This window comes from Ictalurus furcatus, chromosome 23 (assembly GCF_023375685.1).
Source record: "Ictalurus furcatus strain D&B chromosome 23, Billie_1.0, whole genome shotgun sequence".
Lineage (NCBI taxonomy): Eukaryota > Metazoa > Chordata > Actinopteri > Siluriformes > Ictaluridae > Ictalurus > Ictalurus furcatus.
In genome coordinates this window covers 10,200,586-10,272,674 of record NC_071277.1, presented here as the reverse complement: position 1 = coordinate 10,272,674, position 72,089 = coordinate 10,200,586, and the positions used below count along the sequence as shown (strand labels likewise).

The window sequence follows — 72,089 nt, the reverse complement described above, 5'->3', positions numbered from 1 at the left end:
CCATTTACATCTACATCGTTTATGACTCTATACGCGCTGTTTCACTTCTTTACTATTCAATATGTTCTGTTTGACTTATTCATGACTGAAATGATCTGTTTCACTTGTTTATGAACTAATATGGTACTATGACATGTTTCACATGTTTATGACTCAAAGGGATCTGTTTCACATGTTAATGACTCAAAACGATATGTTTCATTTCTTTACAATTCACTATGATCTGTTTCACTTGTTTCTGACTTAAATGATCTGTCTCACTTGTTTATGACTTAATATGGCACAACGAAATGTTTCACATATATAAGTCTCAAAATGATCTGTTTCACATGTTTATGACTCTATACGCACTGTTTCACTTCTTTACTATTCAATATGTTCTGTTTGACTTATTCATGACAGAAATGATCTGTTTCACTTGTTTATGAACTAATATGGTACTATGACATGTTTCACATGTTTATGACTCAAAGTGATCTGTTTCACATGTTATTAACTTAAATGATCTGTCTCACTTGTTTATGACTTAATATGGTACTATGACATGTTTCACATACATAAGACTCAAAATGATCTGTTTCACATGTTTATGACTTTATACGAGCTGGTTCACTTCTTTACTATTAAATATGATCTGTTTCACTTATTCGTGACTTAAATGATCTGTCTCACTTGTTTATGACTTAAAATGGTACAATGACATGTTTCACATATATAAGACTCAAAATGATCTGTTTCACATGTTCATGACTCTATACGAGCTGTTTCACTTCCTTACTATTCAATATGATCTGTTTCACTTGTTCATGAATTAAATGATCTCTTTCACTTGTTTATGAACTAATATGTTACTATGACATGTTTCACGTGTTTATGACTCAAAGTGATATGTTTCACATTTTATTAAATTAAATGATCTGTTCCATTTGTTTATAACTGAACATGGTACTATGACATGTTTCACATATATAAGACTAAAAATGATCTGATTCACATGTTTATGACTCTATACAAGATGTTTCACTTCTTTACTTTTCAATATTAACAGTTTCACTTGTTCATGACTTATATGATCTGCTTCTCTTTTTTATGACTAAATATGGTACTATGACATGTTTATGACTCAAAGTGATCTGTTTCACATGTTTATGACTCAAAACAATTTGTTTCACTTCTTTACAATTCACTATGGTCTGTTTCACTTGTTTCTGACTTAAATGATCTGTCTCACTTGTTTATGACTTAATATGGTACAATGAAATGTTTCACATATAAAAGACTCAAAATGATCTGTTTCACATGTTTATGACTCTATACGAGCTGTTTCATTTCTTTACAATTCACTATGATCTGTTTCACTTGTTTCTGACTTAAATGATCTGTCTCACTTTTTAATAACTTAATATGGTACAATGACATGTTTCACATATATAAGACTCAAAATGATCTGTTTCACATGTTTATGACTCAAAACGATTTGTTTCACTTCTTTACAATTCACTATGATCTGTTTCACTTGTTTCTGAGTTAAATGATCTGTCTCACTTGTTTATGACTTAAAATGGTACAATGACATGTTTCACATATAAAAGACTCAAAATGATCTGTTTCACATGTTTATGACTTAATATGGTACTATGACATATTTCACATTTATAAGACTCAAAATGATCTGATTCTCATGTTTATGACGCTATACAGGATGTTTCACTTCATTACTATTCAATATGATCTGTTTCAATTGTTCATGGCTTAAATGATCTGTTTCACTTGTTTATGAACATAGCATGGTACACATGATTATGATTCAATACGATTTGTTTCACTTCTTTACAATTCACTATGATCTGTTTCACTTGTTTCTGACTTAAATGATCTGTCTCACTTGTTTATAACGCTATATGAGCTATTTCACTTCTTTACTTTTCAATATGATCTGTTTCACTTGTTCATAACGTAAATTATATTTTTCACATATTAAGCCATAATATAGTACTATGAAATTTTTCTGACCTATAATAATACGAAATTTGATTGTTTACATTAAAATGTAAAAGTTGATGATAACGTATGATAAGGTGAAAAAAGTGACATTTTATGTCTAGAAAGTCACTTTTCATCAAAAGTCCAATAACGAGACTAGTTCCCATTCATCCTGTGTTCATATACACACTTGTGCTCTTTATACGCTCAAAACGCTATACAGCGCTTCAGAATGCGCTAGGAGCAAAGGAAAGTGGTTTTTCTAACAAACTCATATAATCAATTGCCCGACCTACTCCAATATGATATTTTTCACATAATATAGTACTATGAAATGTTTCTGACCTAAAATATTACGAAATATCATTGTTTACATTAAAATGTAAAAGTTGATGATAACGTATGATAAGGTGAAAAAAGTGACATTTTATGTCTAGAAAGTCACTTTTCATCAAAAGTACAATAACGAGACTAGTTCCCATTCATCCTGTGTTCATATACACACTTGTGCTCTTTAAACGCTCAAAACGCTATACAGCGCTTCAGAAGGCGCTAGGAGCAAAGGAAAGTGGTTTTTATAACAAACTCATATAATCAATTGCCTGACCTACTCCAATATGATATTTTTCACATATTTACACATAATATAGTACTATGAAATGTTTCTGACCTAAAATATTACGAAATTTCATGGTTTACATTAAAATGTAAAAGTTGATGATAACGTATGATAAGGTGAAAAAAGTGACATTTTATGTCTAGAAAGTCACTTTTCATCAAAAGTACAATAACTAAACTAGTTCCCATTTATCCTGTGTCCCCATACACACTTGTGCTCTTTATACGCTCAAAACGCTATACAGCGCTTCAGAAGGAGCTAGGAGCAAAGGAAGGTGGTTTTTCTAACAAACTCATATAATCAATTTCCCGACCTACTCCAATATGATATTTTTCACATATTTACACATCATATAGTACTATGCAATGTTACTGACCTAAAATATTACGAAAGATCATTGTTTACATTAAAATGTAAAAGTTGATGATAACGTATGATAAGGTGAAAAAAGTGACATTTTATGTCTAGAAAGTCACTTTTCAACAAAAGTCCAATAACAAATCTAGTTCCCATTTATCCTGTGTCCCCATACACTCTTGTGCTCTTTATACGCTCAAAACGCTATACAGCACTTCAGAAGGCGCTATGAGCAAAGGAAAGTGGTTTTTCTAACAAACTCATATAATCAATTGCCCGACCTACTCCAATATGATATTTTTCACATATTTACACATAATATAGTACTATGAAATGTTTCTGACCTAAAATATTACGAAATATCGTTGTTTACATTAAAATGTAAAAGTAGATGATAACATATGATAAGATGAAAAAAGTGACATTTTATGTCCAGAAAGTCACTTTTCATCAAAAGTACAATAACAAATCTAGTTCCCATTTATCCTGTGTCCCCATACACACTTGTGCTCTTTATACGCTCAAAACGCTATACAGCGCTTCAGAAGGCGCTAAGAGCAACGGAAAGTGGTTTTTCTAACAAACTCATATAATCAATTGCCCGACCTACTCCAATATGATATTTTTCACATATTTACACATAATATAGTACTATGAAATGTTTCTGACCTAAAATATTACGAAATATCGTTGTTTACATTAAAATGTAAAAGTAGATGATAACATATGATAAGATGAAAAAAGTGACATTTTATGTCCAGAAAGTCACTTTTCAGCAAAAGTCCAATAAAAAAACTAGTTCCCATTCATCCTGTGTCCCCATACACACTTGTGCTCTTTATACGCTCAAAACGCTATACAGCGCTTCAGAAGGCGCTAGGAGCAAAGGAAAGTGGTTTTTCTAACAAACTCATATAATCAATTGCCCGACCTATTCCAATATGATATTGTTCACATATTTACACATAATATAGTACTATGAAATGTTTCTGACCTAAAATATTACGAAATATCATTGTTTACATTAAAATGTAAAAGTTGATGATAACGTATGATAAGATGAAAAAAGTGACATTTTATGTCTAGACAGTCACTTTTCATCAAAAGTACAATAACAAAACTTGTTCACATTCATCCTATGTTCATATACACACTTGTGCTCTTTATACGCTCAAAACGCTATACAGCACTTCAGAAGGCGCTAGGAGCAAAGGAAAGTGGTTTTTCTAACAAACTCTCATAATCAATTGCCCGACCTATTCCAATATGATATTTTTCACATATTTACACATAATATAGTACCATGAAATGTTTCTGACCTAAAATATTACGAAATATCATTGTTTACATTAAAATGTAAAAGTTGATGATAACGTATGACAAGGTGAAAAAAGTGACATTTTATGTCTAGAAAGTCACTTTTCATCAAAAGTACAATAACAAAACTAGTTCCCATTTATCCTGTGTCCCCATACACACTTGTGCTCTTTATACGCTCAAAACGCTATACAGCGCTTCAGAAGGCACTAGGAGCAAAGGAAAGTGGTTTTTCTAACAAACTCATTTAATCACTTGCCCCACCTAATCCAATATGGTATTTTTCACATATTTACACATAATGTAGTACTATGAAATGTTTCTGACCTATAATATCACGAAATATCATTGTATACATTAAAATGTAAAACTTTATGATAACGTATGATAAGATGAAAAAAGTGACATTTTATGTCTAGAATGTCTCTTTTCATCAAACGTACAATAACAAAACTTATTCACATTCATCCTATGTTCATATACACACTTGTGCTCTTTATACGCTCAAAACGCTATACAGCGCTTCAGAAGGCGCTAGGAGCAAAGGAAAGTGGTTTTTCTAACAAACTCATATAATCAATTGCCCGACCTATTCCAATATGATATTTTTCACATATTTACACATAATATAGTACTATTAAATGTTTCTGATTTCAAATATTACGAAATATCATTGTTTACATTAAAATGTATAAATTGATGATAACGTATGATAAGGTGAATAAAGTGACATTTTATGTCTAGTAAGTCACTTTTCATGAAAAGTACAATAACAAAATTAGTTCCCATTCATCCCGTGTTCATATACACACTTGTGCTCTTTATACGCTCAAAACGCTATACAGCGCTTCAGAAGGCGCTAGGAGCAAAGGAAAGTGGTTTTTCTAACAAACTCATATAATCAATTGTGCGACCTATTCCAATATGATATTTTTCACATATATACACATAATATAGTACTATGAAATGTTTCTGACCTAAAATATTACGAAATATCATAGTTTACATTAAAATGTAAAAGTTGATGATAACGTATGATAAGGTGAAAAAAGTGACATTTTATGTCTAGAAAGTCACTTTTCATCAAAAGTACAATAACAAAACTAGTTCCCATTCATCCTGTGTTCATATACACACTTGTGCTCTTCATATGCTCAAAACGCTATACAGCGCTTCAGAAGGCGCTAGGAGCAAAGGAAAGTGTTGTTTCTAACAAACTCATATAATCAATTGCCCGACCTACTCCAATATGATTTTTTTAGCATATTTACACATAATATAGTACTATGAAATGTTTCTGACCTAAAATATTACGAAATATCATTGTTTACATTAAAATGTAAAAGTTGATGATAACATATGATAAGATGAAAAAAGTGACATTTTATGTCTAGAAAGTCACTTTTCATCAAAAGTACAATAACAAAACTAGTTCCCATTTATCCTGTGTCCCTATACACACTTGTGCTCTTTATACGCTCAAAACGCTATACAGCGCTTCAGAAGGAGCTAGGAGCAAAGGAAAGTGGTTTTTCTCACAAACTCATATAATCAATTGCCCGACCTATTCCAATATGATATTTTTCACATATTTACACATAATATAGTACTATGAAATGTTTCTGACCTATAATATTACGAAATATCATTGTTTACATTAAAATGTAAAAGTTGATGATAACGTATGATTAGGTGAAAAAAGTGACATTTTATCTCTAGAAAGTCACTTTTCATCAAAAGTACAATAACGAGACTAGTTCCTATTTATCCTGTGTCCCTATACACACTTGTGCTCTTTATACGCTCAAAACGCTATACAGCGCTTCAGAAGGCGCTAGGAGCAAAGGAAAGTGGTTTTTCTAACAAACTCATATAATCAATTGCCCGACCTACTCCAATATGATATTTTTCACATATTTACGCATAATATAGTACTATGAAATGTTTCTGACCTAAAATATTACGAAATATCATTGCTTACATTAAAATGTAAAAGTTGATGATAACGTATGACAAGGTGAAAAAGTGACATTTTATGTCTAGAAAGTCACTTTTCATCAAAAGTACAATAACAAAACTAGTTCCCATTTATCCTGTGTCCCCATACACACTTGTGCTCTTAAAAGCCTCAAAACGCTATACAGCGCTTCAGAAGGCGCTAGGAGCAAAGGAAAGTGGTTTTTCTAACAAACTCATATAATCAATTGTGCGACCTATTCCAATATGATATTTTTCACATATATACACATAATATAGTACTATGAAATGTTTCTGACCTAAAATATTACGAAATATCATTGTTTACATTAAAATGTAAAAGTTGATGATAAGGTGAAAAAAGTGACATTTCATGGCTAGAAAGTCACTTTTCAGCAAAAGTACAATAACAAAACTAGTTCCCATTTATCCTGTATCCCCATACACACTTGTGCTCTTTATATGCTCAAAACGCTATACAGCGCTTCAGAAGGCGCTAGGAGCAAAGGAAAGTGGTTTTTCTAACAAACTCATATTATCAATTGTGTGACCTATTCCAATATGATATTTTTCACATATTTACACATAATATAGTACTATGAAATGTTTCTGACCTAAAATATTACGAAATATCATTGTTTCCATTAAAATGTAAAAGTTGTTGATAACGTATGATAAGATGAAAAAAGTGACATTTTATGTCTAGACAGTCACTTTTCATCAAAAGTACAATAACAAAACTTGTTCACATTCATCCTATGTTCATATACACACTTGTGCTCTTTATACGCTCAAAACGCTATACAGCGCTTCAGAAGGCGCTAGAGCGAAGGAAAGTGGTTTTTCTAACAAACTCATATAATCAATGGCCCGACCTACTCCAATATGATATTTTTCACATATTTACACATAATATAGTACTATGAAATGTTTCTGACCTAAAATATTACGAAATATCATTGTTTCCATTAAAATGTAAAAGTTGATGATAACGTATGATAAGGTGAAAAAAGTGAAATTTTATGTCTAGAAAGTCACTTTTCATCAAAAGTACAATAACAAAACTAGTTCCCATTCATCCTATGTTCATATACACACTTGTGCTCTTTATACGCTCAAAACGCTATACAGCGCTTCAGAAGGCGCTAGGAGCAACGGAAAGTGGTTTTTCTAACAAACTCATATTATCAATTGTGTGACCTATTCCAATATGATATTTTTCACATATTTACACATAATATAGTACTATGAAATGTTTCTGACCTAAAATATTACGAAATATCATTGTTTCCATTAAAATGTAAAAGTTGATGATAACCTATGATAAGGTGAAAAAAGTGACATTTTATGTCTAGAACGTCACTTTTCATCAAAAGTACAATAACAAAACTAGTTCCCATTTATCCTGTATCCCCATACACACTTGTGCTCTTTATACGCTCAAAACGCTATACAGCGCTTCAGAAGGCGCTAAGAGCAACGGAAAGTGGTTTTTCTAACAAACTCATATAATCAATTGCCCGACCTACTCCAATATGATATTTTTCACATATTTACACATAATATAGTACTATGAAATGTTTCTGACCTAAAATATTACGAAATATCATTGTTTACATTAAAATGTAAAAGTTGATGATAACATATGACAAGGTGAAAAAAGTGACATTTTATGTCTAGAAAGTCACTTTTCATCAAAAGTACAATAACAAAACTAGTTACTTTCATCCTGTGTCCATATACACACTTGTGCTCTTTATACGCTCAAAACGCTATACAGCGCTTCAGAAGGCGCTAGGAGCAACGGAATGTGGTTTTTCTAACAAACTCATATAATCAATTGCCCGACCTACTCCAATATGATATTTTTCACATATTTACACATAATATAGTACTATGAAATGTTTCTGACCTAAAATATTACGAAATATCATTGTTTACATTAAAATGTAAAAGTTGATGATAACTTATGATAAGGTGAAAAAGTGACATTTTATGTCTAGAAAGTTACTTTTCATCAAAAGTACAATAACAAAACTAGTTCCCATTTATCCTGCGTGTCCATACACACTGGTGCTCTTCATACGCTGAAAACGCTATACAGCGCTTTAGAAGCCGCTAGGAGCAAAGGAAAATGTTTTTTCTAACAAAGACATATAATCAACTGCGTGATGTCCTCCAATATTTTATTTTTCACATATTTATCACATACTATAATACTTTGACATGTTTCTGACCTAAAATGATACGAAATATGATTGTTTACATTAAAATGTACAAGTTGTTAATAAAGTATGATAAGGTGAATAAAGTGACGCATGAAGTGTCGAAAGTCACTTTTCTTCAAATGTGCCCTAACAAGACTCCTTCATATTCGTGTTGTGTGTCCATACTCACTGGTGCTTTTCAGATGCTGAAAACGCTATACAGCAATTTTCAAGCGGCTTGGAGCGAAGGAAAGTGGTTTTTCTAACAACGACCTATAATCAATTGCATGATGTCCTACAATATTATATAAATTTTCACATATTTATGACATAATACAATACTATGACATGTTTCTGACCTAAAATGATACAAAATGTGATTGTTTACATTAAAATGTACAAGTTGTTAATAAAGTATGATAAGGTCAAAAAAGTGACAAATGAAGTGTCGAAAGTCACTTTTCATCAAATGCACACTAACAAGACTTGTTGACATTCGTCCTGTGTGTCCATGCTCACTGGTGCGCTTCAGACGCTGCAAACGCTATACAGCAATTTTCAAGCGGCTTGGAGCGAAGGAAAGTGGTTTTTCTAACAAAGACATATCATCAATTGCATGATGTCCTCCAATATTTTATTTTTCACATAATATAATACTATGATGTGTTTGTGACCTAAAATGATACGAAATATGATTGTTTACATTAAAATGAACAAGTTGTTAATAAAGTATGATAAGGTGAAAAAAGTGACACATGAAGTGTAGAAAGTCACTTTTCATCAAATGTGCCCTAACATGACTTGTTCACATTCTTCCTTTGTGTCCATAATTACTGGTGCGCTTCAGACGCTGAAAACGCTATACAGCAATTTTCAAGCGGCTAGGAGCAAAGGAAAGTGGTTTTTCTAACAAAGGCATATAATCAATTGTGTGATGTCCTCCAATATTTTATTTTTCACATATTCATGACATGGTGTGGATAAAAATGGCATGAAATAAACACGAGGGAGACCAAGTATGATTAACATGTAAGTTTATTGAGGTTCACAAAATAAGTATGAACAGCATGTAATTTTATTGAAAATTCACAGGACTGGTGGGAGTATAATCCTGATGGGAGTGGTAGGGAGAAAACGGGTGATAAAAGGGGGGTCCTGGGAACGTGGGACAGCCGACCGAGGTGTAATGAGGAGAGTACTTGGGACTGGCAGGTGAGATGGTCAGAGCCCAGATCAGAGACGGTGACATCATCCTCAGACTGAAAGCTGGAGGGAGGGTCAGGCAGAGGGTCTGTTTGTGTAGAGGCGTCAATACACACATTCGCGGGGCAGATTCTGTATCTGGGGGGACCCCGCATTTCCATTTCCAGAGGGGGTGCTGCGAAGAACGTCAAGTAGCACCATGATGTCAGCAGTGAGATGCGCGAGCTGATAGCGAGTGTTCAGATCCAAATCCAGCCCCTCCAGTAAAGCAGAGAAGGAAAAATGACGACGGGCACCTAGACACACAGAAGCGGTATTGACGAATTGGATTCACACTTTAAGATTAACACACTATGGTTTATTAGTCACAGAGAAATATAAGAGCTGAGGAGTGCAGGCTGAGAAACACACACACTCTCGTACAGTCAAGGGCAGGCGTGCAGACATAACACACACACACACACACACACACAGAGGCCTGTGCCGCCAGAAGGAAAGCAGAACATTATAACTTTATAAGAATAATAAAAGGATATATAAGAACATTAATAAAAAAATTAAATAAAAGAACACTATAACTTTATAAGAATAATAAAAGGAGTATTAAGATATTATAAGGATAATATAATGATATTATGAAGTATGGAGTACAGTAAAACACTTGCAAGCAGTATAACCATATATGAAACAGAAATGTAGAGCAAATAATTTATAAACCAGAAATACAGGAAAATGTGAAAGAAACTTACTCATAATATACTTGGAGGTGGGGAAGAGTCTTGTCTCACGGGAAAAAGTCAGGAGTAATACAGACGAAGGCCTTAATTTTTAAGAGAAAACCAAGAGGGGCCATTTATAAGGGTAGTTGAGTCACGTTGCACCCGCGAGATAACTGTGAGACCAAGGTCTCTCCGAAATGTTGTGTCTCGTACCTCTTTCAAACCTTGTGGTCGGAAAAGGCTCTTTCCAAAACATACTGGTAATTTTGATAAGCCCTTTCTAAAACAGAATGGTATTTTTGATAAGCTCTTTCTAAAAAATAATGGTATTATTTGTGTAGAACACTGTATAAATAAAGGAGCCTCAGCTCCAGGTGTCAGGTCACTTCTGAGAATTCTCATCGGTGTGGATCTCGTGTGGTGGAACGGAACCAGTAAATCTGGAACCTTGCTTCTTCTCACTCACGGCTGGTGTTTTATTTTTCTATCTCCAACTGGGTTTGCAGATGTGAGTATTTGCTTCTATGTTGAATTTTTAAGTGTCTTCAGGTAATAGGCTAAATTTGAGCCAGCATTTGGCGACCCAGATGGGACTGGGTTAAGATCTATATGTCTGTAATCTCTCCCGTGGGACTTCACTCTCAAAGCAACAGATAGGCCGTGTAGGAAGAAGGCATTGCAGACGCCTGTTATTTCAAAGCTCTGTCTTAGTGATCTGTTGTTCTGAGTGGGAAGCCCCGGGGTGGGAAGAAAGACTAAGTTGGTCTCCAAAAGAACCTTGAGTGAGTGAGAAGAGGTAAGAGAAGTGTGAACCGATTGTAATTGTATAAGGGCTATGTATAAGGTTCATAAGATTGTTTAATGAAATTGTATGTGTTGTGTGAGTGAAAGTCCTGCAATACCGCTGGTGAAAGATTCCAGGGCTGCAATAGAGGCAGGTGGAAGTGAGGCCTCAGACCCCAGATACCGGCCACTTGAGGTGGCGGCTGCATTGGTGGGGGAGTAAATCCTGGGCCCAGGTCCGGGTCACGCAACTTAGGGAACGGACCCAGCGTGCCCGGTGTATGAATGTGTAATAACAAATGTGTGTGCTTATAATATGAGTGTGGTGTGAGAGCATGCATGCATGTGCGATAAGCTCTGAAACTTAGTTTTGGAGACAAGTAAGAATGTATTAATTAGTGCATGCTGAACATGAGCTCCGTAAATAAGGAGATATGTGTGTTTGATAAGCTCTGAAAATTAGTTTTGGAGACGAATGTGAATGTTGCATTTAATCTATATGACTATAAGCTTCATACATAAGGAGTTGGTGTGTGTGATAAACTCCAAAAATTAGTTTTGGATAAGTGAGTGTGTCAGTGAGAGTGTTCTCCTCTGTGCAAGCAAATAACACCTCTCCATAAAGGTGCTTTATACTCTGAAACCACAATTGTGTGTGTGTAATAATATAAATATAAATAATTTAGTTTTGAAGACAAGTCTGAGTAAAGGCCTCCCGCAGTGTGTGTGTATGTGTGTGCTCCTATCTGTTCTTATCTGCGCAGGCAGGCCTGCCGTCTGTGTGGAAGAAAAAAAAAAAAAGGAAAAAGAAAAAACAATACTGTGTGTGTGTGCTCTTCAGATTGAGCTGGGTAACACAGAACATTGTGAGATATCTCTGCTTTTTTATTGAATGTTTTGAATCTGGTACAGACTTTCTGTGAGTCTGGTGTGACTGTGTGTATTATAATTACTTTGGTATCAATAACTGCTGTATGAGTGTTTTAAAAATTGGGGAGCATTCAAGAAAATTGTAAATATTTTAGACATCTGCCAGACTGCCCATTGTGTAAATAAGAATTTCTAGACCTGTAATATATAACAACATATTCCCAGATTGTGTGATCCAGGGGAAAAGGAAGACTGAAAGTGGGGAAAAAAGTGTGCATTTTCAGGCCATTGTTGAGAAATGAGTGAGTCAGTCCATTTGGACCTTTCATTTATATTCCATAAATTATGAATGTGTTGTTTAGTTAAAGGCCCCAAATGACAAATAATAATAATATAATTTCCCCTGTTGTATTCCTTCCCGAAAAACCTTATGATAAATGAAAAAGTACAGGCCCCAAAATTGGGTAAAATTGAATATATGTTGTAAATATTATGTCCAAGAACAGTGTAAACATGTAAGAATTGCCGGATTGCCCGTTGTGTGAAGCTGTGTGAATTACCTAAATTTAAACTTAAGAATCATAAGATTAATTGAATCGTCATATGAAATGCATTGATATGTATGTACTCTGAGTGTATGTGAGTCCCTAGGGCAGCTGGCTGGACCGAGTACGGACGGAAGGGGAAAAACAGCCATAAATCGGTATGAGATAGGCTAAGCAGGCCGGAACAGCAGGACAAGGTAGGAGAAAAACATTTGGCTGTGAGGGATAACTTAGGGGATTTAGAGGGGGGGCATGTACAAAAGACTCTAAGGGCTGAGAGGTGTGAGACACCTGCAGTAGAGTTATGGCCAAATGTAAGAAAGGGATGAGCCCGATAAGAGGGTGATTAGCAAACACTGTACAGATGAGAAAGACATTAGGCATTATTGTAAAAAATGGAGTGAGAAGACTAGTGGTGAGTGGAAATGGCCCGAGGAAGGTACTTTTGATGAACAGCTATGCCAGATAATGAAAGAGAGATTAGCTGTATGGAATGAACAGAAAAAATGCTTGAGAGTGAGGGAGAAATGTGTGAAGACAGAGAAGATAGTGGACTGGTTTGTGAACGCAGGGACGGAGGAGAAGGAGAAGGATAGACGGCAGAGAGAACGAGCAGAGGCGGTGGTAAGGAAGAAAGAAGAAAGGGAAGCAAGCCTAGAAAAAAAGATAAAAGAGGCCATTCAGAAAGAACGGGCCGAGGCCCCGCCCCCATATAACCCGCAGTACCGCCCTCCAGTGAGACCTGTCAGAAGTGCCCCACCTGCCGGGCTCTACATGATGCAAGACCTGGAGGACAGAGAAGATGAATGGAAGGAAACCGAGGTGGACATTCAGGGAACATTCACCGGATACCAAAGAATGAGGCATCGCATGCAAGAGGATGGAGAACCTACCAAAATGGAAGAAGGAGCTGCCGGATACAAGGATAGAACCCCGGTCGAAAGCAAAAGCCCACGGCTGGACCTCCCACATGTACGCAACAAAGAGAGGGACAGGGAACTACAGGAGTACATGAAAAACTGGACCCATACTCCGGGGTGGCCAGAGCACGGGGAGTTTCCCACCAGCACTAGCACCCCGAGGCCAGGGTCACAGCCGATGGTGCACAAGCAAAGAGACAAGAAACTGGAGGAAATACAGGACCAAGAGGAGCATAGGACCAGTGAAAATCAAGAAGGTCGTAGGAGTGAGAGAGGGCACGAGGGTGAAAACAGAGCACGAGGGGCTCCACACACCAGAGGAGGAGAAAAAGGGGAGCTGAGAGACAATGAGGGGCAGGTGGTCCATATAGAGGGGGATGTGGTGCTCTCCCCATATGCTATCGAGGAGGATAAGGAATTGGAGGGCAGGATTTGACGGCTGGAGGACGGGATATCATACGGCGTGGGTAAAATGGATGAATTGAAAAATCTCGCAAGTAATTGTATGCGCACAAGCCCCGTTTGGGAGAATCAAAATCACAGAGGTCGAGAAGAGCACTGAACCAGTCAGTAGGAAAACATGTGAAGAGCCTGAGTAAGGGGTCAAGTTCTGCAAAGACCAAATATGGCAGCTGAAGGGTGCTGGGGATGCGGCGACCCTAGCCACTTCAGGAGAAATTGTCCACGCGTCCCACGACCAACTTGGGGAGACCGCGTGGATAGGGCCGAAAGAAGAGGACCGGTGCTTGGACCGAGAGCGCCGGAGAGCTATGGAATGCCACCTCAGTGGCAACCGCTAACCCCAGTACCCCCCCAGTACACCCAGGTGGCCCCATGTATGGCCCCTATGGGGAGCCGGGACCCAGCCAGAGTTGAGGAGGCCTAGAGAAGCCCGGGGGGGAGCTGATGCAGTCCGTCACCACACTGCACCCAGAACAAGAGCCAACTGTTACAGTGACGATCGGAAACACCATGCGAGCGCCCTTTATGATCGACACTGGAGCTACATACTCAAGCATAGGGAAAGAAGGTTCACAGCTCCCCCTCACCTGTAAGGCAATTCAAACTATGGGCTTCTCAGGAAAAATACAGACCTTACGATTCACCGAGCCTCAAGAACTAACTCTGGATGGCGTGACAATACAAGCTCCCCTGTTATATTCACCAGGAGCGCCTGTTAACCTACTGGGACGTGATGCCCTGTGTAAGCTGGGGGCTCAGATACAGTGCGAGGCGACTGGGATTTGGGTGACATTCCCTAAATCAATATCCACACAATACCTACGAACCACCTAGCACCGCCCGTAATGTGAGGATGGTATACTGGTTGGAGATGTCCGATCCATCTATCTCGGAACTCTGGCACAGATACGCAGAATGGAAACCATGGTTACAGTACATGTGGCCCGATTGCACAGAGGTGGAGGCCCCTTTACATTGCACTATTAAATATGATGATGGTGGACAAGACCAGGAATACGCTCAGCTTTGGGAAGACATGGAACAGGGACAAGTAATGGACATTAAAACCATGGATATAATAAGCGGCCCACAGTGAGTGGCGGCTATGATCAAGCTCCCAGAGAGAATCACAAACTGGTATCAGCTGGAAGGGACGGCACCCCATGTCACTCTCATGGTTACCAAAGGCCTTGAACCGGAAGATGTAGGGCCAATGATAAGGCAGGCGAAAGAAGTAAAAGAGTGGAAACCAACTACCAATCCGTCTTTGCACAAGTCGCCTGATGGAAAGTTTGTGCGAATCTCAACAACGGCAGTTGACACTGCCTTGGCCACTAATGTCTGCATATGCACGAGCACGGACCGAGGTGGTTCGCAAATGGCAGTTAAGGCAGCAAAAGATCAGGACAATGAGGAAATACTGAAAACTGTTCCAGAACAGCTATGGACGAAACATTCAACCGACGTAGGGCTTGTTAAATCCGCCGACCTAGCTCAGATTAAGTTAAAAGAGAAGGCAAGGTTGCCCTACCAGAAACAGTATCCGTTGTCAGCGCAAGCTAGAGAAGGCATAAGGCCCACAATACATGGATTGGTAGAGGCCGGAGTACTAATCCCCACTCGAAGTCAGTGCAATACCCCCATTTTTCCAGTTAGAAAACCTGACTCAGAGAAGTGGAGGCTAGTACATGATTTGCGTGCTATTAACCAAGTCGTGATACCTGAAACACCAGTAGTGCCAGACCCACACACCCTATTGTCGAACATTCCAGAAGGGACCAAATGGTATACTGTCATAGACTTATGCTCAGCATTTTTTAGCGTGCCACTGCACCCAGACTCACAGCATTTGTTTGCTTTCACGTATGAAGGGCAGCAGTACACATACACTAGACTTCCGCAGGGATACTGTGAAAGCCCATCCATATTTAATCAGGTACTGGCTCAAGACCTCTCAGCCCTGGAGTGCCGTAGCACAATCTTGCAGTATGTCGACGACCTTTTGATTTGTAGTGCGTCCAAAGAACAACGCCAGCACGACTCGCTAAAGGTCCTAAGAATGTTGGCCGAAAATGGCCACAAAGTAAGTAAAGAAAAGTTGCAATTTTGTAGACGAAAAGTGGAATACCTAGGTTGTGTGTTAGAGGGAGAAAGCCGTACTATAGCGCCAAAGCATGTAGAGGCCATACGCAAGGCCCCACAGCCAACCACCATGCGGCAGATGTTGGCGTTTCTAGGAATGGCGGGGTTCAGTCGCCCTTGGATATGTGAGTTCGCACTAAGGGTTCAACCGTTACAGGACATGATTAAGGCAGCAGACCAATCACAGCCAAATGCCCCCCTTGTCTGGACTCCTGAAGCTCTAGCCGCACTCGCAGATATTAAAACGGCCTTAATGGCCGCTCCCGCATTGGCTAACCCAGACTATAGCAAACCGTTTCACCTCTATGTATCCGAAAGAAAGGGGTACGCGTCGGCCATCTTAACTCAACAGCAACAAGGCATGGGGAAACAGGCCATCGCCTATTACAGCACGGCTCTCGATAACGTAGAAAAGGGGATGCCACCCTGTTATCGTTCTTTGGCAGCGGCCGCATTTGCATATCAGAAAGCGTCCTTGATCACCATGGGGCACCCAGTTATGTTATATACGACCCATGCACTGCATGCGCTCCTAACGAGTCAGACCTTTGTGATAACGAACTCCCGTCGAACGGGGTATGACTCCATTCTGTCAGCCCCAGAGCTCACTATAGAACGGTGCACCACGGTGAATCCGGCCGATAAATCGGTAACCCCGATAGATGGTGTACCCCATGAGTGCATAGCGGAATCCGAGAAATTTTTGAAAGCGTGTTCGGATTTGGAGAACTGCCCTATTGATAATGCTAAGCATACATATTTTGTGGACGGTTCCTGTTATCGTACCGATACGGGCAATAAGGCTGGGTTGGCAGTAGTAGAAGCAGGACGAAACCCGGCAACGTTTGAGGTGGTGATGAGTGTTCCCTTTCCCCAGCCCTGCTCGGCCCAGCTAGCTGAACTACGGGCGTTGACAGCTGCATGTAAGTTGGGCCGTAATGATAGTTGCACTGTGTATACGGACTCGGCCTATGCTCATGGAGTCTGCCATGTGTTTGGACCAACCTGGGCTCAAAGGGGATTCCAGCGGGCAGATGGGTCCGCCGTGACCCACGGGGAAGCAATTTCAGATTTACTATATGCTATGACATTGCCCACAAAATTAGCTGTAGTGAAATGCAGGGCACATAAGACTGATGATTCCTTTATCACTAAAGGGAACGCACTGGCAGATGAGGCAGCAAAGAAAGCTGCCGTAGGGCCTGCGCAGATGATGGCCCTAACTCAGCCCGGGGAGAGTCAGCTGCGGCATCCACAGGAAGACAATGTGGCCCATTTAGTGGAGCTGCAAAACACCGCAGGGGTGGCCGAAATATCGGCGTGGATAAAATGGGGGGCGAAAAAAGAGGCGGGTACTGGGTTGTGGCGCAGCATAGAAGGGTTGTGTATAGCCCCAGCCTGTTACCTCCCACTCTTGATCAAAGAAGCCCATGGCTTGGATCACGCCCATAGGACCGAAACTATCTGAAAAATCCGTCAGGAATGGTGGTCCCCATTTCTGGCCAGTATGGTGGACTATGCGTTGAAAAGATGTGATGTGTGCATCAAGAACAATGTGCGAAAGAACTTTACTGCCTCCTTAGGACATATTCCCCCGCCGACGGGACCTTTCCGGCATATAATGATGGATTATGTAGACATGGGAGCAGACAACAGGAAAGAAGGGAAGCGCTACATTCTAGTAATAGTAGACCGCTTCAGCAGGTGGGTGGAGGCAACTGCAACTTCCAAGGAGGACGCGATGTCCGCGGCTAAATTTTTATGTTGCGAGGTCATTCCCCGGTTCGGTATTCCAGATTTTCTGAGTTCGGACAACGGCACCCACTTTGTGAATAACGTCATCGACAATGTTGCGTCTGCCTTGGGGGTAGATCATAAGCTAGGTTGTGTATATCATCCTCAATCCCAGGGCATGGTGGAACATGTGAACGGTACCCTACTAAGTAAACTGGCAAAAATATGCGAGAGCTCTCGCCTAAACTGGGTCCAAGCCTTACCACTGGCATTGATGAAGATGCGTTCACAGACCAATCGTATGACGCACTTGACTCCTCATGAAATGCTTACTGGGCGCCCAATGCCCATGGCGTTCACCCGAGGTCCATACACAGGGCCGTCTTTGGCACAATTGGAGGACAAAATGCAGGATTATGTGCGAACCCTCACCCAAATCCATAGACATTTGTATTCACAGGTTCGTGAGGCAGTCCATGGAGAGAACGAGGTAAGGGAGGACGTGCGTCTAGTAGCACCTGGGGACCAGGTATACATTCGTATCTTCAAGAGGAAGAGCCCCCTTGCGGGATGCCGGGAAGGACCCTTCACCGTGGTCGCTGCAACCCCCACAGCTGTGAAAGTTGAGGGGAGGAATTACTGGTATCACTTGAACCACTGCAGCCGCGCCGAACCAGGTAAGGGACCGCTACTGCAAGACACTACCGACGAACAACCATCAACCTCAGGCCTAGTCAGTACAAGGCAGCCCACTGAGGCAGTGGTGTTCACCGATAGTGACAGTGATTTGGATGCATCCCTGAGCCCTGCCTACGGCACGCGAGCCCAGACTAAGCGGTGGGCTGTTGAAAAACTAGATAAACTGTCTCAGTCTGATGTCAGTAGCCCAACCGGCCCTCTGCTTCTCTCCACTCCGTACTATGATATGGACCTTGTTCTCTCGCCCCGAGTAGAAGTGACGGGTGTCGTAGCTACCAGCCCACAAGAATTTGTAACCCCATCGGAGGAGGATTTTCTGTCTACGCTTGCCAATCTCTGTCAGGACCTTGATGACCCCGCTTTACCTCTGAGCCTAATTGACTTGGATACGCTGCAGTCCCTTGAAGCACAGTTGAGTTTACCTGGGCTTACTCCTGAGCTTCAGTCTCTGCATGAATCCTTGCACACTCCCCTACCACCGGTTCCGGACGGGACCGGTGACACGGGCTCCGCAGAATAGTAGCGCATATGGGGGTATGGTGATTTTTGCAGCAGGGCTAATAGCATTCTTTTTCTTTTTCTACGACCCGATGTTCAGAAGGACTATTCATACCTTCAATAATACCCTGGATTCCTATAACACGCTTCGCCCACGGTTGGTTGCTACTTCCGCACAGCCCCCTATCCCCGTATTAGGCATGTTCGGTCCTGGACTGCCCCTGGCTTAAATGTGGATTCACGTAGCTCGATGTGAGCATTAGCTCTCCTTAGACTCGCCCTTGAAGAGTCCCTGATTGGCAGAAGTCCCCATTTGGCCTCATTCACTTTCTCCCGAGCTCGATCAGCGGAGATTCGCGTAGGACATCTTAGAATTACTGGTGTGGCACGGACGAGTAGGTGCTCCTTTGAGCTGCCCACTATTGGCCCCCTGTGGCTACCGTTCACAGGTTCACCTTTCGCATCCCAGGCTCTCCACCCCCTCCTTATTGCCCCGATGTCAACTCCTATTGCACATAGTTTAATGAAATTACAACGCTATTCAATCTCCACCGATAACACCTCGCTTGCGGAGGAGCAGAGTAACATGTATCTGGCATGGATGTTCCATACTGCTCGATCTGTGACGGATCGCTCGTGTCTTGTATGTCATGATCGTAGCCCCACCTCCCATTTTATGCTGCCTATGGGGAACCTCACGGAATGCCTCACCACCCCCTATTCTGTTGATTTTTTGTGTCCTACTGTGTGCCTTCTTGGGGCCCTTTCTGTTGACTTTGGCCCATCGTGGATGTACAATGCAAGCTCCTCATGCATGTTTCACCCTGTTTCCACTCAAGTGTCGACTTTTGTCCTCGTTCAACCGTCTCTGCCCTTGTTCTTTCCCATTTGCCTCTGCTCCTCCGTTGGCGTGTATCCTGTGGGGAACGTGTCTGCCCGATGTAATGTCTCCCTGTTCGCTAATGATTTGCAAATTCAGACCCTCTCTGTCTGTGATTCATCCCCATGCACCCCCAGTGTGACAATTCCCCTACCTGATCTTAGTGCTGGTACTGTTCCCCTTGCGGATGTTTTCTGGTTTTATGGGGGCCAACGTGTATGCCAGACTTTGCCTGTGGAATGGCAGGGGTGCTGCTCCCCGGTTAGGTTGGACGGTAAGACCCATGTTTTGCTGGTGGCTGACCAACTTTCATCCAGCCGGTCCCGTTCATGCCACGACGTGGCCCTGTGGACTCAGTATGTCTGTGACGCTGGTGCAGCGAGCTATTCTGACTGGGCCGCTGATGAGACCATCCATACTGACTTTGGGGGCACCCCCGTTGGCGTTCCCGCTCGCTACAGAGCCATGGAGGCCGTTGGCAGTGGTGTGGCGTCTATTTTTGCTCCCAGCAATGCAGATCAACCGCAACGTGGCTTGGATTAATTACATGTGGTACAATGAGCAACGCTTCATTAACTACTCGGTGAGTGCTTTTGGACTGGTCCGTGGTCAGCTCCATGCCACCTCACTTATGGCTGCTCAGAACCGTTTTGTCCTGGACCAGATGTGTGCCCCTGAGGAGGGTGTCTGTGCAATGATTGGTCCCGAGTGCTGTGCTACAATCCCTTTGCACACTGGTGCCGAGGGAGCTCTCTCCAAGGTCCTGGGTCAACTACAGGCCCTCCAAACTGAGCAAGCGGCTAACTCCGGCTTTGGGTCTAGCCTCCGCCTCCCGCCATGGCTCTCCTGGTTTCTTTCTGGAGATTGGACTGCTGCCCTGACCCGCTTGGGAGTGTCCCTGCTCGCCCTCCTTCTCCTTTTGGGTATGGTGGCCTGCTGTGTGATCCCCTGCGCATGACGGATGGTGATGTCTTCCGCCTCCTTTTCTGGCCAGTACATTGTTAAGGGTGAGGCGTTACCGCCTCAACGGGGGGTGGTGATCGAGACCATGTGACGGGAGACAATGAGCAGCGACAGCAGTGACACCAGCGAGACTGGGGGGGTCTACGAGGACATGAGCCGGGACATGAGCCAGGACTGATGAGGACAGCGCAAGGGAGCGCAAGGACCCCTTTGTACAAGGTAGTGGCCAACTGGGCCTATCCTAGAAAAACAGGACCTATTGGTGTTTTGTATGTGTTCATCTGTGTTGCAGATAAAAAATAATGGTATTATTTGTGTAGAACACTGTATAAATAAAGGAGCCTCAGCTCCAGGTGTCAGATCACTTCTGAGAATTCTCATCGGTGTGGATCTCGTGTGGTGGAACGGAACCAATAAATCTGGAACCTTGCTTCTTCTCACTCACGGCTGGTATCTTATTTTTCTATCTCCAACTGGGTTTGCAGATGTGAGTATTTGCTTCTATGTTGAATTTTTAAATGTCTTCAGGTAATAGGCTAAATTTGAGCCAGCAAGGCCCCCTACAGAACGCATTAAGTTACATAGGAGCAGCGACGAGAATATAAATGTATTTCTAGTGTTATTAGAAATTTCAAAATATAAAGGTAATCTATAGCATATATTACACTACAACAATAATTATCACGAACGGGTTAAAAAAGGAGAGAGAGATTAATAGTAATATCATGTCATATTACTTACCCAGAATACCGCTACTTGGAAATTGCCGTTCCCGAGGGTGGACACATGAGGGCAGTCAAGCTCCATCCAGCACAACACCACCTGAAACAGAAGGTACACTGTAAAAAAAAATCCCATAAAATTTACGGTAAAAAAAACTGGCAGCTGTGGTTGTCAGAAAAAAGTAGACAATAAAAAATAAAATAAAATAAAGACTGAGCTTCAAAACATAAAATTATGCTTTTTAACATATTATTTTATTAATATGATGCAATGCCATATACATGCAATACGATGCATATGGCCAATAAAATAAAGACTGGACTTTAAAACATGTCACACATTGCATTTTATATTAATTTAATAATAATTCCATAACACTGCATTAGTTTTTATTTGTAAAAACTTTGTAGTATCACTTATTTTTTTTTACTACTCTAATTCTTATTTTTCTATTCCTATTGTATATATATTTTTTAGATACTTTATTTCAATTCTATTCCTGATTAATGTGTATTCTTTCCTATCTGTTTTTTTGTGTAACTGAGCTGCTATAACAAGGGAATTTCCCCAGTGTGGATCAATAAATGTTATCTTATCCTATAATAACAAATCATTACTTATAATCATGAACACGCTTCAAGTTAAGTCCTCTCTGACTCTAAAGGAGTCACTGAAAGCTAAATTATCATGTAATTAATGGGAGAGACCAGGGCAGGCCTAAAATGGTTTATTTTCACAGAGGTACACACATATTGTTGTTGACCATATCGTTGTGATTTATTGTTAAAAGAACACAAGGAGAAAAAAACATGAGCATGCATCTGTAGTAAACACAGTGATTTAATGTTTGGTGTACTTTACTGTTGTTTTAAGGGTTTTTATGGTAAAATAGTGCAGTTTTTACAAAGCAATAATGCAAAAGGTATAAAATTTTCTTGTATTTACATTAACATTATATAACTGTTAATTAAATGGCAATTGCATGTTTTATAATTGACAGCTTTTTACCTTCGCTATTTTACAGTCTTTCAGCGTTAAAATTACGGACATTTTTTAGTGTAATTCATAAAGAACATACCCTCATCTCATGACATGAGATGAACTTTTTTAAGTTTACATTAAAATAATATATCCAGATATCTGTACAGCTGCTTTGTGACACTGTCTATTCTTAAATACGCTAGATAAACAAACAAAATGAAAAGGTTCGATACACCACTGATTAAATTCAACTCCGTTCAAATGAATACAGAGGCATGCTCAGAAACCGCAACATTTAAAAACTCAAGATTTGCGGCATCATCCAGGGAACAACCGTCAATCATATCATCAGGATAGTTCTAGAACTCTGAACGCTGCTCCAATTTCACTATATATGTGTGTGTGCGCAGGCCAGACAGACAGAAAGAGAGACGGTATAAGGACTGTACACCAAAACATTTTTAAATAATAATACATGATATATAATATCGGAATATTTCTTACCCCACTCTGGGCTAACTACAAATGTACACTTAGGACTAGTGATGTCACGAGAACCAACACTTCGGTACCAAGTCGGTACCAACATTCTTAAAACATGACGGTACTTGTTTTTCTGCAGTAGCATTAGTACCGTTTGTAACGAAAGTACTGAAAGTACAGAGGTTGCGATTCTTCCGGACCTGATGGGGGCAGCAAATACGCACTTTTTAGCGTTTTAGTCGGTCCACAAGTGGTGAAAAAGAAGAGGAACGCCTACAAGCACACGGGAAAAACTACAGAATTTAGCTTAGCTTAACAAGTTTAGCTCCGCCCTGACTCATTGAGAGGAAAGCTAGTATCGGTTTCCGGTGTGCAACCGATGCTATCGTTCATTTCAAACAAAACAAGGAAACACCTGGAATTTGGCGAAGCACCTGAAAGGCGGTCCTATATTATATTTGTTTGAGGCAGCTGGCATTGTTGCCGTGAAACCAGCTAAAGTTATGCTTCATGTAATGTTTGTGATAGCCAGTTATTTATTAAAGACGCTAATGCACTGCAATGTTATAAACTACCTCCGAATGGGCCACCATGCATCGCCATTCAGCACATGTCCTGTCAGCTAAATTTAGCCTAATGTCACTAATAATTATTGAAATGTTCATGCTTTTAATGAATCGTTTTGTCCTGCCACCATATCAGTGAATTTAAACTAATGCTTGCATTCAGAGTATAAGGTGTGTGTGTGTGTGTGTGTGTGTACACACGCGTTTAGGAGTGCACCTCCGGAGACTCATTGTCAGACAGTGTTTGATAACTAAAATACCCTCCCCTCTCTCTCTCTTCCTCTCTCTTCCTCTCTCTCCCCCTCTCGCTCTCTTTGCCAGTATCAGCCAGAGGAGGATGTCCTCCAGGAGAGTTTTTTTAATTTTATTTTTATACCACACTGTGGTATCGACTTTGGTATCGAGTATCGTGTACTTTTGGTGGTATCGGTACCGACTACTAGATTTTTGGTATCGTGACATCCCTACTTAGGACAGAATACCGCTTTTGGGAAATTGCCGTTCCTGAGGCTGGACACACGAGGACAGTCAAGCTCCATCCAGCAAAACACACAATGTCGCCTGAAACAGAAGGTAGGTTTGGGCTATTTTACACAGACACAGCTACATTTTATATAATATTTATATATTTGTCCTTTCCTCTCTGTACCACGTTCTAAATATTTAAACAGCTGAAAAAAGAAAAATTGCTCAGTTTTCCTGAGAAGATGAAGTGGGTCTGAAAAGAGCCTTTGTGTATATTAGATGGAGTTGTTGTTTAAGCGTGCTCTCCCCGAAAACGGTGGGCCAGCTGAATATCTTTGGGCATGATGGTCACTCTCTTGGTGTGGATACCACACAGGTTGCTTTCCTCGAACAGACCAACCGGGTATGCCTAGCTCGCCTCATGCAGGGTCCCAGCACGGAGCTGCGCCGTGAGGCCCATAGTGGGCCCCAGCACTATAGTGGTTAGAGTTTGTTTTTGTGTTTTGGTTTGTGCAGGTTCTGACCCTTCTTTTAACAGGTTTAAGACTAAAATTTCTGCGGCCTCATGAAGTGATTTATGATGACAAAAGTCCAACAAGCAGTTTTTCTTTTGTTCCTCTGTGGTGTAGTTGTTGGTGTTCATGTTGTGGTTTATGCAGGTTCTAACCCTTCTTTTGGCAAGTTTAAGAACAAACTGTGCTACTGTATTATTCATCTCTGGTGTAGTGGTTAGAGTTCATGCCAGTGGAGGGTTTCCAGAAGGTGTGGGTCCTCTTCTGTCATTTGCCTGGTTTAACACTAAAAATGGCTGCGTCCTCATGAAGTGATTTATGACGAAAAAAGTCCAACGCACTTTAGCTAATTCTATCCCTCTGTGGTGTAGTGGTTATAGTTTGTGTTTGAGTTTTGGTTTGTGCAGGTTCTGACCCTTCTTTTGGCAGGTTTAAGAATAAACTGTGCTGTTCTATTGTGAAGTGTTTCATGAAGTCTAAAAAACACACACACTCAACCATGTTTGTTGTTCTTGTGGTGTAGTGGCTAGTGTCAACGTCAGTGTTGGTGGTCCAGGAAGTGTGGGCTCTCGTCTGTGTTTTGGTTTGCTTAAGACTAAAAATTGCTGCATCTTCATGAAGTTATTTGTAACAACAAATGTACAACACACAGGAGCTGATTTCGTCCTTCTGTTGTGTAGTAGTTAGAGTTTGTGCGTGTTGTGTGTCCTGAAGTCATGGATTGCCTTTTGGCAGGTTCAAGTCTAAAAATTGCTGCGTCCTCATTAAGTGATTTATGACAACAAAAGTCTGACACACACTAGTTGTGTCTGTGGGGGTGGGTGCACATCCTGTAAAGCAGACTAAGAGTGTGTGAGTGAAAGCAAGGTCAGGGGATGGATGAGCACCCAGGGGAAGGGTGCAGGTGAGGGATGAGCACTTAAGGGCAGCAGGCAGTTGAAGGTACAAGAGGCACCACAAGGCTCTACCCTCTCCTCCTACACCTCCACTCCTCCTTCAAGTATACCCTCACCTCCTACACCCACAACTCACCAGCACTGCATTTACATACCAACACTGAGACTAGACCCAGGTGGGGTCTACACCACAATCCTCCAATGCATCCTGAGCTCACACCCACTCATCTGCCCCCTCACACAACCCCCAATCTCCACCTATCCACCAGCCTACACTCACACAACACCTGCAACTGTAACTTCCAGAGGAATACACCCACACACAGTCTACTCCTCCTCCACATCACACCTCTCAGCCCCTCAAACTCCAGGCAAGCACTCTGGTTGGGTTTTGATCCAAGCAGCTTCTGCTCCACAGCAGTGACGACTCAGTCACAGAGTCTCACATGACACTCCCTCCATCACACCTTCATACTTCTACAGCACCACTGTTTTATTCTCAAACCTGCCAAAATGTGGGTTAGAACCTGAAAAAAAACAGAAGACACACATGAACTCTAACCGCAACACCAAGGGACAGAAGCCCCAATTGTGTGTTGGACTTTTGTCATCATAAATCACTTCATGAGGAAGCAACAATTTTTAGTCTTAAACCAGCCAAAAGACAACCAAGAACACACACCTTCTGGAAGGCCATCACTGTCATGTACTATAACCACTACACCACCAAGGGACAGAAGCCCCGTGTGTTGGACTTTTGTGGTCATAAATCACTTCATGAGGATGCAGCAATTTTTTTGTCTTAAACCGTCCAAAACGCAGCAGAGAACCCACACCTTCTAACCACTACACAACAGAGTGACAAAAGCAACTCTGTGTGTTGGAATTTTGTCATAGAAAATAACTCCATGATTTAGAAAAAGAAAAAAAAAAGGCAAATTTATTTGTATAGCACATTTTCAACAAGGCAATTCAAAGTGCTTTACATAAAACATAAAAGCAACAGAAAGCAACACTTAAAAGAAAAGATATTTAAAAAGAGTTCATTAATTTTTTTTAATACTAATAAAAATAAAAAATGAAAACAGGTTAAAACGGAACAAAAAAGGTTAAAGTGCAGCATAAGATATTAATTAAAATACCTTGATTTAGTTAAAAACAGCAGCAAAAAGTCTTCAGTCTTGATTTAAAAGAACTGAGAGTTTTGGAAGATCTGCAGTTTTCTGGGAGTTTGTTCCAGATATGTGGAACATAAAAAGTAAGTCCTGCTTCTCCACATTTAGTTTTGACTCTGGGAACAGAAAGCAGACCTTTCCCAGATGACCTCAGAGGTCTGGATGGTTCATAATGTACCATTAGATCAGAAATATATATTGGCCCCAAACCATTCAGTGCTTTATAAACCAACAGCAATATTTTAATATCAATTCTTTGACAAACAGGAAGCCAGTGCAACAACCTCAAGACTGGAGTTATATGATCCACTTTTTTGGTCTTAGTGAGGACCTGAGCAGCAGCGTTCTGAATCTGCTGCAGCTGTCTAATTGATTTCTTATTGAGACCTGTAAAGACACCATTACAGTAGTCGAATCGACTGAAGACAAATGCATGGACTAATTGCTGAGACATTAGTCCTCTAACCCTTCGAATATTTTTCAGGAGGTAGTAGGCTGACTTTGTAACTGTCTTAATATGGCTGTTGAAAGTCAAGTCAGAGTTCATGACTACACTAAGATTTCTGACTTGGTCTGTGGTCTTCAACATTACAGACTGAAGCTGAGTGCTGACCTATAATCACTCCTTCTTAGCTCCAAAAACAATAACTTCAGTTTTCTCTTTGTTTAATTGGAGAAAATTTTGGCACATCCAATCATTGATTTGTTCAATGCAGTTCCTCAGCACCTGTATGGGATCATATTTGCCTGGCGAAAATCTTATGTAAATCTGTGTATCATGTGCATAACTGTGGTAACAAATTTTGTTGTTTTTCATAATCTGAGCCAGTGGAAGCATGTAGATGTTAAACAAAAGAGGCCCCAAAATGGAGCATTGGGGAACTCCGCAGGTCATTTTTGTAATGTCAGATGTGTAATTGCCTATAGACATGAAGTAGTCCCTGTCCCTTAAGTAGGATTCAAACCAGGTTAGTACAGTGCCAGAAAGTCCCACCCAGTTTTTCAGTTGGTCTAGTAATATATTGTGGTCGAACGGGTCAAATGCAGCACTGAGATCCAATAATACTAAGACTAAAATTCTGCCACTGTCTGTGTTTAAATGGATGTCATTGAAGATTTTAACAAGGGCAGTCTCAGTACTGTGATTTGGTCGGAACCCTGACTGGAAGACATCAAAATAGTCGTTTAGTTCTAAGTAATTGTTCAGCTTTTGAAAAACAGCTTTTTCATTAATTTTACTTAAGAACAGGAGGTTTGATATAGGCCTATAATTTCTCATTAGTGATGTGTCTAGATTGTTCTTTTTTATGAGTGGCTGGATGACTGCAGTTTTCAGGGTCTGTGGAAAGAAACCTGAGAGAAGAGATGCGTTGACAATTTCTAAAAGTTCTGAGGCCATTCTGGCAGAATATAAAGGCAGCAGGAGGAGGATTTCAGGTGTTGTACAATGTCCCCCAGGTTTTCATGAGTGATGGGATGAAATTGTATCATGCTAACAGTTGTTTTTAGGTGGACACAAGGACAGCACATATCCTGTACCTGACATGGAAACATTGATTGCTTGTCTAATTCTTTGAATTTTGTCAGTAAAGAAAGAGGCAAAGTCATTGCAGGCCCTGATGGATGAAAAGTCAGAGGCTACTGACACAGGAGGGTTGGTTAGCCTGTCGACAGTAGCAAACAAGGTGCATGCATTATTATTGATTTTGGAGATGATATTAGAGAAGAAGGACCGCCTTGCATTTCTCAGTTCTAAATTATAAATGAGAAGTCTCTCTTTATAGATGTCATAGTGAATCTGGAGATTTGTTTTTCGCCACCTGTGTTCAGGTTTCCAACACTCTCTTTGCGGTTCTTACCAGAGACCACCTTCACCTTAATGGATGCAATGCTGTCAATAACATTTATCATTTTAGAATTGAAATTATCTACAAGCTCATTTACTGAGACCCATGAGAGGGCAGGTGTGGAAGAGAAAGCCTGAATAAATATTTCACTGGTGTTTTCAGTGATTTGTCATTTTGTGATTATCTCTGTTCGAACTTTAGTATGCATGGAGATAGCGCTCTCAAAGAAAACACAGAAATGATCAGAGAGAGCAACATCAGTTACCACAACCTTTGAGATGTTCAGACCCTTGGAAATGATCAAATCCAGAGTGTGCCCCTTATTGTGCGTGGGCTCAGTCACATGCTGAGGCAGTCCATAGTTATCAAGAACACCACACAGTTCTTTAGTCTCTCTGTCCTGGGGGTTGTCAACATGGATGTTAAAATCACCAACAATAACTACACAGGCAAAGTCAATACAAATTATAGCCATTAGCTTGGCAAAGTCATCAAAAAAGGCTGCACAGTATTTAGGTGGTCTGTAGATATTTATAAATATAGCTCGAGAAGAGGAATTCAACTGAAGAGCCACATATTCAAAAGAATCAAATTTACATAAGACATCTTCTTACATTGTACATTATAGTGGGCCCCACCACGGAGCTGCTCCGTGGGCCCTAGTATGGAGCTGCGCCGTGGGGCCTATAGTGGTCCCCAGCACTATAATGGGCCCCAGCACAGAGCTGCAACGTGGAGCCTATAGTGGGCCCCAGCACGGAGCTGCACCATGGGGCCTATAGTGGTCCCCAGCACTAAAGTGGGCCCCAGTAAGGAGCTGCGCCGTGGGGCCTATAGTGGGCCCCAACACGGAGCTATGCTGTGGGGCCTATAGTTGTCCCCAGCACTATTGTGGGCCCCAGCACGGAGCTGCGCCGTAGGGCTTATAGTGGGCTAGGGTTAGGCCCCTGGGGACTCCTGTGTGTGTGTGTGGACCCCGGGAGCATGGGGGCCCCTCGGTAGAGCGTGTGTGCGTTGGGGCCCCTGGGTGTGTGGGGGCCCTTGGTGGCATGGGGGCCCATGGGGAGAGTATATGCATGTTAGGACCCCTGGGGGACCCTGTGTGTGTTGGGGCTCCTAGGGTCCCCTGTGTGTGTTGGGGCCCGTGGGGAGAGTGTATGCGTGTTGGGGCTCATGGGTGTGTTGGGCCCCTGGAGAGAATGCTTGCGTGTTGCGGCCCCTGAGTGGGTTGGGGACCTGGCCTATGGAGAGAATGTATGTGTGTTGTGTCCACCGGGGGCCCCTGTGTGTGTTAGAGCCATTAGGGGCCCCTGTGTGTCTTGGGGGCCCTAGGGGCTCCTGGTAGAGGCTCCTGTAGGCCCTGGGGAGATTGTATGTGTGTTGGGGCCCCTGGGGAGAGTGTATGTGTGTTGGGGCTCATGGGTGTGTTGGGCCCCTGGAGAGAGTGCTTGCGTGTTGCGGCCCCTGAGTGGGTTGGGGACCTGGCCTATGGAGAGAATGTATGTGTGTTGTGTCCACTGGGGCCCCCTGTGTGTGTTAGAGCCATTAGGGGCCCCTGTGTGTCTTGGGGGCCCTAGGGGCTCCTGGTAGAGGCTCCTGTAGGCCCTGGGGCTCCGGGGAGATTGTATGTGTGTTGAGGCCCCTGGGGAGAGTGTATGCATGTTGGGGCCCCTGTGTGTGTTGGGGCCCCTAGGGGCAACTGTGTGTGTTGGCACCCCAAGGTGCCCTTGGGGGCCCCTGGGGAGAGTCTATGTGTGTTGGGGCCCCTGTGTGTGTTGGGGGCCCTGGGAAGAGTGTATTCGTGTTAGGCCCCCTGGGGTGTAATGTAATGAATATATGAAATATAAGAAAGCTCCACTTTTTGAATTAAATTACAGAAAAAAATGAACTTTTCCACAATATTAAATTTTTTTGAGATGCACCTGTATGTTTAACAACACTAAAGGTGCATTCTCTGACATGCAATACCAATAAGCCTATACCTAGTGTATCTAAAATACGACTACACTGAGCTTAATCCACAGAGCTAGCTACTAAATCCTAGCTACTTAGAGTGTGTTCCAAGAAACGTCGGGGTTACGCATGTAACCCTGTTCCCTGAGAAGGGAACGAGACGTTGCATTTAGCATAACAGTATGGGAACGCCTTGTGCGCGTGACCGGTATCTGAAGCTTGTGTAAAATCATGCCTCTACTTATAGGCCTGCCATGATCAGGTGACGTGGCAATTAAGCGCGTCGCATGATATATATATGACACCTGTGAACCACGCCGCCAGCCTTATTATCTTCAGCGAGACTGCATGTCTGTTGTTTGTCTGACAAAAACGCTTCATTTCTACTCAATATTTTCTCAAAATCTCTTTACCTTTCTATCTCTTTTTTAGAGGAAAAGAGGGGTAAGTAATGAGCGAGAAAGAATTCAAGAAGTGTGTTACGGCTTGCTCTCGTTTCATCACGGGGAAAAGTGCACACTTTCTGGGTGAAGTGTTAGCGGTGTAGTATGCGATGGCAGCCTCGAGAGGCTGCGCATGGTAACGCCTACATTAAGCAGCTCGGCTCGCGACTCGCGCTCTTATCGAAAAAAACGGAAGCCGAAGCGAGTCGGGTTTCAGAGCCTCGCGGATCTGGGCCGGCCGCTGCCGAGGCAGCCAGCCGTCTCAGGTTCGGGGGATCTCTTATAGATCCGGAAGAGGAGCCCGAGACGAGCGCAGCTCTATCTCTATCTCTTGCTCTGTCTTCCGGGTTCGACTCTCCGCTGGATTTTGGAGCTCGCGTCGCGACTCCTCCTTCCGCTGTGGAAAGCCAAAAGGGTAATAATTCCTCTCTGACTCCGAGGAGTTGGATGTGTTAAAAACTGAGAGCAGCATATAAAGAGCTGCTTGAAGTGATTACCCAGTGAAAGTAAATCCCTCACACTGCAGAAACTCCCCTTTCTTCTAAAAGTTTATGACAAAATCTCAGGCTTCTGGGGGAAAACCATGCATAAGCCATATTCATAACCCCACGATGTTGGATTATTCGGCCATTGTGGGAATGAACGGCATGGCTATTTAGCTATGCTCAAGGTGGAGGAGGCGCTTGCGAGCTACGTCTCTCCACCGACGGCAGATAATTACGGGGGACGGATTGCATCCAAGGCATGTAAGGCCACTGTGGCATTGGTGGGCAAGCCTATGCAGTAGTAGTCTTGCTTGTGGGTCACTGCAGACAATGACAGGGTTGCAGGCCTACCAAGCAGACCTGCTGAGTGAGCTCGACATATGGTGGCATTCAAAAAAAAAAAAAGCCAGTTCCTTCTCTGTTGTCTCGAGCTCACCCGGGCATCCACGAGTGGAGCCTGGGCCAGCACTAGTGTGAGGGAGACCCAGAAGGCGAGTATGGCAGCCCGCCAACCCCCGCGGGCAGCCAGGGGAACCGGGCGGCCACAGTCGCGGTCTGCTATTAGGCCTGATCTGAGAATGGTCATAAAGGCCAAGCAGGCAAAGAAGAGCGGTCCTGAGGGGCCGTGGAGGGATGTATCTGGGGACATGAGGTTGTTAGGGCAGGTAGCCCCCAGTGCTACTGTAGGGCCTCCCCTAGCCAAGGCGGTCCCCAAGTTTTCAGTGTTCTCAGGTCAGCGAGCTGTCACAGGGCAACAAAAATCTGATACTTCCCTCCAATAGAATGTGGAATAGTTAACGTCACTAAAAGACCATCAGGCAGCGTGCAACTACTGCCAAATGTGTCTCCATGGGTTCTGTCTACCGTAGAAAGGGTTACCGGGTCCAGTTATCCCCCCCCCCCCCCCATTCAGAGGTGTGCTCACCACAGCAGTCAGCACAGACCAGAGCCCGATGTTAGCGCAGGAAGTAAGCCCCCTTTTGGACAATGGGGCCATAGAACATGTACCCCGTTCCCGAAGGGAGGGAGGTTTACAGCCATTATTTCCTCTTCCGCAAAAAAGTGTGAGTATGCAGCCAATTTTAGATCTGCGTCATCTGAACCATACTCTTCGGACATACAGGTTCAGAGGCTGACGCTCAAACTTATCGTGCCACAGATTCGGTTCGAGAACTTGTTTCTGGCGATAGATCTAAAAGGTGCATATTTCCACGTAGGAAATTGTATGCGCTCAAGTGGCAGCTTTGTCTTGTGGTGTGAAGAACGTCAGCTAAACCCAGTGAACTGCGCAATAGCTATAGTTCTGGAGTTCTTACAAGAACGTTTCTCAGCGGGCTGAGCTCCTTCTACAATCAGGGTTATTTGGCCGCCGTTTCGGCCAGCCATGCCCCTGTTCAGGGAGCCTCTGTGGGGCAACATCCTCTGACTTCGAGGTTCATGCGTGGTGTCAGACGGCTGAGGCCCATCTGCAGGCCGCGCATACCTTCCTGGGACCTTCTGTGGTCCTGGAAGGTCTGTCGGGTGCCCCATTTGAGCCCTTAGGGTGGATCTACTGTCTCAAAAAGCCGGAGGGCTGATTTATCACCCTCGGCCAGAACTATGGAAACTGTGGGCTGGCCCCTAAGGGGCACCAGCTCATAGATTCTGGTCGCACAACTGAGGTGGTACAGACCATGTTAAACGCTAGAGCACCATCCACAAGGAAATTGTATGCGCTCAAGTGGCAGCTTTTGTCTTGTGGTGTGAGGAACGTCAGCTAGACCCAGTGAACTGCGCAATAGCTACAGTCCTGGAGTTCTTACAAGAACGTTTCTCAGCAGGGTGGCTTCTACAATCAGGGTTACGTGGCTGCCGTTTCGGCCAGCCATGCCCTTCTTGATGGAGCCTCTGTGGGGCAACATCCTCTAACTTCGAGGTTCATGTGTGGTGTCAGACGGCTGAGGCCCATCTGCAGGCCATGCATTCCTTCCTGGGACCTTGCTGTGGTCTTGGAAGGTCAGGGGCCCCATTTGAGCCCTTAGAGTCAGCCTCTGAGAAGCTTCTGACTCTAAAGTTAGCTCTTTTACTGGCCCTGACATCTCTCAAGCGAGTGGGAGGTCTACAAGCTCTCTCTGTTGCCCTTTCCTGCCTTGACTTTACCCCTGGATTAGCCAAGGCCTTCCTGTATCCTAGGCCGGATTATATTCCTAAAGTGCCTACATCGGCTGCCCACCCTGTGGTGTTGCAGGCTTTCTGCCCTCCTCTGTTCCTCACACCGGAACAAGAGAGGATGCACTTGCTGTGTCCAGTAAGGGCTCTCTGTACTTACGTCCACCGCTCTGGCCACTGGCGTAAGTCGGAGCAGCTACTGGTCTGCTTTGGCAGCGACAGGAAAAGTGATGCTGTGTCAAAGCAGCGCATCTCTACTTGGATAGTGGAAGCAATCTCTAGGGCTTACGACACGTGGTCTCGCCACGCCTCTGGGCATAAGAGCTCATTCCACTAGGGCGGTCGCCTCCTCGAAGGCTTTGTCCAAAGGGGTATCCTTGCAGGATGTGTGTGCGGCTGCAGGGTGGTCTACGCCACACACAGTCATTCGTTATTACAGCCTGGATATTCATTCCACCCCAGGCCCGAGGCTCACTGCAAGACACTCAGGCCTGGGGTGGAATGAATATCCAGGCTGTAATTGGGTATTTTTGAACAGGCCGTACCCTCGGTATGACGGAGTGGGTATTCCTGTTCCCATACTGTTATGCTAAATGCAACGTCGAAGTTCCCTTTGAAAGGGAGCGTCTGGGTTACGCATGTAACCCTGTTCCCTGAGAAGGGAACGAGACGTTGCATAGCACTGTCATACCAGGGCAGGCCTGTGAATTGCGTCTTCGCTTCAGATAATAGAGGCTGGCGGCGTGGTTCACAGGTGCCATATATATATCATGCGACGTGCTTAATTGCCACGTCACCTGATCATGGCAGGCCTATAAGTAGAGGCATGATTTTACACAAGCTTCAGATACCGGTCACGCGCACAAGGCGTTCCCATACTGTTATGCTAAATGCAACGTCGAAGTTCCCTTTGAAAGGGAACACATTACACGCAGATGTTATAAAACTCACATTTCCTGTAACATATAAACATTACACTAATTATCCATAACGTGCATGTACTTACAGATAAATAGTATCCCAGGCAAAAACGTAACAAGAAAATAACCAACACTGGGAGTTCAGCTGCGCGTCTTGATGAGAACTGTGGAAATTCCCCGATTTTTTCGCATGTACATGCTAGGTAACAGAAGGATCCACTATGTGGCAGTTTTACACCACGTAAAATAACCTAAATAAATTAAGTCCACAGTGTAAACTTCAAAACTAATATAAAACTCTGAAGAATGGCAGCACTGGATTTATGAGGAGATAATACTACCCATTCTACCACCGTGCCATCCTACAGCTCAAAGTGTTTTACAGTATATGCAAAAAAACAAAATATAGCCTACAGTTTGTTTTGTAACAGTTCTGCATTCATTCATTCAACTTGTACAATTATTTATTGATTCAGGTGTGAGTCTCAATATTACTAAAGAATAATTTCTCTGAATTAAAGAAAACTTATCCATCTATTTTCTGCACCACTTGTCCTGCACAGGGTCGCGGGGAGCATGGAGCATATCCTAGGGGACTCGAGCACAAGGCCAACCCATCGCAGGGCACAATCACAGACACATTCACACACTATGGACTGGTTTGAAATACCAATCAGCCTACAATGCATATCTTTGGGCTAGGGGAGGAAACCCCTAAAGCACAGGAAGAGTGCGTCCTGTGCATGCAGGACGGAGGTGGGACTCAAACTCCCAAACCCAGAGGTGCAAGGAAAAGATGCTATAGACTTGCTAAGAGGCAAGTGAGCTTAGCAAGTGAAAATATCTTGAATCTAGTCACATTTATTTTGCTATTTTTAAGCTTTAAATTTTCTTATTCTACTGGCAGATTATTTTGCTAATTTTAAGTATTCATTTCTAGAAAAAGGAAAATTATCGCTTAAAATTTAAGGCTTAAAAATAGAATTTCTAGAAATAGATTTAATAATCTTATATTTGGTTTATTGTAATCATATAATAAGAAATACTAGATTAATTTGACTAGATTCAAGACATATTAACCTGCTAAGATGTAATTTTTTGCAGTGCAGTTAAAATTTAAATTATAGTAAAATTCACGCAACCTTGTTTGACAATTTTAATATAAAAGTGTAATAGTTTGTCTATATAGTTTTTTTTTCAAAACTAATGAGATATTATCTGACTTTTACACCCTAGTTGAAGGACTGAGGCTGATTGTTGGCTTTGCATTTTTCAGTTGATGTGTTTTTTGGACACTAACCCCAGCTGGTGTCAATACTCAGCAAAGACACTTGACAATGTCTTTGTCCAGTGGAGCACATACATCCCCACCAAAAAAGCAACTCACCCTCACTCAGGAGTCTCATTTCAGCAGGTGTTATTGACCAAAGCTCCTCAGACAACCAAAGAGAAAGAACCGTGATCATGAAGGGCAGTAGTGTTAATGAAGACCAGCAATCGTTTGCTGTGTATCTGCAGTCAGCTGGGGTGAAGCTGAAATTTACTAGTCTAACCCTAACCTTAACCCTAACCCTAGTGAAAAAGGAACAGTATCCAGTTTTAAACTGCTAATATTAAATATGTATCACAGTGGACATGCAAAGAAGAATACTTCAGTAGTTTAGCAGAACAACATAGAAATGTTTTGAGTACCTTTAGTACCTGGTTACATCTTAAAACAAATTAGCTTTTGCAATTTACAATTTATCTTTAATCTCTGCAATATTTCTTCAACAGCAGAATTCTCTTCCATTCATAAAACCATTGGTATTATTTTGCTTTTCATTTCTTACATTTTGTGTTAGGAACAATCACTGAATTTAATTCTGTTCAGAGAATGAACAGGTAGAAACAATATGATAGTCATAGTTCTGGACTAATTAAGAAATGTTTGGAAATAAAACATTTGAATCTGTTTTTCTGTGTATGTGACAGCATTCAACCTAACTCTAACCCTACTTCTTTTAAAACACTAGAAATGAAAAACAAAATATATGGGTTCTGAAATATCGTGTTCAACTTAAAACATGTGCTGCATTCAATTTACTTTGGAAGTGGGAAGTCGGAACACAGAATGACTTCATCATGAAATCATTTATGACCTCATTGCGGTAAAGGTATAAAGTGTGCAAAAAATATGGCATGACACTTTTTTTTAGATAATTATTTTAGAGACTATTCAATGCAAACTTAAAAAACAAAACTGATCATTTTAGTCTGCTCATGAATTTTTTTTTTCATAATTTTTTTCTACTGTGATTTGAATGTGACATGAACAGACTGTGTGGATACCATTAATGTGCACTCTGCAACATGTTAAATATTCAAATAATGTTTAATTTTTCAATTAATCACCTAGTTTTTGACATTTGGCCTAAAAATATATTTTTAATTATCAATCTGTCATTGTTAAATACACCAATATCCCATGCATGCCTCAATCTGTTTATTTTAAATTAAGTAATTGATTACAAAATGACTCCCAAAAAGGATTACAAAAAAGGTCCAGCACAAGAGAAGACAGCAACATTTGGCATAGAATAAATAATTGAAAACAACTTGAGAAATCCAGTTTCAATTTATCGTTGCATAACAAAACAAAGGCACAAATAAACTTATATGTAAAAAATTGCACTGGACCTCCTATGTCCTGTTTTCTGTACAGCTGGTCCTGGTGTGTGTGTGTGTGTGAGAGAGAGAGAGAGAGAGAGTGTCCAGGCTCACACAGTGGTTTCAGTGGTCTGTAGGAATGACTGAGCTCTAGAGTTACGAAGAAAAAGTGCCACGTTGTCCATGCCGTTTCTAGAGATGGATGAACCGTGCAGCCTGTAGTCTCGATTGATGTAACGCTTCAGACACACACTCCTCCACTTCCTCTTTAGCTCACTCTGGACCTGCCAGATACACACAGAGACACACACAGACACAGATATATGTTCAGCACCTGGACACTGAAAGGTTTTGCATAGGAAATAATTACATGAAAAAAAAAGCTGCTGGTAGACTTGCTGAACTGTTTCATGTAATTAGGGATACACAAATCCAAAAAGAACGAACTATATCAGGGATAATTATTGCCTGAAACACTGGCTGTGTGTCAGATTTGATTTAGTTTATAACACACAACAATACATTAAACACAATGCCATCATGTATCAGTAGCTCACAGAGAGAGAGAGAGAGAGAGAGAGAGAGAGAGAGAGAGACTCACCTCACTGTTGAGAAAGCAATATAAAATGGCAACAACCAGACCCTGTGGAAAGAGTATTACAATACAGAAATATAAGGTTTTCAGGAAACCAAATAATAATTATAAGCTGTTTTTCTGAATTTTTCATACAAGTTCCACACCTGGAAAGAGCCAAGACCAAGGTCAAAGAATATTTTATAGTCTTTGAATATGTCATTTTGACTCTCTTCTCTCATGTATACAAACACCACATAATTAACCCCAAAGAGTGGAATCAACAACAGCGTTGACTTCGCCAGCCTCCTACAAAAGACAAAAGACAACATTTGGCAAACTTATTTAGCCCAGTTTTTTGCAAAAAAAAGTACAAACAAAGTAGCAGCAACTATAACAGCAATTCTGCAATTTGAAGCAAGGAAAGAAAAGCCTAAAAAATGTCTGATGAAGCACGGTTTAATGCAAGACACAGCAGGACAGAAAATCTAGTAGAAGAAATGTGGAGAGTAAAACATGAGACAACATGAAAGATGGAGACAATAATCAGAACTCAATGACAATGGCATTGACAGGAATGCCTCCACTGCTGAACAAGTCTAATCCTTCTTGTTACTAATTTGTATACCTGAAAGTCCCTTAAAATATACATAAAACGGGAAGGAAGCTAATGAATAAAAACACTCAGTCATTTGACCTTCACCCTGTTTGAATCTATTCTAAAATCTAATCAGTTCATCTGCTGATTACAACGATAATTTAATATAAATCCTACAAACATTCAACCACTCATTATTGAGCTCTTGGATGGATGTACAGACAACCAAAAAAACATAATGCCTACACCACCTTGTGGCAGAGGCATAAATAAGGCAGAAACAGAAAACAGAAAGAGACTACAGGAGACTCATTCACTCCTGTATTCACTGTCAGGCCACAGATACCATCAGAGAGTGAGAGTGAGACACAGAAAGAAAGAAACAGAGAGAGACTGAGAGAGAGAGAGAGATGTGTCTGTGTGAAGTATTGTAAACCTTGAACCCCACCTGTACTGACTCTGGTCGTTTCCCCCTACATCCGGGCACCGCAGCTTCTGAACCAGAATCTGAATGATGCTGATGAACAGAATGAAGTTGATCTGAGGAGAGACGTAAAACTTAGGTGAAATCAGTTGTTTAAATCTGCTTACTGACTTTTTAACCCAAACACTGTATTAATGTCAAAAAATTATTTTTCTTTTTTCTTTTAAGAATTATTATTCTTTTCCTTGGCAAGGCATTTTACACCGACTGGAACTTAACTACTGTTTCTGACATCTAATAAAAACTCAGTGCAATACAGATTGGGTGGTAAATCTTTAATGACAGTCAGGGGCAGCTATCAATGGGCTATCAATGGGCTAGTGGGGCTAAGCCCCCCTTTCTTTCAAAGATAAAAAGATTATTTGCAGTGAGCAAATGTTTTAAAGAGGATTATTTTAGATTTTTGTGGAACCGTGTGTACCAACACCACCAGCGACCATAATAAAAACACACAGAATGGTATGAAGCAACTCTGAGATTCACACAGCCAATCAATTATAGTCATATCAGGTGATTAAACAGAGGGAAAAGCTCCTTAGAATTTATGTGCTTTTGGGCTAATAATTTTCAGTCCACTTTGGGGACTCATCTGTACAACATAATCAGCAGTCGTGTTATGGAAATAGTCTCAAGTGTAATGAACATCAACAATGTGGATTATTTATCATCCTTTTTCCCCACAATGCATTTGGAGGTGAAACTAAAAGTTAATAGAATTCGTACTTTGTCCAATCACAGTAGAAATTACAGATAAGGGCAGATTATGGAACCAAAGTGTTTAGTGTTTTTATTTTTAATGAAAGAGTTAGAACTTTTCTAATGTGTTTGCTATTGATAGAAGATGTGGCATGAACTCAGCAGAGTATTACAGCCATAACTAAAGCCATGTTCTGCTTAACAGGTTTCTGTCAGCATTGACCATCTCAGGCTTTCTACCTTTAGAACATTGGTTTGTTAAAATGTAAGTGTAACTTTAACGTGATGTGCTTCTCACAAGCAGAAAAAAACTTCAAAAACATGTCAGATGTCAATTGGCTTTAACACCTCACTCCAAAATCTTACATAGATGTTCAATTAAGCCATAGAGTCTGATATATATTAGAGAGAGAGAGAGAGAGAGAGAGAGAGAGAGAGAGAGAGATAATGTATATAGAGTTTGCACTTATGTCTATACATATTTATACATCCTGTATATACTCTTTATATATCCCTGTATTGTTCTCCATACTATCTCTTTGAACTCTTCTTTCTTTTCTTTTTGTCTTTTTTTTTTGGCTGCTGCTGTGACGCCGTAATTTCTCCATCTGGGGATTAATAAAGTATTATCTTATCTTAATTTTTTTCTTATATTGCTTTCCATTTCTTTATTTTGGTCATTTCTATTTATTATTATATATTTTCATGTATGTAATTTCATTATGCAAATTTTTTCGTAGCATCATTTCAGTAAGAGTATTACACTATTTACTGTGCTGGTATTGAGGTAATTGGGATTGGGACAACACCATTAGAAAGTGTTAAGAAAATGGTCTTACTATAACAGAGGCCATGACTGGCCAGTCGATCACCCTCCAAGGAATCATGGCTTCATTTCTTTCCCAGCATCTGTTTATAGAGATGAACAGATTTCATTACAACATTGATTCATTCTTTCATCTTTGGTAACTGCGGCATCCAGCGCTTCACATTCAAATAAAACACAAATGCACATTGTTTCTTCCATTTTCACACCAAAGCAATGTGTGTCCGCATGTTCAATACTGAATTTTCTGTGCATCTGATGCTCATGCTCAGCTTATGCTCACCCCGTGTCCTCCAGATAAATCCTACAAATTATCCACACTGTCACGAAGACTGTCGGGAATCCTGGCCGAGAAAAAAAAAATTATTACAGCTCGTCTATTATGCGTTACATTTTAAATACGTGGGTTAGATGAAATTATTGTCTACAGTTGCTAAACTGTGTCTGTATGTGTGTTTTAATGAGGTGTCAATGTTTTCCAGTGTCAGGCAAATGGTGAAACTGAACTGCTGTCAACCATCATTTCATTTCTCTGTTTGGCAGCAGCTTTAATCTGCTGATAAATAATGGCACATTTAATCCATAAGGCAGTGAAAAAAGCCAGTGAATTGTTGCAGACACATTATTGCCTCTGAATGTTGTTCACACACACTTGTACCTTTGCTATTCTGGCACAGGAGAGAGAGAGAGAGAGAGAGAGAGAGAGAGATAGTGTGTGTGTGTGTGTGTGTGTGAGCAAAAGTCAGTATCTCTTATTTGGCTCTATCATAAAAAGGAAAAATGTGGTAAAAATTTCACAGAGAGCCATTTAAGGTGAGATGATGTGGTGAGATGATGTAAACAGATGTACCCCATCCGATAAAGAGATAGATGAGAAAGTGGTGATTCTTGGAGAAGATCACCATCAGTAGAGTGTGAAGGTACAGACCTTCCACCAGCAGCCAGAAGAAATTAGCCATAATGAAGTAGTGAAAACTGACCAGACTGGCTTTACACCCAATCTGAGGAGCAGAGACAGAAAACAGCATTTTCTCTATGTTCCTTTAGAAAGTCACATTATAAACATATACACAAGTGAGACAAATCAAAGGAAAAAACAATATGCAATAATAACCACCAGAGCCATTTTTATTCTCCTTGTGACAGATTCCACACATCTTTTCTTCTAAAAGATCTTTACTCAGTGTGTGCTGTAATAATGCAGGTAGAGTGTGCTCTCTAACACATCCTTCAGGTGTTCAGTCAGGTTCAAACATGTTGTGTGTGTGTGTGTGTGTGTGTGTGTGTGTGTGTGTATATACACACACACACACACACACACACACACACACACACACACATACATACACAGGAGTATATGTAATGTCAAAACTTTGTGGACACCCACAGCCACATTTGGGAAAACCTTCACAAAATAGCAGAGCTTATTATAACGGCAAAGTGGGACTAAATTGGGAATGGGATGTTCAACAAGAACATATGGGTGAGATGATCAAGTGTGCATAAATTTTTAGCCATATAGTGTACATCAGCTCACCAGTGAGGGCTGTTTGTCACACTGTGTGTTCTCACTGTGAGAAAATAAAATGGCGTCCTTTGTCAACACAGCTACAGATCTCAGGATGAAGGAGAAGAACAGATTCAGATGGATGTAGTTCCTGGTGCAGTGGAGCTTCCTGCAGACATGGAGTAAAATATTAAAGTTCTCATATTTTTCCAAAATCATGCCAATTTCCTTGTGAGCTAAATGTTAGAAATGCAATTCTTAATTCTTCTACCTCCCAGTTTTGATAGGAATATTTCAGCCTCAGTCATATAAACACTATCAAGACAAGACAGAATGGCAAGCACAGTGTTTATACTCAGTGTCAAAACCCCTGAATTATGATCTATCCATAAATATGGCCAAATACGACTTGTTTAATGACTAAATGTGTGAGTGTGTGTGTGTGTGTGTGTGTGTGTGTGTGTGTATGTGAACACCTGAAAAGACACAGGATGGCACTGCCAGTGAGGAGAGCGATGAGAGACAGACTGTGTCCCAGTGTGTACAGCGTCTTCACCACCATGTAAAACACCTGCTGCTTAAACAAGTTAAAGAAGTCAGGTGTCACTTTCAGGTGATCTGAAATGTGTTTATTCCTTTAAATACCAAACTTTTCCCCAATGAATCCAAGACAGGATGTTTAAAAAGACTCAATGTGAGTGACCCGAATGATGCTTTAACGAGCCTGAGTCCATCGGCACAGAAAATCTGAGCCAGGATGAGACTGAGGCTTTAGTGAGAGAGGAGAGTAATGAGCCTCCTCTCTAAACAACATTCTTTATGCCTTACACAAAACCTGGCACATTCAACACCATCGCATTTTCCCACATTCCCACATTCACACCGTCACATTCACACATTCACACACCATAACATTAACATCATCTCATATTCACACACCATCACACATTCACACCATCACATATTCACACCATCACATATTTACACCGTCGCATAGTCACACAGTCACACATTCACTATTCATCATAAATAAGTGAACAGCAGTGTTAGCTTCAGTCTTTAACTTTTATATGTCCTCACAGTGTTTGGCTATTCTGAAAATATGTTGCTATTAACATTTAAACTAATCTTTCTGTTCAAGGTGAAAACGCCTAACTTAATACCTATTTAATTAGAACTGAACTAAAGACATTGTTTCTTATTTGCTTAAATTGTAAACGACTCTAACACGGAGCAAGAACACAATAGAACTAAATTCCCCAGTGGATACACAAAGACCACATTAATTCACAAAGAAGAATAATATTTGGACAAGCTTCACTGAGGTGAACTAAAGGTTAACTGAGTTATGGTGAGACAGGAACCAGTCTCTTTGCTCACGTCAGGACAGGTTCAGAAAGGAAGCCAAGCACTTACATGTTGGCAGAGAACAACCAAGGATCCTCTTTGGAATGTATTTTTGGGGGATGCCCATGGAAAGTATCTGTGGAGTCTCAAGGAAGGTGACATAAAAGCAGCACTAGTTCATGTGAAAGGCCAGCAGCATGTTTTATATAAAAATAGTGTAAAGCCACAGAGCTTAAGAAATTAAAGGTAATTTAGGTCTACATCCACAGAGATTTAATCTCCTCTCAAGAAAGTTTTAGTTTGAGTTAATGATGTGTAAAAGACAAATGGAGGAAATGACTTTCCCAGTGCAATAAACATATAATACACTTTCAATTTAACCCCAAATCTCCTTCAAAATGAAATTGATTAAAAAGAAAGGAATGAGCAGACTACTTTCTGAGGAAGCTCAGGTCCTTTAATATTTGCAGCAAGATGATAGGGATTTTCTCCCAGTCTGTGGCAGCCAGTGCAGTCTTCTTTGCAGCAATATGTTGGGGAGGTGGCATCAGAGCTGGAGATGCAAAAAAAAAAAACCTAAACAAAGAAACTCAACTGGCTTGGTCTTGGGCAGCTCTCTGAATAGTTTTGAGGTGGTGGTGGAAAGGAAAGAGCACACTCATTAAACTCGCAGCCATTCTGGACAATAAACAGCATCATCTCCATGACATACTGGTTAAACAGTTAAACAGCAGAACACCTTTAGTATAAGACTCATTCAGCTTTGCTGTAGAAAGGAACGGTACATGAGGTAATTTGTACCAACAGTGATCATACTGTACAATAGCTCATCACTGTGCTGGGACACTATTGTGCATTGACCTAGTCTTAGGATAAGCTTATTGGATAATTGTTGAACTTTCCCACCATGCACCGTTCCACTTTCATTCTATTCATTTTTCCTTTTCTCATGTTCACTTTATACAATACTGTATATCCCTGTTCATTTTATCACTGTTTACAATGTTTACACTGTTGACAATGTTTGCACTGCACTGCCATTTTAATTCAAGTCTGTTGCTTATATCTACAATGTTTACACCCCATTGCACTACCACATCACATCCTTCATCCACACTGTATCCATCCATCCATCCATCTTCTATACCGCTTTATCCTTTTCAGGGTCACGGGGAACTTGGAGCCTATCCCAGGGAGCATCGGGCACAAGGCCTGGACAGGGTGCCAATCCATCGCAGGGCACACAATCACATACACATTCACACACCCATTCATACACTACGGACACTTTGGTCATGCCAATCAGCCTACCATGCATGTCTTTGGACTGGGGGAGGAAACCGGTGTACCCGGAGGAAACCCCTACAGCACGGGGAGAACATGCAAACTCTGCACACACAGGACCACGGTGGGAATCGAGCCCTCGACCCTGGAGGTGTGAGGCGAACGTGCTTGTTTCATTTATAATGTTAAATTACTTTTAGTATCCTTCTAACTCTCTGTGCTGATGCAATAGGTGAATTTCCCTCTGCGACAAATAAAGTGATTTATCTATTTTCTAGATATCTGATGTTTCGGGAGAGTTTAAATTTATTTGATACTGCTTTCATCTTCATCGCTTTTGTTTCCTTTAGTCTTAATATTTTCTAGTCTTTAGCTGCTGCTTCATTAAGTCTAATCTCAGCTTAGGTAATATTCCTGTCAAAGAGTGCCAGTTAAACTACAGTATAAGAAGAAGACAGGGTGTGCTTACATTTGTGAGCAAGAGAGGTGAGTTAATGTCAGATCCAAGTGTGTTTGTGCTGTCAACCCTTCAGTGTTTGATTCACCCGTAGCCCCAGTCACCAGTTCCACATTTGTTTCATATTCCAATACTCATTTTAAGACATTAAAGCCAATGCATTCTTTCTGATCTAGATAAAAATATTTTTATGCTATCTCGCACACCGTGTACCAGCCCAGTAGTAGCAATTCTTCAAAAAGTCTTCTGATTAGTCTACACAGCTGAAAGTGATAGTACGGGCAGACGCATAGTCACCACTTTTTTTCAGAGGGGATAGCTCTGCTAAGTTTTCCGTACAGTAGATGAGTGTAAAGACATGATGAATGCATATGTAAGGTTAAGAGATGAGAGACTTTTATAGCCCTGTCCCAAGACCCGATGAGCCTATATTAGATTACTGGATCAAGCTTAATAGAGTAATTGACACTGTTAATCACTATTTTCAAAGATGTGATAAGTGCATTGATATCCCCAGTGCAAAAGTTGTGATGTTTGTTTCCCATTGTCATTATCCTAACCTTGCTGTATTCCTTAAGTTTAAGCATGCTGAGAAGTGGACAGCCTCTGAGTTTATGATGGTCCAGCAAAAAAGAGATATAATAGCCCAAAATCAGTGTTAAGAAGTGTCACTGTGGTGGACCCCCTTAGTCTAGCACTGCCCTCAGTGGCCAGTCATCCCCAGCCTCTGATGTTGTGAGCCAGCTGTATCTTCACCTCTAGGTGCTTCCAGTCCTCTGATCTCTCCTTCTGTTAAGCCTGACATGCTACAGATAGCCTCCATGTTCGACAAGGCCCTAGCCCTGTGCACCAGGACACTGGCCCAGCCTCATCACTCCTATCACTCATTGAACCAGTCTACTGTATTGTGTGGAGTTTATCATGCTATGGAACATTCTACACACATGCACTGCAGATGTGAGAGGCTGTGCCACCATCCCCTTTGCCCTGACCACCTCTGGAGAAACTGCTCTCAATCACTTCTCAGTCCCAAGTCTAGTCACTACCATCACCCTTTAGACCACCCTTAAACTAGCATGGGTAACCATGCTAGTTTAAAGCTAGGGTAACCCTCACTGATACACCAGACTTGCAATCTCTTTACAATGACAAATACAGGGAACTGATTTCTTCCAGTTCTAACAACCCTAACAGTGAGCAGTTTCTTTGGTTCCTCAGCTGCATTTCTCACTGGTCTGGTGTTGCTGATCTGCTGGTTCAGCCTGATAAAGAGGTAAGGTTGAAGCAAGCTGTCACACTCTTCCCTCATCAGGAAAACATTGTGTGGGGCAAATACAGCATTAGTAAAACAGGCTACCCCAAGGCCTGTGTAACAGTCCTGCATCTTTCATGTGCATGATGTTTAGCATTTTTGGTGTCAATTTCTGCAGTCCTCTCCACTACTTAGAAGACCTGTTAGTCTTTGCATCTTCGGAGGGTGAAGTTTATAAAAGAAATGTCACTTCCTATGGATTTCTGTAAAATTTCTGGACCATGTGGTAGACTATGATCTTGTGTCTGTGTTGACAGAAGACATCAACACCATGTCTGCTTTTATGAAGGAACACTTTATAGGGATGGATGGTGCATTCCATCACCGAGAAAGATAAGGTCAATTAAGGCAATGGTTATGTATTACCAACATTTCATCCCCGGATGCTCCTCTATGGATGCATGGTGTAGTTCATCCAGTTCCAGAATCCCAAAGACTGAAAACTGGTACAATATGGAGAGAGATGTGATCAATTACATCAAGAACTGCCACAGATTTATCCTCAGCAAGCCTCCTGAACCTGCTTCGCAAGCCCTTTTGGAAAGCATAAGACCTCTGCTCCAATGGAACTTATGTGCATTGACCTGTGGTCTGCTGAAAACAACAGCAGCTCTGCGGATGTGCTAGTGGTAACTGACCATTTTATCAATTTGACAAATGTTTTCCCTGGTTGTGATCAAACAGGAAATAGGGGGCATAAAAATGTTATGGGATCACTTCTTGTATGGTTTTCTCCAGTGTCTGCACTCTGATCAGGGTGATGCATTTCAAATTGACCTTCTAACAGCACTAACGGAGTTCTCTGGTGTAGACAAGTCACAGTCCTCCCCTTACCACCCTGTGGGGAATGGTGGCATGGAAAGATTCAACCAAATACTTGGTAACATGCTGAAATCGCTGCCTCCAGGGTCAAAGCATAGAGGCCACAAATGATACAAACCTTTGTGTATAATTGCACTGTGTATAAGAGCACTGGATTTGAGCTTTCCAATTTGGCAGAGTACCTGGGCTGCCTGTTGACCTCATGTTCAAAAACGTGCTTCATAAGGAGTCCGTCTGTGATTAAAACAAATATGTGAAATCAATATAGAGATGAAATCACAGGTTGCATTTGGTGCAGTTTGTCCGGTTACAGAGAATCCCAAAAGATCGACAGCAGAATCCTATAAACTGAAAACAGAGAGACTGAACAGAGAGCAGGTTTTATGGGCTTTTGTTTCACAAAGCTACATATGAGCTTTCCATATGTGATTCACTGCTCAGTGTAGAACCTCATACAGCAATCAGTCAGATTTATACTCTTTAAAGTCACACACTTATCTCTTTCTGTTAATGTCTCCCTCGTGTCCACTGTCCTCACCTTGTTGGGTTTGGATTCAGAAAAACAGACACTGTTTAAGCTGGGGTATGAGTCTGACCAGCCTTTAGTTGTACAGGTTCGGCTGATGTTCCCTAAAAATAAACACAAGCAGAGACATTTCAGTGCATTTGTTTGCAAACGCATGACAGTAAAAAAAATTTCTTCCACTTGGTGCAGTTTGTCAGATTATTTATTTTTGTTTCAGAATGATCAATGAGTGTTTTCCTGTGATGAGTAAGAATACATGTAAAAAAAGAGCTCATATACTTCATGCACAAAATTTTAATCTCCTTTAGATTCTCAGATTGTGGACATCCAGCTCATTTCAGATCACAAGATTTTAGTATGGGTTAAATTCAGAGAATAAGATGGTCATGTTTTTTTGACCTTGTTTGAGCCAGGTTTTGACCCAATGGCAGATCCAACTGAGTTTTGGGCTAAAATACCATAGTACTTAGGAGAACTCATGAGGTCATCAATCTTCACAAGCATCAAAAACAGTTCCAAAGTATCACTGATACATTTCCAGATTTTACATTCGAGCTATTCGGGTTATACATATAGTAGAACATTTGCTCAAGATGGAAATATTGCATGCCACATCTACAAAGAATTAAAGACTCACTTGCTTTTACTTATTGATTGCTGTGGTTGAGTGAATAAATGCAGATTTTGTTAGTACTTCTAGTTACATTTACATACACTTCTAGATACAAAACAGTGCTACTCTCTGACATGAGCTGCTTGTATATGGAGTCTTTTAAATATACTTAACAGTGATTTTTGACATTTTTTTGACTCATACCATAGGCATTTTCAAAATGCAAACATAATCATCCATCACCACCCCCAATCTCAGAAATATCCCCCAAAGACCAGAGTGTAATTCGAACACTGATTACTATGTTTTGTATCCTACAATATCACATAAAACAAAATCCAATATATATAAAATAATGAAATTAATAATAATAAATTAAATGCATTTATTTTCTTTATTAGCTTAAAAAAAAAGCGTGAGTGGACTGATTACAAACCCTGAACCAGTATGATAAGCCACATATCAGTATGATTGTTTCACAAACATGTGTCCAAAATTCAAAGCTAAATATTTAGTGCCTTTGCAGCTGATTGGAGAAAGAAAATGGAGAAATGCAGAGAAAGTGTAAACTGTAAAATAAAAGAGCTGCTGAAACTCACAATAGCACCAGGTAGATTAGCTAAATGTAGGAAAAAGGAAAAAATATTGCAGATAGTTCTGTGTGAGTGAGAGCAACACAAAGCAGTTGATGAGATCAGAAAGTTTTTAACTTTATGCAAATAAGACATGAGTATCCAGGATAAACATTCTAACCCCCAGCCTCACACCCCACACCAAAAAACCTCCAAAACAAGCAGAAAATAAATACTCTGGTTAATATAGTGAATTTATTCACTACATGACTGTGCAATAAGCAAGAAACTAACACGCTGTTGAAAGCTTAAACATTTAACACAGATCAATTGAAGGGACATGATCTAGCATGACAAAAATCACTTTAAATTTCAGGTTGCTTTTATTTTCAGAAACAGAAACAAAAGTTTACTATGTAAGGAAAATATGCTTGTATTTTAGAAACATATCTGGAAAGGTGACCAGTGGAGTGTTTTGCTGCAGTGTTAACATACTGTTTCACTCGCAGACATTTTTGGGAATAAAACTAATGATTTCAGGTGTAACAGCAGAGGAACATCACTCATACAGCTCCTATGGTGCAGGAAAAAAAAAAAAATTACCATCTTGGCCAAAGAGGTTTTTCAGAGCCTCTGGACAGGAATTGGTGACCACTTCACCCACCTCTGCATGGTGCCAACAGGAAAAGTTGTCCCACATGCCTGGGCAGCCTGTAGAGAGGAAACCTACATTACAACACAAGTATTCAACACACATTAAAACACACATATCAGTGGAGAGTTCCCTGTTGTAAAGTGTTTAGACAATCAAGTCTGTGAGAATTTTTCCGTGTGTAAATGACCCTGAGAAGATAAGATCTGTGCAGCATGGTTACTGCATCAGAAATACGTCTGTGGTTATATAATAAGCCAGTGGTGAGTAAAATGTTAGACCAGTCACAGAAGTGGGTTTTCATTTTCAATCATAAATATTTCATATCAAAACACCACCAGCAACAGCAGCACTTATTCAAGCACAAACAGTAAAATAAAATAAAGGGAAGATCAGCAGTTCAGCAGAAGCAGACTAACCTCACAGGGATCAGCCCCATCCTCTTTACTCATCAAAAGTTCTTCTGTGAGTGTTAGGTGAAGCTCAGAACAATAAATACTTTGGGGGGGGGGGGGGGGGGGGGGGGGTTAAAGATGCCATGACATGGACTGATACATAAGAGTCTATGAAAGTGCATTGATAATGGGCTTCAGCTGGACTATACAAACCCTGTTCACTCAAATCAACACTTAAATAGAACTTTCAACAGCATGAAGTTGGTTAAAAGGTCTTACTCAGTAACACACTACGCCAACGTTCAAAGAAATTCTAGAAATGATGAGGAAGAAGTTGATTGAAATACATCAGTCTGGGAAAGGTTACAAAGCACTAAATTGGTAATTTAACACTAAATGACCAAGTATAATATTTGTGTCTCATTTGTTTAATTGGGTTCTCTTCATCTTTATTTATAATGCCGATAATTTATTACGCCTGGAGGAGGGAGGTCTCATAAGGAGGGAGGCTGTTGATCAACTGAATTAACATTCATCTGTCAGGTTCTATGACATGCGTCATACCTCCAGACTCCAGACTTCCCTCCAGCTTGGACAGACATTCTCTCTCTGCTGACTGCAGCTCAAACCAGAAGTGGCAGCTCGGATGTCTCCCGCTAACCTTCACACAGAAAAGGCGTATTAACAGTGAAGTCCCTCTGTTGTTGCACCTCACAGGTTCTCCACGTTACTGTGAACTTCTCAGGTTAAATATTTAAACAGTTGTGACTGTGATCCTGAATACACAACATTACTGAGGCCACAGATTCTCTGAATGTTCAGCAAAAAATACTAGGAAAGATGTTAGTGGGATCTCAGCTGAAACATTTATGAATTCAATCTCTGTTATTGTAAAACAACTGTTAGTCGCCTCAAAATGAATTACAATCATACAACAAAATACTTTATCAATTAATAAAAGTCACAACCTGAATTAACTTATATATATATATATATGTATATATATATATATATATATATATATATATATATATATAACTAAAATAAACTATATATAACTAAATAAATAACTTTCACTGTGTTTCTTTAAATGCAAGATTTTTCACTGAAAAACTTTTTTAAGTATTATAAACCACTTAAAACATCAGGTGAAAATCAGAGAAAAACAAATATTTCTATACCATTTTGACAGAAAAAGAGAAATATTTTAGCAGATGTCAAAACAAACTGTAAGCTGACTTATCAGGCTTATTGTATCATTATATAATATATTGTAATATAATCAATCTTTCTAATCACAATAATAGCAAAGATGGCATATTTCAATAACAATGTAGTCGATATACTGTATGTATGACATGAGGAATTGCAAAGTCTAAATCACATGCCATTAATAACTTAAAACTGATTGTGTTATATCGGTGATGCCAACAATGACATTTGAGCTAATATTTTCTAATACAATTTTCATATGAAAAAGAAAAAAATGTCTAGAAAGTTTGTTATTTCCCATGTTTAAATAAAGATCACTCACTGCAAAAAATTACATCTTAGTAAATGACAATAGTTTTAATATAGTCACATTTATCCAGTATTTCCTATCATAAGATTGCAATAAAATAAATATATTATTAAACCTATTTTAAGCCATCTGTACTCAAGTCAAGTTAGAAATAATCTTGGCAAGTAATTTTACTAATTTTGAGCATTTATAACTAAAAAGAAGCTAAGTTATCTGTGAAAAGAATAAGTAAACTACAAGCTTGAAATGAGTAATAATAGGTTAATAAAAAGTTCATTCTTATATTTGGTTTATTGTAATCTTATAAGAAATACTAGATACATTTGACTACATTCAAGATATTTTCACTTGCTAAGATAACTTTTTTGCAGTGCTGACACAAAAATACTCCACTCAAAACTTTTACACACCTCGGAGTACTGAATGAGGTTAAAAATTGCTGCAAGTCAGTCAAGTGTTTTCATTCTCATATTTAAAAACTTATTTTGGGTGTAAAAGTCAAAAGAACCTGAACCAAACCGAATTTTAAAAAAGTTCACAGGAAATGTACGTTTGCAGGTAAACGTCTTTTGCATTTATACTGGCTGCTTAAAGTCAGATTAAAGAAAAACAGTGTGTAGTGTATAAAACTGTTGGGCCCATTAGCATGGCCCTTAACCCTCTCTGCTCCAGGGGCCGTATCCTGGCTGACCCTGCGCTCTGACCCCAACTTCCTAACAAGCTGAGCTCTGTGAAGAATTTCACTGTATTATAATGTATATGACTAACAAAGGCTCTCTATTCTAAAAGTGTGTGGTGAATAAAAGTGTGTAATGAAGGTGAAACTCACACAGTCTGCAATCCAGAGCAGCAGAACACAGGAACACTGCAGCCAGAACATTTCTCTCCTCGATAGTCCCAGATTAAACCGCTTCAGATGTTCTTTACAATGTGTGCACTGAGATAATGAGCAGTTTAAAATAAAATGCATAGAACATAATATGGTACAAAATATTTGTGAATTTAGATAGGCTGTGCTGCTGAGTGGTGGACTGAAGAGAAGAGAGAAGAGAGGGGGGTGAGAGTTAGTCCAGGATAATGAGCTGTACCTCCTACAGTTCACTCTCTCACTCTCCCCAAACACACCAGCTACAGTACAGTCACACAGCCTGCACGTCAGAAACACATGGACTTTAACACACACCCGTCTCACCTTTAACGTGTTATCTGATAACTGTAACAGCACGGGAAAACGTTTTAATTCATGTGAATGAGCTCAATTCTACAGAGATCTGTGTTTATTACTGTTTTCACCTGTGATAGCTTCTGATGAATTTAGTTGGTTCTATCTCTCAAAATAAAAACAAATCAGTCATTTAAACCACAGAGACTCTAACCAAAATAAAGTAGTAACACAGCATACAAAGTGGGAAAACACACAGATGCCTCCAAGTTTGACTTTTGTTAGCAACAAGCTAGCCAGATAACTATGATAAGTGGCGTATATTTTCCTTCACAAATACCAAACTGTATAGTCAATGTTTTATATTTAACAAATGAGTATGTCTGCATGTTAATTGATCTAAAGCTAATAATTGCATGTATAATTCATTTAAGGCCAAGATAAGAAGTGCTACTGTTTACTGCTGATGCTTTGTGCAGCCACATGTTGATTTGATGTCACTCTAAACTGGGAGGGAACTAGAAGTTGAGAAAACGACCCCAAGTTCATGAGTTGAAATGCCTGTGTGAAATGATTGGAAACAAATTGAAGCTGATTGGCTGAAGACAGACATGTTTTTGAAGTAATTCAGTGGTGATTAAAAATCCAGTTACAGATTTCAGCTCAGTCATTCATTCATCAGTAACACTTTTCTCCTGGTCGGGGTGGAGAATATCCTGGGAACACTGGTCATGAGGCAGAAACACACCCTGGATGGGACGACAGCCCCCAGCCCCCATACCCCCAAAACAATCCACCAACCTGCTTTAGTGCTGTCATTAGTGTTTTACACTTTCTGTTTATTGCATTTTATTTTTTAATTTTCCATTGTATATTTTTTACAGGACTGACAGTTAAAGTTCCTGTTCTCAGGGCCGTGTGCTTTGGGTGGCTACCATCTTGTGACTGATGGGGAAATTGCACTTTTATTTCAGTGAAAGCAATTTTATTTCTCATTTACTGAAATGGTCCTGCAGCCCAGACTAAATACAAACCTCACTGATGAAAAAAACTCCAATAGAAACAATCACAAAAATTATAATGGTTTCCACTATAAACACCACTACAAACCATAAGCTAACCAGTAAAACCATTACCATTACCGGTCCTTAATGGTATCCACTACACACAACATGTCACCAATATAAGGCAACAAATTACCAGTAGAGACACACAAGGACTATTACAGTTTCCATTAAAACCAATACAATTCCCATAATAACTATTCAAACCATTACAAAATACAAAAAAGTGGTAGAATGTATATTAACTCATATTGTGTAGAATTAATATGCAGACAGGCTAAATATGATGCATGGCTATAATTAGGATGGATGATATTTGATGCTTTAAATTATATTTTTATGCTTTATTCTGTGCTACATTCAGGTTTGAGTTGAGCTCGGTGTGCTACGTGCAGAAAATGCGCTTGCAGGTCCGCGTCCCGCCGATAGGGGCTTTCCTCATATTAAATCCAGGCTGAAATACAAACCGCTTGCACTTGGACATGTAGTGTACTAAGTAGTTCACTGTGTCGGCCGTAGAAGGCATTTTGTCACAGCCTAAGTAGTGTAATCAGGGAGGAAGTTGGGGATCGTTTGGGATTCAGCCCCAGCTTTTCGCCTGCCTTGTTTAGCCGATCTGAATTGTGCTAATTCTGACATTTAACTCCGGAAACACAAATGTAAAAGCGCTAACAACCTCCATAGGGCGAATATCAAGCTCGGCGCTACTTTAGCTATCAGACAGCGGTGAGTAGGAACAAAAACTCGGTCGATTTGATGAAATTCTCTGCTTTGGGACTGAAATAATCCAATCCGACTGTGTGGTTTTGTCTTGAAGCGAGGTAGAACAGCAACATGGCGCCGTGTAGCCTGTTAGCAATAACACGGAGGACGGAGCGCTTTTAATCTGCTTTATTCTCCAGCGTTTCCTCACCATGTCGCCTTCTCTAACTCTCTTAATGTGTGTTTGTGACAGTTAACTTATCAAATAACATTAAATATCAGTTGGATTTATAAAATTGTCCTTGAACTAATGGTTTATGCTGGATGTCGTTATTAGGTTTCAGAAAGAGGAAAAAAACAGCTTCATTCGGTTTTCTTTCTTTCTGGTGTTTTTGTCCTTTTAATTTGCGGATAAACAAACTACAAAATCTCTTTATGACACTCATCGCAAATCGCTTTATGACACTCATCGCAAATCGCTTTATCTTTACATTCCAACACTGGGTTTCACATAACAGGAGACGTGTGTGTCCTAAACGGATTCGGTTAGTTTATAAACATAACAGCAGTGTGTGTGTGTGTATATATAATCACACACACACAGTTATTTCTGTAAAGATTCTGCAGCCTTTTGATCAGGTGTGTCGGTATACCTGTGTCCTGATGTAACCGCGATACGGAAATCTGGAGTCGTAACACTGTCCCGATATCGGGGATGACGTCACAAAGCGTCTGTTTCCACACACATTAAAAATCTGCTTCAATACCAGGTGAAAATGTAAGTTTAGGAAGAAATGTATAAAGTGCTTAGGAGTGAAAGGGATTCAGTAAAAACGAATCTTTCTCTCTTTCATGCTGCAGTTTTCTGAATTGATATCGCAGTTTACTGAGAAACTGTGATTTTGTTTTTTACTGAAAATATCAAGCTGGATACCGAACGGATTTATTCGTACATTACCAGCGATCCTGACCCCTTCTGCTCTCCAGACCAGTCTGATCCATCCTGATGCTCTACTTCTTTTAGGAGTTCTCATCACCTGAAAATCACTGGCTACTGCTGAGGACGTCCCCCACACCCACAGCCTAAAGATCTGCATGAGATTACTGAGGATGATACCACTTAGAAACCCTGAAGATGGCTGTGGAGATGTTCTTCCTTGGATAGACTTAGGACAGCAGTTGCTAAGAACAGTTTACACTCAAGTCTCCATTATTGAACAGTTGATAAAGTCTCTTGTATTGAACTGAAGTTAAAACTATAATGAAATCAGAAATGACTCTGATGCTTATTCTCAAATTGCTGTTTACACAATTAGCACTTTTTGACTACATATTTATACAGTTATAGAAAGGAAAATAATTATAATCGCAGTGTCCAGTGTCATCCAGATGAGGATGGGTTCCCTTTAGAGTCTGGTTTCGGGAAGTCTTTCTTTTCCACCATTGCCTCTGGCTTGCTCATGGGGGATAAATTTATAAATGTAAAATTTATATCTGGAATCTCTATATTTCTTTAAAGCTGCTGTCTGACAGTGTCCATTATTAAACACACTCTATAATACAACTGAATTTAATCATTCGTACTACATGGTACATAAGACGTTCATGAAAATTCTATAATTTTGGAAAGACATTTGTATACTACTCTTGCTCCTGTGTGTGTGTGTGTGTGTGTGTGTGTGTGTGTGTGTGTGTGTGTGTAAATTTACAAATAAGAAGAACAACAACATACACCTCAAGTGATCAGCTTCGAATCATTTACATTGCGATGAGATACTGCACTTTTATATACAAGATATTTCATATTAAATGTGTTTACTTAATAACTATTAAATATGAAATAATATAAAGAAAGCAAGCAAACATAAATCCATACATTAAGACACAAGACCATTCATGCAGTTAAGAATGGTGCTGTATAAAAGGAGGACGTGCAGTGACGGCGGTGTGTTACACTTTATTAGAACCGGTGCTAAGCGAATACTAAGTGAGCGAAAGTGACTGATAGGTGAGCGATCTGGTTCACCCGAGTCTGCAGTTTGTCTTTTCCTCCCCAGTGTGCTGGGGATCGTTTGCTTCCTGCGGACACACCGGCCTTTTCTATAATGCCATCGGTGAGGGTGTGAGGGATTTCTAGCTGAGAGTCACCAAGACACTTCACTTTAATTAAAAAAAAAAACTATTAAACAAAGGTGTTTGTCTGTATGACGTGACTTAAAATAACTTTCACTTCTACCTCTGAGAAAGTCTGTTTTTGCTGTTGCTGGTCATTTCAGTTCTGTGAGTTTTCCCTTTTATGGAGTTTTGTTGGTGTCACCAAATTCAAATCAGCAGTGTTGTGCACACCCCCAGTAATTTACTGATTGACATTCATCATGTTAATACAAAGAAAATCAGCGTTTCTGAAACTTGTAAATCCAGCAGAAATTTTTAGTTCATTTTGGCAAATATTTACACACAACTTTACTAAAGATTTCTAAATGATGCCCATTGTTTCTTTTCCTTTTGTTTATTAAATATTGATTACGGTTTAATGAGCCTTTGTACTTGATGTGAAGACTGAGGTTTGCACTTAGAATTTATTTCTTTAAAACCTTTTGATTGTGTTAGTCAATTCTTCAAAATTGGTTAGAAATGAGTGATAACACGTACAACCTGTTATTGGTCTTTTTAATGATTGATTAATTAATGTAATTAGTCATTTTATTTTCTCTTGACTCAGTAGTTCAGTTGAAAAGCTGCAAAGGGAGAACACAGTACAAATAAAAAATAAATATATATATACATACACACACACACACAATTTTTAAACCTGTGAAAAACACAAAGAAGAGTAAACAGTGTCCTGTACCCGTGACTGTATAAATAAATGAATGCACTTTTCTGTACTAACTAATATTTTAGCCCATGTACTAATACAAAAAGTAGGCATATGAACATACAGTTCAGAAATTAAATAAGGAGAATAAAGCGTAAAATATAATTTTGGTTATATCAAGAAACTAATTGAGAACAAACATATTGTGACTGCGCTCATATGGATCATATGATCAAAACAACGACAGTAAAAACCACTTCACTAGTTTTGTGTGCGTTTTTATTTTTATACATAATAAAGCTATCACACTTCCTGTGACATGGAAATCATTTTATTTTATTGATCAAGTTACAAGAAAAAAGACTCTTGTATTCATGTGTGTCGCAGGTGCGGGTGAGCAGCCATGTCTCGGGTGGTCAAAAAGCGGCAGGCTGACCCCAAAGTGGTGCAGTACGTGTGGTCGGCCATCAGAGTGATCCGCAGCCAGAAACAGATCGCTAACATGGATCGAATCTCAAAGTAATTCCTCTTCTTCCTTCACCTCAGTTTAGTATTTCTCATACTGCAGGAGAAAAGGAAGCCTGTTGGACATAAAGGCTGAGGAAATGACGTGTGTTGTGCTGCAGGTATTTGAGCCGTGTTTATGGGATGCACCCCAAAGAGACATCCAGGCAGCTGGTGTTAGCGGTGAAGGACGGCCTCGTGGTGGAGACGCTCACTGTGGGCTGTAAGGGCTCTAAAGCTGGAGTGGAGCAGGAGGGCTACTGGCTGCCAGGAGACGAGATGGTGAGAAACACTGACAGCTCACCAGTATTATACTGTATTGTATACTGTAAAACATCTATACAGTACTATAGAACATGTATACAGTACTATAGAACATCTACACAGTACTATAATATAGAACATCTATACAGTACTATAATATAGAACATCTATACAGTACTATAGAACATCTATACAGTACTATAGAACATCTATACAATACTATAGAACATCTGTACAGTACTATAACATAGAACATCTATACAGTACTATAACATAGAACATCTATACAGTACTATAGAACATCTATACAGTACTATAATATAGAACATCTATACAGTACTATAGAACATCTATACAGTACTATAATATAGAACATCTATACAGTACTATAATATAGAACATCTATACAGTACTATAGAACATCTATACAGTACTATAATATAGAACATCTATACAGTACTATAGCACAAGTTCAGGCACATGATCACTTGTCGGTGTTTGTGTCTTTACAGAGCTGATGTTCAACAGTTTTTTTGTGTGTGTTTTCTGTATATTCCTGTTATGTGAAGACGTGTTAGATCATTTTATATTTACATGCTGTACTTTATCCTCATCTCCAGTCTCTCTGTGTTGAGAGAAAGTAAATTTCAAAGTGTCAGTAACGGGTGAGATTCCACTCCTGAGTGAGAGACAGAATTTACAGCAGTCTGTGTTTCTTCTTCAGTCTGATTGCTAAAGCTCAAGATTTTAAAACGGCATCATATTAATCTAAAAACAACGGCATCTATTTATATTCAATCTTTAATACTTTTACTTTGGGTTCAGTATAATTTACACCCTCAGTCATCATCAGGCTTTTCGTTCATGTGTGTGTGTGCGCGTGCTTTTAACACTTGAGACCCAGAAGTTACAGTCATCCAGTCATTTAGGATTTTAAACAATGTTTTCTGGATCACTTGCAATCACAGGAGCAGATGTCTGAGGGCAATAAGGTAGGCCGTTATTAATTACTGTGATTTCTACTTTACTAACTTTATCTTTCCTGTAGTTGGTAGTTTGTGTAGCCTGACCACGGGACTGCCTTCCACCTTAATATAGTTGTTTAAATCAAATCAACATTAATAATGATAATAATGATAATATTAAAAACAGTAATGTATTTAAATTTGTATTATTTTAGTAACTGATCTGCAGTGGTGAATTCAGCGTCAGTGAGGAATTGAGAAGAAAATAAAATCCTCCATCTGATTATTTTACAGTTTTATTGAGTTTGAAAGCTGTCCCGAGTCGGTCATCAGTGTGAGTGTGTTTGTCAGTGAATGCTCAATACTTGTCCTCTCTCTACTCTCTGTCTCTTAAAACACACACTCCCTCCACCTGATGAAGTGTGTTGAGATGAACAAACAAATCCTTGAGCACTAACGCAGGTTTGGAGTTCAGCCACCTGTCGCCGGATTTCTCTTCATCATAAACATCCAGTTAAATGTATATATAGTTTTTCCCTGCAGATGACAGGAAGATCAGCAACTGATTCCAGCTTCACATTTCCTTTCAATCTGAAAGTGCTGAGTACACACACAATGTGCATTAACAAAAGAAGCAGATAGCTGTGTGTGTGTGTGTGTGTGTGTGTGTGTGTGTGTGTGTGTGTGTGTGTGTGTGTGTGTGTGTGTTAGGGGGTGAAGATAGAGTTGTACACTGGATTGGATTTATTTTGAACGGTTACTCTTCTGAACACATGCAGGATTTATTAGAGGTTTTTTTTTGCAGTACGTCATACACGCCACAAAACTCTTGCAAAAGGGTTTGTGTGTAAAATCACATGTAAACGTGATAAAACTATACAAGCTGATTTTCTAACAGACTTTCTACATTGTGTTTCAAATGAGCAAAAACAACAAAAACACATAATTCATGCTGGTATTCTTTATAACTGTCCTGCAACACACTTTTTAGGGCTCATTATTTGGGATCTCAGTAAATCAGTTACTTTTTGTTTTAAACTCCAGTCAAACCCACATGCAGGTGTTGAATTTAAACTAATGGCCATTTAAATGAAATCTTTAGTGAAGAAATGTAAATATTGCGTATGCGCTGAGTTTCCAGTTTATTACGTACACACACATTCAGTAGCACTGTTATGTGAATTCTCCTGACGCTGGATATGTGCTGCGTTGAAATGATTAATGATTGCAAGGTTAATTTACTGTAAAGTTGAATAGGTTAGGGGAACAGTGTGTGTGGGTGTGTTTGTTTGTGTGTAGGTGTGGGTGGGCTGTGGTTAATAAACAGGCAGCTCAGTGTGTATGAAATTCGGTGAAACATGATGCAGCTCCACTTCCTCCAGATCTTAGATCAGTGTGCTGTAACTTCCCCAACTCCAGCCTCCAGTCTGCACCGTGTCAGAGGCCATGCTCATGAGGCCAAGGGGGTGTGGCCAGGGCGGAGGGTACACGCCCATCACTGTGCTTTGTTTGTGTGTGTGTGTGTGTCTGTGTGTGTGTTGCAGGACTGGGAGGCAGAGAGTCACGACTGGTACTGTTTCGAGTGTCACCTCCCCGGAGATGTGCTGGAGTGCGACAGCTGCTTTCGTGTCTATCACCTCCGCTGTCTCACTGACGAGCTCCGGCCCAGAGACACCACATCTCACTGGCAGTGCTCTGTCTGCCGGGTACACACACACACACACACACACACACATATATATGTATATATATATATACCCATACATACATACACAGAGCAAAGTAAAAGAGTCAGAAAGCATCCACAGAAGAGGATTTCACAATCTGTGAGCATCCTGGTGTAACTCTTAACAAGATGCAATGTTTTTTGTGTTGATGTTTCTCACAGGGCAGTAAAAGAAGAACCCTTACTAAACAGGAAATGGTCACATATCTGAAGTTTATTCTTGCACGAATGAAAGAAAGGGTATATTTATAATTCAGTTCAATTCAGTTTTATTTGTATAGCTTATATATGTATATATGTTTATCTGTAAAATAATTTCTCCTCCTTTTCTCTCATGTATGAATTAGTTTTGCTTACATTACTGCAGTGTGCAGCTCATACTTACTGCTGCATTTCTCTTGCTCAGGCCATCGACCTACACAAGAGAGGCAAAGAGACAAAGCAGGCCATGTACCGGAGGCTGATCCACACGGCACTGGATGTGGATAACATTCAGGAGGTGAGTCACGATGCAGTGCTAAGATTTAGATTTTGTTTATGGGTGTTATTAAAAGTGTAATGATTTTGAAAAGGTATAATGATTAGGGGGAAAGGGCTCAAAACATTGTATTGAAATTGAATACAGGATTTTTGAGCATGTTCTATCCTGAAGTTATTTGTAAATACTGCAGGTTTTGTTTTTTTTGGTAGGCCTGGAACAGTGCACATATAAAATGTAATAAATATAATTAATCAAAGACTGCAGCTATTGTCATCCTGCTGTGAACTCATATTTTTTTCCTAATCTAGGCTGGTCTGTGTAGAATATAATTACAGCTCTCCTGAAACAATAGAAATCTGAGAAGATATTCAGAGCTTCTGCTCCTTATGTTCTCCTTCTCCTTTCATCTGCAGAACATTTCTGAGGGCAAGTACAAGAACTTTGAGGAGTTTAAAGCAGATGCTCAGCTGATTGTCCACAATACAGCGATTCTGCACGGAGGTCAGACTGATGAAGTGACTGGAAGACTTAAAGTAATGATGTATGTGCTGATTTATGAATTGTAGTGTTTTTCCCCTTCAGCACGTAGTGATCAGACTGAAATCGCCAGACTTCTCTACAACGACACCTGCCATGAGGTGAGAGCTTACACTGACTCCTAGTATTTAATGGTAATGTTACTGTTACAGTAAGGTTTTTGGGTGGGAAAGTTGACCTTCATATCTGTAATTTTTTTCAGTTGAATGAGTTGTTGTTGTGCAGAAACTGCTTCCATCTGTCCAACGCTCGGCCTGATAACTGGTTCTGTTATCCCTGTGTAAGTACTACTCAGAGTTACCGTTCATACTTTGTCACATGGTCCTGACTTGTGTGTGTGTGTGTGTGTTCAGGTTCCTGGTCATGAGCTGGTGTGGGCCAGAATGAAGGGTTTTGGTTACTGGCCTGCCAAAGTGATGCAGCGAGAAGGGAACCAGGTTGATGTTCGCTTCTTTGGTCACCAGCACCAGAGGTGAGAGTTAAACACTGCGTGCACTTAATTTAACTGAAGAATGAAAATGGCAGAACAGATTAACCAAATAACTGCTTTGTAGCATGATGTAAAATTTCTTGAAAGACACTGACTCTGGGCAGAGGGGATTTAAACCCTCACTTCTGTGATGAGATAAACACAGACATTGTGCAGTTAGTGGATTATTGGTTGATTAGACTGGAACTCAGATTAAACTCCGATTAAGTCTAATGATTTAACAGCAGTTTTGAGCCTGTGTGTGTGTGTGTGTGTGTGTGTGTGTGTGGGGCGGGGGGATTTCCTCAGAGCCTGGATACCTTCAGACAACATCCAGGATATTTCGGTGAACGTGCAGCAGCTTCAGGTGAAGCGCAGTAGTGGCTGGAAGAAGGCGTGTGAGGAACTCGAGCTGCACCAGCGCTTCCTCCGTGAGGGACGTACATGGAAGGGACGCACAGACGAGCGGCAAGACGAGGCGGAGTCCAGCATCTCCTCCACCAGCAATGAGCAGGTGAGTGCAGGACACAGAGCACTGCTGCAACTAAAGAACAAAAAGTGATGGAGGTAACTCCACACCCTCAGAAATTGGCAGAAACCTGTGTGAAATTTTTGTGGTGCCACTGCATTAATATAAAATAAAATTCTAAATAAAATGAGAGTAAAGAGCCTGTCTGCTCTCTGGAACACCCTCAGGATGTTAATGAGTCTGTGTGAGATGCTGCGATGGAGAACACAGCAACTTGCTTTTTGAAATATTAAATTCTTTTGTTACTGCTGAAGCAGAGGCTTTATGCAGATCTGATTTATGTGTGTGTGTGTTCATTCTTAGTGGAAGTGTTGAAAGAGAAGCTGCATGAACAGATTAAATGCAGCAGATTAAACGCAAAGTGTGTTTCTCCATTTGTTGAAATGTGAACGCACACACACACACACACACACACACACACACACACGTGCACAGTGTCCAGTGTTTTCCTCTCAGTCACTGATGTTTTCTTCTCTGTTGTATATCAGACGAAGAGTAATCAGGAGCCAAAAGCTAAAAAGAGCCGCCGTTCCCAACCACCAGAACCCAAAGAGGAGGTTCGTTACCATACCGTGTGTGTGTGTGTGTGTGTGTGTGTGTGTGTGTGTGTGTGTGTGTGTGTGTGCGCGCACATGTGAACAAAACTCCAACCCCCTCACTGGTCTTATGTTTCACCAGGAGCCTGAGCCTGAGGTGGAAGCGGTGAGTTCGAGTCAGGAGATTCCCACCGCGGCTCCTCACCAGCCTGAGCGCATGTCCGTCTCAACACAAACCAAAAAGTCTCCATCATCTTCATCCTCTCCCGCTCCCCGCATGCTGCACCGTGCCACACAGACCCTTAATGAGGGCAGCTGTCAAAACATGTGCCATGACAAGTACACGAAAATCTTCAGCGATGTCAAGGAGATGATGAAGGCTGAAAACAAGCGTGAGACAGAGCGAGTGCTGAAGGAGGCACTGGACAAGGTGAAGTTCAACGCTGGTGGGATTTATTCACCAAATTATTCACACAATTATTCTGAATTATTTTTATTTATTGAGTTTGTGTTCTATGTAAAAGCTGTAATGCTGTTAGGGGAAATATCTACAGTGGTGCTTGAAAGTTTGTGAAAGAATTTTGTATATATCTGCATAAATATGACCTAAAACATTATCAGATTTTCACATAAGTCCTAACAGTAGATAAAGAGAACAAAATTAAACAAATGAGACAAAAATATTATACTTGGTCATTTATTTATTAATTAAAATGTTCCAACATTACATATGTGAAACCCTGAGGATATTGTAGGTCGTATTTATGCAGAAATATAAAAAATTCTAGATGGTTTACAAACTTTCAAGCACCACTGTAAATGTTTTGCAGATGCAAATCTTTTACTTGATTTGTTTTATACAGTAATTCACATTAGACTGAGAGTGTAATGAATTAGGCCTGAACAGGACAGTGTTACTGATGACATCACTGTGCACTGGACATTAACATAGCTGAGTCATGTAGTTCTGGGTTCTGGTGGTGGTTCTGCAGGTTGTAGTGATTCTGTGTCTGTGCAGCTGAGGGTGGAGATGGAGGAGGAGAAGAGGCAGGCGGTGAGTAAAGCGGTGGCGAACACACAAGCGGAGATGGAGCGCAAATGTAAGCAGGTGAAGGAAAAGTGTAAAGAGGAGCTGATGGAGGAGATGAAGAAGATAGTAAACCAACACAAGCAGCTCATCTCTCAGACCAAGAAGAAGCAGTGGGTTAGTCAAACAACAAACTTCACCACTTTACACATCATTTTATACTTCATCACTTTACACTTCAAAAATCTACCTAAATCTGAGTGAAACGCAGTCATTGAGAAGATCTGTGTATTAGCATCACTATTTTGTAAATGTGAAATCTTGTAAGTTTTTGTCTAGAAATAATGGCATCACTGCCAGTGGAACTGGTTCTCTTGTGTTTATTGATGATGTGACCGCTGAAAAAAGCAGCAGGATGAATTGTGAAGTGTACAGGGCTATATTATCTGCTCACATTCCACCAAATGCTTCAAAACTCATTGGATAGAACTTCACAGTGTAGATGGACATTATTTAAGGCAAAGAAATGGAATGATCTGCAATGGCCAAGTCAGTTGCCTGACCTGAATCCAACTGACCTGCATTTCACTCGCTGAAAAAAAACTGAGAGAAAAATGCCACAAGAACAAGCAGGAAGTGAAAGAGCTTTAGCAGGGAAGAAACTCAGCATCTGGTGATGTCTATGGGTTCCAGACTTCAGGCAGTCATTTACTGCAAAGGATTTGCATCTAAGTATTAAAAATGACAATATAATTTACGATTGTTCATTTTTCCAATCACTTTTGGTCCCTTAAAATGGCGGGGATTGGTACACCATTCACCCGATTTGGATGTAAATATCCTCAGATTAAAGCTTCATCATTTAATCTCAACTCCTTTATACTGTGGTAGACAGATAAACAAATAGTTATGGATCTGTCTGTTCATAACTTTCAGTCAAAATAACTTTCATTTGCCTCTAATGGAGTTTTGTGAGCATCACTGTAATTATGTTGTTGGTGTGTGTGTGTGTGTGTGTGTGTGTGTGTGTGTCAGTGTTATAATTGTGAGGAGGAGGCGATGTACCACTGCTGCTGGAACACGTCATACTGCTCCATCAAGTGTCAGCAGGAACACTGGCACGCCGATCACAAACGCACCTGTCGCAGGAAGAGATGAGCTGCAGCCAATCACAGCGCCATCCATCTACATGCCACGCTGTTGGATGATTTCCCGTCAGCCCAAGTTTTAAACACTTTCCTCAACACAGACTATTTTCTCAGTGAGCCTGAGGCGTAACGTAGCGAGGAACCGATTTTACTTTTTATTTTATCTTATTATATTTTATGTAAATCTTTTATTTGCGGTAAAATAAAAAGAGTCTTGCTTGCCTACAAACTAACTGAAATGTGAAGTAATAACCTTTTTAAACACGTGATTCTGAATCACTTGCTGTGTAGATATTTGACTTTTCTACTCGCGGACGGTGTTTTGCCTCCTGTGTTGATGGACGTCGGTGTTTTACTGAGTTCGTTGTGGGGGATTTTGTTGGTTGTGATGCATCATGTTCTGGGAACAGGGTTGAAGATGGCAGGACATTTCTGTCGGGAAAAAATACAATCTTCCATTTATGAATATGCACATTATGTTACATTTTAATATGGAAAATGTCCTTTTAATGAGACCAGATTATTTATGTGCAAATTTTGGGCTCTATAGTCAAAGTGTTTTTGAGTCAAAACTTCATGAGATGTTATTGTGTGTAACACATCCTGATGCTACCTGTGTTACGGATGGAGATCAGTTTCATTTGCAAAGGTTCAGAATTGAGATGTGAGCTGTATAGAAATCAGCATAAACTCTACACTTAACAGTGAATTGAAACAAAAACTGTTAACATGCACTCCTTTTCTGTCGTGTATTTGGAAAGAAAAGAAAACATGCTGAGTTTGAGGCTGATGTAGAGTCAGCTGAATGATGAAGGAAACCATCAGTTACTCGTGAGCTTTAATTGTTACTCACGTGTTTAATGCATTTGAGAATCTTCTGCTCTTCCTCTCTGTTCGTCACTGTTGCACTACGTGTAAATAAACATCTGCCGCTAAACGTGACTGTTTTAAGATTTGCACGTCAGCAGCATTATGTACATTTCATGAATGCATTAAATGTATTTGATTTTGTCAAAAACTAAACAAAGAATTATTTGTAATTCTGGGAAAAGATCTCATTCCAGTGCGCATGAAAAATTGTTTGTGTTTACTCGCCGCTTCTCGTTTTTCTCCTCACTGCTGGATTTCTGCAGTGAATTCAACATTTTTTCTCTTTTTTTTTTTGTTTTTTTTAAAGGAAACTTGACTTCATTTTGTAATCGCAGATTCTTTTGTATTGTGGGCAACGTAACGACTACTGAAAGTGCGACCGAGTCCGAGCCTGGTGTTTCCTTTCAGATGTGCGTTTGGAGTCTTGTGGTGTAAAAGTCCTGCCCCTTCCTGGGTGTGTCTGTAAAAGACGCCCCGCCTCGCATTACACTCTGTAACAGTAACTCTGTATAATAAACAATAAACATATCAAACACCTTTAATTGTGCACTTGAAATCTTTCTGCAGGGGTGTTTTTATTTTTTTGATCAAACTGAACAAACACACTTGTACCAATTAAAGCACTTTATTGCACCATAATCTTGTGAAGGTCGGCCAAAGCAGGCGTCTATAAAAGTGTCATTTAATACTTTTAATTATGTGTACAAAACAATTTTAAACACACCTGCACCATACAAAAATGTTTTTTTGTCTTTTTGTTGTTTTGGTAACCAACGATATATACACACACCATGCAGACTCGCTCACATCGATCTAGATTTCAACGAAGGAGGGAAGTTAATGTCACAGGTTGAACGTTAATGTGCACATTTGCTATTTTCACTTGCTGAAATTTCCATTTTTTATGGGATTGATAACATGAATGCTTTCAGGTACAAACCTTAAGATTTCATTCGTTTAGAAAAAAAAAAAGAAAAGAAAAAAAAGATTCCATTGTCACTCAATGATGAAGTGTAAACTTGTTTCCCACACAGTACAAACTTTAATTTTGCTCATTAAAAAAATAATAAAGGAACAATAATGTGCTGATTAGAGGCAAACAGATATGAATGTTTTTATCAGCTGATGTGAAATGACATTTTGCTCATTTAAGCTCTAAAAGTTCAACACCAACGACAATGTTTAGGTTCAAATTGCAGATTTTTCTGCTTTTCCTGTTCATTGCTCATGTTTCAGTTATAAATTATGATTCTTCTTCTCTTTGCTGCAACTCCTCGTCCGAGTAGATTAATGAACCTGACATGATGCTCGGATTGTGTAAAAATAATTCAGAGCAGCCAGAAAGTCCTCAGGCTTTGGTGTGTGTGTGTTTAGTGTGCTAATGCGAATTGCTGATGAACGTGATGATTATCTCGAAACGGCCACAAAACTGAAACACACTTCTGTACAAATCTGTCAATAAATAAATAAAAGTTGTTACAGAAATTAAAGATAAAATGGCAACATAAACACAAACAAGTCATTAAAATACTGAATCAGAACACAAGAGTTTGTGCAGCGGTGTTTGCTGAACGTGCGTGTGTGTGTGTGTGTGTAACAAACTTCTGTCTACAACAGATAACATGCAAATGGGAAGTACTGCATCAGAAAGGTTTCATTGGTGATCCCCAGATTGTATTTTAATATATATTTTATATTTATTTATAGATCTATCTATATATATATATATCTATATATATATCTATATATATATATATATATATATATATATATATATATATATATATATATATTTGTATATTTATATTTGTACATATTCTTGATGTTACTCAAGATTATACAATGCTTTGTTTTATATTAGCAATGTTATTTAATGAGGAAAACATTTTCAAATGTCTTCTCACACTTCTAAAAAGAACAAAATAAATAAGAACTATTTTCTGTACATAATTACACAGCGGACTTATTGTTGAAGCTTTTTACACTTATATTAAACACGACTGAAAACTCAGCGGATTGTTTCACATCCAGCTGTGGGACATTTACAAAGATAAAAAAACTGAACTGAAACTGTTGGAGGACAAAATGCACATCAATTGTACATAAACTGGTTTTGTACCTCTTCTTAAACAAAACGACAAAATGTGTGTGTGTGTGTGTGTGTGTGTCTACTCCAAACTCACGGTCAACATAAAATCCACAGTCTCAGAAATGTAAAAATGTCTCTTTACTCAGTTTGGCCTCAAACTTTAGTGAAAAGCAAATTTCCAGGCAAGCAAAAGCTGCAGAGAAACACAACCCGCGAACTTCCTCCACCCCGACCCCATTCTCTGTCCTCCATCTTTCCTCCGTCTCTATCACTGGTCCTATGTCTTTGTGATCTTCATTGTCAGTATGATGTCATTGTTGGTGCTGAGGCTCCGCCCACATCATTAGCAGACACAGCTATACACCCAAACGCAGCTACATGTTGTAGGCCACATAAATGGGGTCGAGCTGATCGGCCAGAAAGCCGTCACGCAGGTGCATCCGCTGTTTCTCTCCACGGGAGTTGATGGGAATGACACCGATGTCCACCACCACGACCACGCCCACAATCAGGTAATGTTCCTCCAACACGGCATTTGTCACCAACGGCACCAAATCCAATGCCTCTTGCTCCGAGCCCTCCAACTCCACCACCACCACCAGCAGGTTAGTCCATGGGAACACAGCACTGCAACACACACACAAACACACACACAACAGGCACATGACTGACATGTAAAACAATCAGTGTATTTCTGAATGTTTTGTGTTTCACAAACAGCAGCCTGTTTATTTCACCTTCAGCCACAATGATCTAGATGTTTTTCTGCGATGAGATGAATCTGTGTGTGTGTGTGTGTGTGTTCGCTGGTATGTGATACAGCTCCGTGCTTGTGCTCAGAGCTTATGTTTGGTTCATTCAGGAACGTACCACTCCATGATGCTTTTGTGTGCGCGGATGACGGAGGTCTCGATGTCGATGGGGTGATACCTCATCCCTCTTAGCTCCATCGCCTCGTCCAGAGCTCCAACCACGTACAGGGCATCGTGTCTCTCTGTAAACACAACACACCTTCACTAATGCACACAGTTTAAAACTATACAAAGTGTACAGCTACATACTCTGTGTTTGTGTATATATATATATATATATATATATATATATATATATATATATATATATATATATATATATAATGTGTGCGTGTGTGTAAGTGAGGTGACCTCCACTGGCGTCAGTGAGCTCAGTGCGTCTCAGGAACCCCAGGTATCCGGTTCTTGCCCACACGGTCTGCGTGTCTCCGAAGCTCAGGCGAGAGTTGAAGTGGTCAGACTGCAGCATCTCGTCTCCATACACTGTGAAATAACCGCTCCCGTTGTGACTGCTGTGCACCCAAATCTGCAGCCATGAGGAACCATGAGGAACCATGCTAATGTTATAGACGTTATGATAAATGTGGATTATACCAGCAACACACCTCTCCGAGATGAGAATCTCCTAAAGGACCCTTGGTTTCAGGATTAGCAATTATGATGCGTACTCCGGGTAAAATCTGTAGATTTAAAGTGTAGAGTATTTCAGCGGTGTGTCTGCTGTGAGATTAAACACCAGACCAGTGTGTAAAGTCTGTAAAGTGTGTAAAGTGTTTTACCTTCCCAGACTCCATGAGCGGCAGACTGTGTGGAGATCCTCGCTCAACCAGACGCACCCTGAGATAAAAACATTATTCCACTGTTACTGTTCACACACACAGCATCGACAGAGAGGGAAAAACATCTGCAGCTTTCTACAAACAAACATCTGTATGAGTTCACAGCTAGTTGTGTCCACACAAACTTACTAACAACCGTAATTCTGGTCTGTGATCCCAGTTACAGAGAGCATGTCAGTGAAACCGTTGCTCTCTCTCTCTCTCTCTCTCTCTCTCTCTCTCACACACACACATGGTGGCTATGGCTCAGGTGGTACAGCTGGGTGTCCACTAATCATAGTTCGACCACCGGCGAGTGTCCTTGGGCAAGACGCTGAACCCCAAGTTTCTCCCAGTGGCAGGCTGGTGCCTTGCATTGGTGTGTGTGTGTGTGTGCATGAGAAACAGTGTAAAGCGCTTTGTAGAACCGCTAAGGTTAAAAGGCGCTATGCTATATAAGTGCAGAGCATTTACCATTTACAAACACACGTGCACGCACCTGTCGTGTCTGAGTGCTCTCATGTCCACATACACAGTTGTTGGGTCTGGTCCAGAAGTACCCTAAAAAACACACACACACACACATACACACACACACAGTGAGTATTCAGTCACACGTCTTTACTGAGTGACTGCAGAAAGTTTGTAAAAAAAAAAAGCACAACTTAAACTTCAAGAAGAAAACCATCAATTGGGATAAATTCACACCTTTAATATCTGTATACCATGTTGATATTTCTGTAAAGCTGCTTTGAGACAATGTCTATTGTAAAAAGCGCTATACAAATAAAATTGAATTGAATTGAATTGAATCAACAAACAACACTGAAAGCTGGAACATTGACAAGTCAGAACTAGAATGATAAAGTCTGTATATACGTTTGTGTGTGCGTGTGTGTGTGTGTGAGTGTGTGTAAGAGAATAAAAGCACTGAGAGGATGGACAGATGTTCCAGAAATGCAATAAAATACATCTGTTGATCACACAGAAGAAATGGACAGACCCAATGCTCTGAACACACACACGCACGCACACACATACACACACAATTTTAATAAAGGCTGAAGATTATAGACAGAAAATGTGTTTAAGCCTGTAGCAGACATTAGGAGAAAGTGAAAATATCTTCAATAGTTTACTTTATCTCCTATTTCTCATTATAACGTTATGATCAATCAAATTTAAGGTTATGAACTTGTGAAACTGTTGAACTCTGAATGAACTCAGTTTCTAGATAATTTTCTACTGGAAGATCATTTCGCTTCTTTCCACAATCAGCTTGATATACAGTGATTTGCAAAAGTATTCAACCCCTTTGGAATTTATCAGCTTTGTCTCGATAACAAATGATTAAAACATTAATACATTTTCTTTCTGTCAGTGTTTTTATTACAAATTCAAAGAAAATCAAAAACTGAAAAATGCTGCTTGCATAAGTACAGTACTGTAAAAAAGTATTTGTCCCATCCTGATTTCTTCTGTTTTTGAATACATCTTATACTAAATTGTTTCAGAAATTAAAACAAAATCTAAGATAAAACACAGGCAACCTGAGTAAACACATAATACGGTTTTTAAATTATATTTATACACAAAAACAGAAAAGAATCAGGATTGTATTTAAGCACTGTATTTAAAACCCCCCAGGTTCTGGAAGCTCCACATGAAATATGTTGTCTTAAGGAGGACACAACTGACTTATAATTGGCCTTCACCTGTGAAATATTAAAACGGCTCCCATGTTCTGAACAAAAACCATCTCAGTTAAACTGTCATTGAAGTCCTTCAGTCTGAAGGAAAAGAGTGAACATGAAGACCAAGGAGCATGCTTAGGAAGATAAAGATATGGTCATAGAATTTCATAACTTGTAAAATTATATCTAAGAGGTTGGACATAAGAGTGAGCACTGTTGAATTGCATCACATCAACCAAGCACTACCTCAATTATCACCATCCCTACAGTGAAATGTGGTGGTGGCAGCATCATGTTCTGCGGACACGTTTCATCCTTAGGACCTGGGTTTCTTGCAAATACAGGGGGATATTACATAAGAACCTGCTTCAGTCTGCAAAGCAAAAAAACCTAAAGCTTGGGAGAAACTTCACCTTTCCACTGGACAATGATCCCAAGACCAAAACCATGCTGAATATAAAAACAAACAGGTGAATGTTCTACATGTTCTAATCAAATATCTGAATCCCACTGCAAATCTGTGGTACTGTTTGAAGATTGCAGTCAACAAACAACATCCAACC

At 40.4% G+C, this 72,089-nt stretch overlaps 3 protein-coding genes across 7 annotated transcripts in view; 1 reads left to right on the top strand and 2 right to left on the bottom strand.

Moving 5' to 3' along the window:
- Positions 1–36,286: 36,286 nt before the first annotated feature.
- vipr2 (vasoactive intestinal peptide receptor 2) lies at positions 36,287–52,731 on the bottom strand. Its single transcript, XM_053611961.1, has 13 exons — positions 52,141–52,731; positions 50,354–50,450; positions 49,346–49,453; positions 47,570–47,661; positions 42,286–42,383; positions 41,840–41,978; positions 41,153–41,303; positions 40,586–40,646; positions 40,316–40,385; positions 38,745–38,836; positions 37,866–38,007; positions 37,726–37,767; positions 36,287–37,408 (listed from the first exon to the last, which is right to left on the bottom strand). Exons 1-13 carry the CDS (start codon positions 52,279–52,281, stop codon positions 37,235–37,237), a joined length of 1,407 nt encoding a protein of 468 aa, XP_053467936.1. The 5' UTR covers positions 52,282–52,731; the 3' UTR covers positions 36,287–37,234.
- Positions 52,732–54,099: 1,368 nt separating this feature from the next.
- zmynd11 (zinc finger, MYND-type containing 11) lies at positions 54,100–66,650 on the top strand. 2 transcript variants are annotated; one of them, XM_053611722.1, is made up of 16 exons: positions 54,100–54,263; positions 57,445–57,576; positions 57,684–57,843; positions 58,794–58,817; positions 60,335–60,496; positions 60,679–60,756; positions 60,923–61,015; positions 61,411–61,498; positions 61,580–61,635; positions 61,737–61,814; positions 61,888–62,006; positions 62,313–62,517; positions 63,021–63,089; positions 63,211–63,498; positions 64,087–64,272; positions 65,131–66,650. In XM_053611722.1, the coding sequence occupies exons 2-16, from the start codon at positions 57,461–57,463 to the stop codon at positions 65,251–65,253; spliced, it is 1,845 nt and encodes a 614-aa protein (XP_053467697.1). In that variant the 5' UTR covers positions 54,100–54,263; positions 57,445–57,460; the 3' UTR covers positions 65,254–66,650. The 2 variants fall into 2 exon arrangements, with proteins under 2 accessions (XP_053467697.1, XP_053467698.1); XM_053611723.1 differs by lacking the exon at positions 58,794–58,817.
- A 1,262-nt stretch (positions 66,651–67,912) lies between these two features.
- Positions 67,913–72,089, bottom strand: part of dip2ca (disco-interacting protein 2 homolog Ca) — a 108,551-nt gene continuing 104,374 nt past the window's right edge. For all 4 annotated transcript variants that reach the window (XM_053612116.1, XM_053612113.1, XM_053612112.1 and 1 more), the window contains 6 exons: positions 70,332–70,393; positions 69,794–69,851; positions 69,620–69,694; positions 69,366–69,540; positions 69,073–69,196; positions 67,913–68,829 (listed from right to left, as the gene is read on the bottom strand). In XM_053612116.1, the coding sequence (XP_053468091.1) occupies positions 68,577–68,829; positions 69,073–69,196; positions 69,366–69,540; positions 69,620–69,694; positions 69,794–69,851; positions 70,332–70,393 (747 nt within the window). In that variant the 3' untranslated portion in view covers positions 67,913–68,576. The remainder of the gene's footprint in view (positions 68,830–69,072; positions 69,197–69,365; positions 69,541–69,619; positions 69,695–69,793; positions 69,852–70,331; positions 70,394–72,089) is intronic.

Coding starts and splice junctions, on each gene's coding strand:
- vipr2 (XM_053611961.1), bottom strand. CDS start 52,281: ATGCATTTTATTTTAAACTGCTCATTATCTCAGTGCACACATTGTAAA. Junction 47,662..49,345: donor AAACCTCTTTGGCCAAGATG/GTAATTTTTTTT, acceptor GTTTATTTTTAG/GGAACATCAGCCGAACCTGT. Junction 38,008..38,744: donor AACGACCAGAGTCAGTACAG/GTGGGGTTCAAG, acceptor TGTCTTTTGTAG/GAGGCTGGCGAAGTCAACGC.
- zmynd11 (XM_053611722.1), top strand. CDS start 57,461: ATGTCTCGGGTGGTCAAAAAGCGGCAGGCTGACCCCAAAGTGGTGCAG. Junction 57,844..58,793: donor GGCTGCCAGGAGACGAGATG/GTGAGAAACACT, acceptor TTGCAATCACAG/GAGCAGATGTCTGAGGGCAA. Junction 62,518..63,020: donor CCTCCACCAGCAATGAGCAG/GTGAGTGCAGGA, acceptor GTTGTATATCAG/ACGAAGAGTAATCAGGAGCC.